Source organism: Mus caroli, chromosome 16 (genome assembly GCF_900094665.2).
Source record: "Mus caroli chromosome 16, CAROLI_EIJ_v1.1, whole genome shotgun sequence".
NCBI classification, from domain to species: domain Eukaryota; kingdom Metazoa; phylum Chordata; class Mammalia; order Rodentia; family Muridae; genus Mus; species Mus caroli.
In genome coordinates this window covers 42,800,379-42,852,865 of record NC_034585.1, presented here as the reverse complement: position 1 = coordinate 42,852,865, position 52,487 = coordinate 42,800,379, and the positions used below count along the sequence as shown (strand labels likewise).

The 52,487-nt window shown below is 41.8% G+C and overlaps 2 protein-coding genes across 3 annotated transcripts in view; both read left to right on the top strand.

Annotated features, from left to right (window-relative positions):
• Positions 1-2,972: 2,972 nt before the first annotated feature.
• Tmprss7 (transmembrane serine protease 7) lies at positions 2,973-41,533 on the top strand. 2 transcript variants are annotated; one of them, XM_021185418.2, is made up of 18 exons: positions 2,973-3,080; positions 5,706-5,913; positions 9,902-10,032; positions 11,782-11,849; positions 12,848-13,041; positions 14,839-14,877; positions 15,688-15,916; positions 17,036-17,166; positions 18,453-18,565; positions 23,392-23,498; positions 27,929-28,065; positions 29,606-29,713; positions 33,204-33,314; positions 34,497-34,613; positions 35,483-35,654; positions 36,895-37,163; positions 39,614-39,750; positions 41,274-41,533. In XM_021185418.2, the coding sequence occupies exons 1-18, from the start codon at positions 3,021-3,023 to the stop codon at positions 41,442-41,444; spliced, it is 2,502 nt and encodes an 833-aa protein (XP_021041077.2). In that variant the 5' UTR covers positions 2,973-3,020; the 3' UTR covers positions 41,445-41,533. The 2 variants fall into 2 exon arrangements, with proteins under 2 accessions (XP_021041077.2, XP_021041078.1); XM_021185419.2 differs by lacking the exons at positions 2,973-3,080; positions 5,706-5,913; positions 14,839-14,877 and having other exon boundaries at positions 9,940-10,032; positions 12,851-13,041; positions 41,274-41,471.
• Positions 41,534-43,951: 2,418 nt separating this feature from the next.
• The window catches only part of C16H3orf52 (chromosome 16 C3orf52 homolog), a 27,489-nt gene continuing 18,953 nt past the window's right edge, over positions 43,952-52,487 (top strand). The window contains exons 1-2 of the mRNA XM_021185631.1: positions 43,952-44,157; positions 49,037-49,166. Coding sequence (XP_021041290.1) covers positions 43,954-44,157; positions 49,037-49,166 — 334 coding nt within the window. The 5' untranslated portion in view covers positions 43,952-43,953. The remainder of the gene's footprint in view (positions 44,158-49,036; positions 49,167-52,487) is intronic.

Genomic DNA, 52,487 nt, shown 5'->3' with positions numbered 1-52,487 from the left:
TATGTATCAAAAGATGGCCTAATCGGCCATCACTGGAAAGAGAGGCCCATTGGACTTGCAAACTTTATATGCCCCAGTACAGGGGAACACCAGGGCCAAAAAGTGGGAGTGAGTGGGTAGGGGAGTGGGGGGGGTATGGGGGACTTTTGGGATAGCATTGGAAATGTAAATGAGGAAAATACCTAATAAAAAATATTTTTAAAAAGATATAAGCCATGCACACCTTGAATCCCAGTACTCAGGAGGCAGAGGCAGGTGGATCTCTGAGTTTGAGGGCATCCTGGCCTATAAAGTAAGTTCTAGGACAGCCAGGGCTACACAGAGAAACCCTGTCTTGGAAAACCAAACCAAATCAACCAAAAGCAGTAACAAAACAGTAAAATATTTTATCATTTAAAAATACTTGCTATGTGTCTCCAAATGCCAAGCAAGAAGTGTATAAGCAGATGGATGGAGGGGGACATTGAGAAATAAAGTCTGAAATGCATGATTTGATGGATGTGTTTCTGCGACAGAAGGACACAGTCAGGTGTTTTGGTGTCACACTAAGAAAGATCTTCAATAGCAGAATGCAGGGGCAGATGAAAAGAGCTTCTGTTCGTAAAGGAATAAAGTGATGCTAGAGTCATTTTAGGAAGCTTTGTTTTTCAGTATTGAACACACACATCAGCTTCAGCATGGGTGGGGTCTAAAGGAGGGAACCCCGTTAAAGACACAGAGTACTCCAGATCAAAGATGATTTTTCCTTTTTTAAAGATCCATGGGATATGACTGGAAGCATTACGATCACAGTCCTTCTTGTGGGTCAAGAAGGAAAGGAAAGCCATCAGTTTATTATCAAGCACTAGCAATGACCAGAACAACCTTGACATTCCCACCCCATCCAGAGGGCTTGGCAGTGAGCGACAGTCAGATGGCAGCTCTCTCTGTGTGTGCATTTATCATAGCAGGGGGAAGAGGAGCCTAAGTGATGGAAATGCACTTCTTAGCTGCTGCAAAGCTGGCCTCACCTGCAGTTAAGGCAAAGATGGACGAGTCACCTCCCACTGCAGGGTGCCTCTGTGCCAAGGTCTCAGAACCTTGCCTATGCTGGATGCATGACTCAGGGCTAAGTCAAGCCTTCAGTGTGTGGTAGCTTTGGTGCAGAGAGTTGAAACACTTGCAAGGTTTTTATGGGTTGAATTTACCCTGAGGTTAAGGTTGTTTTCTCCATGGCAACTGCTGACCCTAATGGAGAGATTATTTCTCCCTGGAGCTAGGTCACTTCGAGCTCTCTGCTTGCCTTGCTTCCCTCTGCACGGGACCTCTACTGATGATAGGGACTGCCTTTCAAGCTGTTCGTGATGGGAACATTAGCCTGCATTTGATCTTTATGTTGTCTTTTGTGATATATTCTGGAATTTAAGGAACTCTTTCCCAGAACATCAGTAACAGTTAAAACAATAAGGAGGTTGAAGAATGCTTGTTCTCCAAACTGCTTACCAGCTTATCTGCCCCGTACTCCAGCTTTCCTCACATCTATTCAGATCTATGGCTGTCTGACGTATTTCACTCCCAGAAATGATCCTTTCCTGACCAGCATCATATATATATATATATATATATATATATATATATATATATATATATCCTTTTTTTTTACAGTCCAGTCATTATACTGTTCAAGATTCACCAGATCTGAAAGTTTCTCATCCCATTCTTCCTCCCCACTCCCACCCTGCCCTACTCCAGGCCTCCCCATTCCCTGGGGCCTCAGTCTCTCCGACAGTTTGATGCTTCTTTTCTCACTGAGGTCAGACCAGGCAGTCCTCTGCTATATATGTGTTGGGAGCCTTTGACCAGCTAGGGTATGCTGCCTGGTTGGTGGCTCAGTGTCTGAGGGATCTCAGGGGTCCAGATTGGTTGAGAATGCTGGCCTTCCTATGGGGCTGCCCTCCTCCACGACTTCTTCCAGCCTTTCCCTAATTCAACCACAGGGGTCCCAGACTTCTGAACACTGGTTGGGTGTGAGTATTTGCATCTGTCTCTGACAGCTGCTTGTTGGGCCTCTCAGAGGGCAGCCATGCTAGGCTCCTGCCTGTAAGGACATCATAGCATCTTAGCAAGAAACATTTAGAACTTTGCATTGAACGGACTTAATGTCATCAGTAAATCTGCCCACATCTAGAGTCTACCCTTAACAGTCAGATTCTTGTCTTGGCATATATCTCTTCACTCAAACTGGACTGTATTTTGGTTTTTTTTTTGTTTGTTTGTTTTTGAGACTGTATTTTAATGACTTTTCTCTCTTCCCTTTCCTCCCCTCAAAGCCTCCCATACACCCCATCCTTGAGTTCCTTCAAATTAATGTTCTTCCTTTTTATTAATCAATTGTCATTACATACATATATGTATTTGTACATTGCTAAATATAACCCATTGAGTCCACATAATGTTCCTGTCCTTCAGTTTCTGTCTCCAAAGTTCTAGGATTAAGAACCATGCCCTGTTTAATGGCTTGCTTTTTCTATTGTATAACCAGTAAAGACTTCTTGGCATAAGAAGAATAATCCTGCTGGTAGTCTGAGCAAACGAACTGGGTGTTATAGACTCAGAAAGGATTGAAGAAGGCAGATGTGAAGAGCAAATGCAAGGTGACCATTCTGAAGTTACACTTAAGATGAGGACACAGAGAGGTCAGTAGGAAGATGTGTGCTTGGTTAACTCAATCTTAATAAGACTTGTCAATATGTTTGGACTGATGGATTGCCTTTCCGATAGGGAACTGAGTCCTAGGTTTATCATAGAGCTACATTCAGAAACCTATCCTTGTCAGTGAGCTGCTGCATGCTAGGTCCCTTTAACTTTACAGTGAAGCAGGAAGACAGCTTCAGTTTCTGAACTGGACCCGGGTGGTAAGCTGATTCCGTTCCCCTGTAAGCTAGCTGAACAAACGGCAACTGCCTCTCCATTCTTTTCAAGCTAGCATGGGAGAAAGCGAGTGAACACAGGCCTGCAGACTTCCCTACGTGGTCACACACATGAGACAGAAAATGGATAATGAAAAAAATGATCCTTCCTGCAAGTCCTCAGACCTCAAAGTAAGTGCAGCCATGGGAAGCCCTCACTCTCTGCTTGAACACTGTGTACTGCTAGTGAAATGAAGATACGTGGCTGTAAAAACAAAGAAGACAAAAATAAATGCTTAATTTTTACAGTATTTAATAGGTTTTGTGAATGTGAGTTTGTTTTAAAGGACTGTAGATGGTAATTGGTTAATACTGTTTTTAGAAAAGTCCAGGGAAATTGTACCGATTGCTACGTAAATTCCACTTTAAAATTTAATCACTAGTGCTAATTGAGACTGCCCATAATATGTTCTGGTACCTAAAGATCCAGCTTAGACCCTGGCATTCTATATGTGTTGGCATTTCCATACACTTCTTTTACTCCTTTGGAATTATGCTTAAAAGTAGCTTTGACACCTCACTTAACTCTTCCTACAGTGGCTCATTTTCTTTCCAAAAGAACAAACTCACCCCTTCAAGAGCCCACAGCAAATGAAGTCTGTCTAGTTCACTTTCACCATGAGAGAGAGAGACAGCTTTTCATTCCAAGGGTTGACAAGGATGTTTGGCAAAGAGAACGGGGGCATCATGAATAATGCAAAGTGTACTTGGCCCCATATTATCCCATTAGTTGGCAGGATTAAAGACTGGAAAATGTAGCAGTTGGATGGGAAGAAGGAGGAAGAGGGTGAGAGGATGAGGCAAGGGTAACAGAGACGTCCAGACAATTTACTTCTTCACCATTGTTGTTGGGATTTTTTATTTGTTAATTTGGTTTGGTTTGGTTTGGTTTCTCTTGTTTTGTTTTGTCTTTGTTTTTTTCTGTAATGCTGCTGTTAAAAGGATGTGTGTTTAAAAGTTATTTCATCACTGGAGTTTAGTTACCCTGACATGTATAAATCTCTTTGTCTAAGAAGCTAAACTCTCACATGCATTATTAAAGAATTCACAGAATCAAATGACAGAAGGTAGAGGAGAAAATAAGAGAGGAGGAGAGGAAACAGCTAAATAATGCATTTCCCCCTTTTCAAGCAATCCAATGCCCATAAACCAGCAATTTTACCAGCTAATGAGTCATCTACTTCATTTTTCGCTTTTGTTTAGAAAGATTCTTTTATTTATGATTGAGAAACTGAGTCACCAACCAGTTTAGTGGCTGTAAATGACAAAAACAACAGTGTCGGCATCCAACCCTCCAGGCCAGCAAAAATAATCACACCTCTTTAGTTTGTCTCCCTAGCCTTGTTAGGAAGTTACAATGAGGAAATCAGCATATTCATGTGAGAAACTCACATGTATGCTTATTTTTAATCTTGTCACGAGACAGAAAAACAAGAATACAAGAGAAAATCAGAATAATATAAGCCTTTAAAGGCCATCAACATCTGGGCATGGCAGTATGTTCTTGTAATCTCAACACCTAGGACACTGAGACAGGAGAATTGTGAGTTCAAGGGCAGCTTGAGCTACATAGGAAGATCTTGTCTCATGAAACAAATGTTCCCAAACCCAATTCTTTCTGACATTCAAATTAGAACAAATCAACGCACCAAAAGAAATATATACAAAGATGACGATGTCAACCCAGGCATCTGCGCATCATAATCCTTTTCTTACTTTTCAACCCTCAGATCTCTTTGTCTGCTTGGCTCCATGCTGTCGGGCCTCTGCTCCATAGTGTCCTTCAATGGGGCTGGAGTGCGAGGAGGTGTGCTCTGTGCTTGGCACACCATCTAGTTTTCTTTTCTTTTTACATTATAAGAGTTCACATAGGTGGAACAACAATATGAACTAACCAGTACCCCCAGAGCTCTTGTCTCTAGCTGCATATGTAGCAGAAGATGGCCTAGTCAACCATCATTGGGAAGAGAGACCCCTTGGTCTTGCAAACTTTATATGCCTCAGTACTGGGGAACGCCAGGGCCAAGAAGTGGAAGTGGGTGGGTAGGGAAGTGGTGGTGGGGGAGAGTATGGGGGACTTTTGGGATAGCATTTGAAATGTAAATGAAGAAAATACCTAATTTAAAAAAATTGGAAAAAAAAAGAGTGCGCATACATGTGTGCATGCATGTGCGCGCGTGTGTGTGTGTGTGTGCATGTGTGTGTGTGTGTGTGTGTGTGGTCAGAGAATAACTGTCAGGAATTGTTCATTCCTTCTCCCCTGGCAGTGGTTCTCCACCTGAGAGTCTCTACCCGATTGGCATCCAATGACCCATTCACAGGGATGGCCTAAGACCATCAGGAAACAAATATATTTATTTACATTATGATCATAACAGCAGTAAAATTACAGTTAGGAAGTAGCAATGAAAACAATTTCAAAGTTTAATACAGATCTTCCCCACAACATGAGGAAATGTATGAAAGGATTGCCGCATTAGGAAGGTTGAGAACGACTGGTTTAGAAGAATTGAACTCAGGTCGTCAGGTTTGGTAGGGAGCATCTTTTATTTTTATTTTGCTTGCCAGCCCTAATGTCCAGGTTTTCTGAGCTGCATACTGTACCTAACTAAAAGCCACTTGTTGCACTCACATGGATAGCTTGACTGTTAAGCCAGTTAGCACTGGTGTCTCCTGCATGAGTCACTTCACTTATGCTTGGGATCATCTCTAATCAATGATTTGTCTTTTTTTCTTTTTTTTTTTTTTTTGGACAAGATATCCAACATCTCCATCCAGGTGGTCAGTGTCCCAGGGAAGCTACCAGGGAGAAGACCACCTCGAAAACCCATTGGCAAACCCAGGCCCCGCAAGCAGCCCAAGAAGAGAGCTCCCTTTTGGAATGTTCAAAATAAGATTATTCTCTTCACAGCGTTTTTATTCATTCTGGCAGTCACAGCCTGGACACTTCTATGGCTCTACATCAGTAAGTTAATGTTTAAGTTCCTTTGTGTGTGTGTGTGTGTGTGTGTGTGTAAAACAAGTCCTGCCTAAATCAGCAGGCATAACTAGTCTCTGGCTTCTTCTGGTAGACTTTTCCCTCTTTCCCAGACAGACACACTGTTTGGAAAGATGGAGTTGAGATTTTAAGGGGAAAGGCATCAGAATTGTCCACCATTTCTTCTTTATCACCATTGCTTTCTTCCCATGGGTGGGAAGAGGAGGAGGGAGAAGAGATGGGAAGGGAGGAGCTGAAGAGGATGCCCAGGAGGGGTTGACTCGCCCATAAATGCCATGCATTTGGAGCTTTTAAGAAATGAATGGAACACTAAGCTGCTTCATTTCTGCCTTCCGCCCACAGCCTGTTACTAGGCAACCAGAAATTTCCACCTCCCTGAGTCCCCTTTCGTATACACATCTTTGTCTTCCAGTTATGCTTTTGCCCCTGTGACTATGTTTTTGTCAATCTGATTGATCCTTTGGGCACACGTGGCAACTAAACTCTTTTTTTTTTCTTTCAAAACACTTACTAATTCAACCTAATAACTTGGTTGACCTGTTTGACATTCTCATGTTCAAAATACATTTAATACAAGATGCACTTAATAGCACATAAGTGAATACATACATGTAGTCTCAGCAGCCCGGCTTTTAATATGGGGCTTCTGACATTCTTATAACATCCTAAATAATTGTAGGTGGAAACATCTTTTGTTACAATATTTTGTCAAGGTCTATTTCTTAGTTGCTAACACAGAGCTTCTAAGAATGTTGCTTTTTTTGTTTTGTTTTGTTTTGTTTTTTGTCTTGGTTTTCTAATATTTATAAGACAATTGATATATGGCAGTGCCTAGAAAGGCAGAGGAACCCCTCCAGGCTGTATCTTCCTGTTCTAGACCATATGGGAAAGAAGAGAGAGGCTGGAAATTAAGTTCAATCATCAGTGGTTAATGACTTAATCAATCATGCCTTCGTAATAGGACATCTGTAAAAACTCTTACAAATCAGGGTTCAGAATACTTCTGAGTTGGTGTATTTGCTGAAAGGAGCTGTGTTCTAGCCCCACAGGGACAGAGAAGTTAAGTTTAGGCACACTCAGGCTTTACCCTGATGAACCAGTTCACCTAATGGTTCATCTGTGCTCTTTATAATATCATTTATCATAATTCATCAGTAATGAGTAATAATAATGAAATGAACTAGTATATCAAATTATTACAACAGAGGGTATTATGGGAACTCCTGATTTGTAGAAGCAGCAAGGACTGCTTAGGGGTATACTACCTGTAGTTTATCTGAGGACAGAGCATCATTATGGGAGTGAGGCATTAACTCTGCATAGTTACATGAAGCCATTGGATACTCGTTGCTGTCTGCAGAGAATTGGAGAGTTGCTTGGTGAGGAGACAAAACCCACACATTCAGTGTCAGAAATGCTATGCATAGAGAAGCAGCTTGCCTCGATCTGCTCTCAAGGATATTAAAATATGATTGTAAGGCAAGAGGTTTCTAGGGAAAGAATTCATGCATGTTCTTGAGTGGTTTAAGTCACTCACCTATCCTTACAAGTTGATTCTCAATAATTTGTTTGGATAAATCTAAGCACCAAGGCACTCTTTAAAAGTTACAGATACATTTTCTACTTTTGAAAAGCCCACAAGTCGGTTACCTAAGAAGGATGGGGGTTATTTTGTAGTTATTGGAAAGGAGCACACAATGGACCCAGAGATGGAATTACAATGCCTCCAGAATGGGCTCCTGAAAGTTCACTGGATGCATTGTGGGAGTGCCAATGTTGACTTCTGTAATAGGCATGGGACAGGTAAACTAGATACCGTTTCTGAGTCCAAGGAGATTACAGGCTGGTGGGGTTAGTTAAGACGATGGGCTATGAAGACAACATACTTTATATGAGCACAGAGCACTTATATACCATAGTTTCCTGGCACCCCAACTGACATGTTTGCAATACCCTGTAATTAAAGCTTTGGGAAAATATTATACAGAAGTAGCTTATTTGTATAAAAGCCAGAGGTGGTCATTTAATGGAAACAGCAATAGAGAACCCAAGAGAACTTGTTTGATAAGCAAGAATTGTTTAATAGAAAACAGGTTAGTTTTGACATTTACAGTTCAGTCATAGAGTGTGACCATAAGTAGTGAGGCAGATGGTTAATCAGGGAGACCAACAGGGATTTGTGCACTGTGATAAGCTAAAAGTATTAAGTAAATATAACTGAATTCAATGTTAAATTCATCATCGCCCCACATTGCTGCTGTTCTGCCCCTTGAATACATACTGATCAGAAAAAGATGTGTGAGATATAATGATAATAATGATGGTAATGTGATGATGATGGTGGTGATGATGTTGATAAATAAAAAATATACTTAAGAAGTGTCTCTCTGGAAAAACAAAACCAAAAGCAATTACTTATTTTAAGTGTGAGACTTACTGGGGCACTCTAAGAGTGAGATAAGACAATCTACCACACCCAATGGTCAAAGAATAACAAAGAGAAGACAACCCCCTACTTTCCCAAACCCCAGGCTTTCTGCCTTTACCCCTTTTCCTCATCCTTCCATAGCCTCACTTCTTTGCTTTGGTCTAAGTGACCCCAGACACGACCCCATAAGAGGGTTGACTTTTGCCACTCCTGTGGATTCCATCTTTTAAAGTCAACCATCTTTTGTTTAGCTTCACCGGATGGGAGACCTTATGTTGGCCAGAAGATTTTCTTTCTCTATTTCTGCTACCCCTCTCTCTTTTTCTTCTCCACCAAATGTCTTGAGGTCAAAGGTAAATCAGGGACTAACCATTTTGGAGGTTGAGATAAAGCAGTGGTTTGCCTTGCATTCCCTCAGAGAACTTAAGATTGCTGCCCAGGGGTGACAGTCACAGGGAAGGGAGTTACAAAGCACTGTGAGAAGACTATTATGGCAGCACAGGACTACAGTTCTAGCACTTAGGAGATGAAGGTGGGAATATTGGAATTTCATGGACAGCTTGCGTTATCCTTGAGAGACTAGTCTTAAAAGACCAATGGATGGGAGGAGCATATCCCAGTGAAGAGTGCTTGACTCCTACCTGCAGGGCCATGGTTCCCTGCATGGCAGTGAATGCAGGAATCAATAAATGTATATTAATAAAATAAAACCATGTCCATAAGATGCTGTAGAGACAGGAGAGAGACCTTAGAAACAAAGAGGAGACTGTGATCCATTGCTATAGTGCTTGCCTATCACCTGTTCAACACCCAGCACTGTGAGGGAGGAGGTAGAGCAAGAGGGCTAGACTCCAATTTTCCCAGACACCCTCTTTTTTCTTCTGGACCCTGAGCCCATGTAGATGCAGCCAGCCTTGTCTCTGTCCATCTGTCAGTAAAGTTCATGCCAAGAAACCTAGTCTTACAGTTCCCAGAGCAGATCTGAGTAGGAGTGACCCCACGCTGAGCCGAAGGCCATATTGGTAAGGATCACTGCTCCATATGTTGGGTAGAGTAAGAAGCGTGGACTTATTGCTGCATATTAGGCACACAAGTCAGCCAGTAGCTCAGTGAAAGCTCCAAACAGTCAGGAGGTTTCTCCTCTTTCCTCACTATGCTGGTTGTAGTCCAGACTGAGGATGCATGTCCCTTACCACTTTACAGCTTGCAGACCTGGAACCCATGAGAACTGTGTGTGTTATTAACCCGCTAGAGACACCAGAATAAACTCCAAGACATGCAGCTTTTACCTTTGAATCTTGCCTTTAAGTATTTACCAGTAGCAGATAAGATGGGTAAATAAGAGCTATGATGATTGGCTGCTGAAGGAAAAAGATGCCACTAAGTCTGTTCTTGAGTTTTACAGATTATGATATGCACTAAAGTACGTATTTTGCCTAAGATGAAATTGTTTTAGGAGACTCCTGCCAACATGCATCAGACATCGCTTAGCTGTCCAACCTCACTGCCTTCTCTCTTGTTTTACAGGTAAGACTGAGAGCAAAGATGCTTTTTATTTTGTTGGAATGTTCCGCATCACCAACATTGAGTTCCTTCCTGAGTACCGGCAGAAGGAGTCTAGGGAATTTCTCTCCATGGCAAAAACAGTACAGCAAGTGGTAAGGACATGGGTGCAGGAGCAAGAGGGTGGAGACCACAGGAGTGGGGGTTGGGAGGGATGGGTTTCTTCAATGTCCTGACTCACTGGGTTTAGGAAATAGAAGACAGGATGCGGAAAGAAAGCTGCTGGAAGGAAACATAAATTTTAGTTTATCTGTGCTTTAAGATACACCCGCCTTTTTTCTCTCTGTTCTGTCCATCTTTACTGTAAGACACAACCATATTCAGATAGCTCTTTCAACTTCTATTTTTCTCCTGTGTGAAATAAAGAATATCATGTGATCTTTAAAACAGCTTCCAGTTCTGAAGTTCAAACATACCCATCAATTTCTACATATTTATTTCAGCATCACCATGGCCATCTCTTTATGTTTAAAAAAAAAGTGCTTTTTATTCAAATAATGAATACTGTAAAATTACTAAATTTTGGAAAAGTATTAAAAGGAAATCATCAGTTTTCAATGTTATTTCCAGAGACAAAGCTCTTATTGTGCCCTACAACGGCATGAGGGCCCTGTGATATTGGAGTATTCCCAGTTGTTGTTAAAGAGTGATGTGTTTCTCTTAGCATTGACTTTTAGACTTCCTATGCAAGCCAATGTTCTTTTAAAAGCAAGTGTTAATAGTCCCAAAGTTAACAAATCCCTTTTTATTGGACATTTAAGCTGTTCTCTAGTTATTTTTTTACATTATACATAATACAGAATCAACGCTGTCATGAATTATGCACAACTCTGCTCACTCCCACAGATGAGTCTCTAAAAGCGTCTAGGAGAAAAGTCTATTCAGGGCTCCTGGCACAGAGGGACACTGGGAAAGCTTCTGCTAACTTGGACCTCTGCAGCAATGCAGAGGGTTGCCAATGACCTCACTGCAGCAAGAAATGAGGAGGGGTTTGAAAGTGACAGCCATGGTCAGGTTGCTTCTTACTGACTGCCAATAGCTACAGCTGGAAATCCTTCACCTCACATATAGCTGCACCGATTATGCCTCAAATTATGGATATGATGCAGGCAGGAAGAATATAAACTAAACCAATGGAGGCCCAACAGGTTTAGGCAGTGTGTGTGTGTGTGTGTGTGTGTGTGTGTGCGTGTGCGTGTGCGTGTGCGTGTGCGTGTGCGTGTGCGTGTGCGTGTGTGTGTGTGTGTGTGTGTAGTGTAGTTACTTTAAACTTTATAATCCTTATATTATTTTCGACAATATTATAGAATTTTTAGGATTTGGGCATCTGGGTGGGTATTTTGAGAAGAGAATCAGTTTAGCTTTAGGAAAGCTAAGTGAAGACAAAGAAGGTAAGTTGAAGACAAAGAAGGTTAAGTTGACTGAAAAAGGTTTCCTTTGAGTTTTGGGTCAGCTGGTCTGGGGACAGTTGGCCCGACTGTGGGCACCACGCGCCGCCTTGTGGCTAATATTGGAACTTATCCTTGAGAATAAGCAGATCTGAAGCTATAGATAAAATGAGTTTGATTTTTTTTTAAAACCACGGAGAAAACTAATAAAAGGAATTGAAAGAACCCAGAAGTTAAACTCGATGACAGACTTTAAACAGAAAAAAATGGGTAAGAATAACTGACAATTCTAAGAACTGCTTCAGAAGTAAGGACTGAATTAAAATCAAGAGATACTGTCTGGGTTTGGAGTTAGAAGCCTTCTGTTTGAGGCCTGCTTTCCCCTCTACTAGCTGTTGGAGTGTGGCCCTAAGAAAAACAAGCTTGAAAGAATTAAGTTAATCTCTTTATTTTCAGGTAAACCTTGTTTATACAACATCTGCTTTCTCCAAATTTTATAAGCAGTCTGTGGTTGCAGATGTCAGGTAACGTATGCCTCTGCTTCAGGAATTCTTCCCATTCTTGCAATAAAACCCCCAACTGAGAGATAATTTGTTGGTGGTGAATACCCCCTTTAGTAAAACTAATGGCCCAACTCTCAGCTGGGCTGTCACACCAAGTCTGTTTTAAATTTATCAAGTCTGCCTTTCTCCACCTAGATGTAATCCCAATTCCAGCCATGCTAGGGAAAATGGTCACAAACATGGGCACCATGGTGGGTGGATGATAGATACAGGAATAAGGCACAGGCCACTACTTTCCAAAATACGTTCAGTGAAAAACTGGCCACTAGGTATTGTCTGAGAAGAAAAAAAGAATCTCATGGTAAAATAATATTTATTTAGGAAAAATTGTGCTCTGCCTACTACAGCCACATGTCTCCACCCCCAGTATAGCTGCAGAGACTCATAACCTCCAGGAGTACAGTAAAGGTATTGAGACGCCTTGGAGGGAATCAAACTACTGGTTTTCCTTAACTTGCATTCCCGAAGTTATTTACTGCAGAGCGCTGTCATACTGAAAAGAAAATTGGACTCTGTTTTTAGATCCACTTCACATTGGCTGTGTGATATTTGTACTATACTTGTCCACAATTTTTTCTCATCTGCAGAAGTGGAATGTTAATAGGTCAATTGCACGAAGCAGATTTAACACTGGGTGGAGACACGTCGTCGAGATGCAGAACTGAATTGGGTAGTGACTTCTGGTTGGATACCCTTAGGGGAATCTCTGTGGAGATGCAGCTGTGCAGTAATGTTTCCAGATTTGAATCCCACACAATGATTAGGTCACACATAGCATGGGGTTTTCTCTTTCAAATCCTTACAGCAGGTTGAAAGACAACCTATGGAAGGGCAGTAGGTTCATTTGAAAAGTGTGGTCAGTGACCTTGAATCTGTCAGTTTCTATGGTCCCAGGCATGTCTGCATTCTATAATGTAGCCTTGAATATTTCTTTCTCTCTTTCTCTCTTTTTACTATAGCAGTAACAACAAAGGCGGTCTCCTGGTCCACTTTTGGATTGTGTTTGTTATGCCACATGCCAAGGGCCACATCTTCTGTGAGGAGTGTGTGGCGGCCATCTTGAAGGACTCCATCCAAACCAGTATCATAAACCGCACCTCTGTGGGAAGCTTGCAGGGTCTAGCTGTGGATATGGACTCTGTGGTATTAAATGGTGATTGTTGGGTAATTCTCCTTTAAGCATTCTTCAACATCACGTCTGATACTCACATTATCACTGTTAACATTGTAGTAGAGACTCTCTCACGATCCCAGGAGTAGAAGATTAGCTGGATTTTGGAGCTATTGCTGCTGAAGAGAAATCTTTAATGCTATACCCAGTAGGATTGAAAAGTAGAATTGTGCACAAATAGATGCAAAATTATATTTAGTAAAGTGTGCCCTTTCATGTAGTTATTAAGCTGAGGCACCTTCAGAGTATGTCCCTAAGGAAGAAAATTCTAGAATAGAAGCATTTTACTGAGTGTTAGCTTATTTTCCTTGTTGTCCTCTTATTGTTGGTGACAGAACGTTGAGTTTGGTCTCTGGACAAAGTGACAAGTATTAAGAGGCTTTCCTAGGCAAAGCAAAGGAGGAGAATAAGAGAAAGGTCACATGAGTATTCAATGATGGGGAGGGACTGCATAGCATGAAAAGACAAGGTGAGCACACAAGGGTGGGGGAGGAGAAGTGGCAGCCATGAAGGTTTTATGACAATTATATTTTTATTTGTGTGTGTGTGTGTACATACTATGGCACATGTGTGTAAGTCAACTTGTGAGAACTGATTCTCTCCTATTCTGTAAGCATTAAGGTCAGGTCATCAGGATTGCCATCAAGAGCCTTCATCTGCTGAGCCACTTTGGTGGCTCCTGGGTCTTTGTATATTGAGCCTTTGGAGGTTAAGGTGGGGTCAAGGTGACACAGACTTTTGTGTGTGAAAATGAGCCCACACATGTGAGAATAAAATCCCATCTTTTAAAGTTTTTACACATTTGTGTTTAGTGTGGAATATACTGCCATAAAGGTGTGTTATACACCTCTCCAGGTGCAAGTGATGGGCCAGGTGCCTGCCTTTTGCCCTGAAAGGTCTAGTGTTGTTTCTGGAAGATCATGTTGCAGTAGCTTGTAGCAGGACACACATATGGCCTAAGAATTAAGATGTGTATTTGGACAGGGAGAAAATAGATAACCAAACATTTATCTTTTTTGCCTCATTGAACTAAGGAGAAAAATATGTGAACGCACTGCATTTGCGGTCACTCATTTATTTATTTATTTATTTATTTATTTATAACTTTGTGGTGAGTTAGAAGCTGGTCCGAGGTTTCCTACTATTGCACAAAGTCCACCATTTGAAATCTGCCTCCCCAGCCCTATTCTCTAATGCCTTGCCTACACCAGTGCTCCCAAACAGCCCCATGGAAATATGCTGTCACCATTTGTCTTGCCAGCACAACATTGTATTACTCAAATTATTCTGCAGCTATCTCTGTTGATATAAATTTTACATGTATAAGTACCAATTATGCACACAGAGATATACTAGATATCACACATATACTAGATATACAGTAGATGATGGTATTTGGTTTGAACAAATGAAAAAAATCTCAAGTAGAAAATTTCACACTATATTTGCTATTCCAGTCATAGGACTAATTACTATTATTTATATAGTTACTTTCTCACCCTTGAATTGTTTAAAATTTGTAACTATGAATTCAAGGAAGCAAATAAAATAGTATGCTGATTTCTCATAGATGCAATGGCTCTCATCTCCTGGATGCCCTATTTTAGCTCTAAACACCTAAATAACTCTGCTCATCCCTGGACCCATCACATATCTGATATGTGAAGTACAACCCATATCAGATGTGTTTGATGATCTTAAAGAAGAAATGAGAACAATTTTTGTAAAACAATGAACTTTTGGAACTTACAGTCTTTTTTCTATACTCTTTCACTGCAGCTGGGCTCCGGTCAGATTACTCTTCAGCTGTAGGATCTGGTAAATTCATGACTTTCTTCCTTACCCCACATTAGTGCATATATATGCATATATGTATGTGTATGTATATGTGTATAGATATGTGTATATGCATATATATGTATATGCAATATATACATACATATGCATGTGTATTGTGTGTGTGCTATACTTCACTTTTCTAATGATGTGATCTGTTATTTTTCTTTTAGTTGTGAGTGACAGCAATGTAATTGGCTTGAGCACAAAAGAAACTTGATTGGCTTATGTATTAAATACTAGAGACAGATATGGGCTACATTTGAAATCAAGTTCTAAAAGGAAATGCTTAAGGGACCCCATATCTCTGCCTTTTTTATTCTGAGGCTTTGCTCTCAAGCTCAGCTTCCATTGTGGTAGCAAATCAAAGGTTCAGCTTGATCAGTTCCTCAGTCATAGTGGAAAACTCCTGGAACCAGACTTTATGTAAGTTTTTGTAGACCTTCTGAACCGAATCCCGTTATGCAGACTGGGTAATGTACCCAATCCTAAGCCAACTTCTTTGAGTCTGGCCATGTGTCCGATTATCAAATCAGAGGTAAACCTCAACTAAACTATGGGCTAAGTAGAGGCAGTTTCTCAAAGTAATAGGTTCTGTCACCAAACGAGAGAAGCATAGAGTTTAGACCGGCAAGGAAAACAGGTGACCTCTGTCTGACGGCTTTTGCTCACTACTCTTCTATAGAGGTTTCTAGAAAGGTCATGCATACCTTGAGAAGAAGGGTTGGGGGAGAGGAGGGCAGGGAGGAAAGGGAGAGAAAGAGGAGAGACTAAGGAAGGTTCTGTCCACAGACAACGGCTGCTCCCGGTACTTGTATGCAGATCATCTGACCCTCCGCTACCCTCTGGAGATTTCCGCAACCTCGGGACAACTAATGTGTCACTTCAAGTTGGTGGCCATCGTGGGTTATCTGATTCGTCTCTCTATTGAGTCCATCCAATTGGAAGCTGACAACTGTATCACCGACTCCCTGACTGTTTATGACTCCCTCTTGCCAATCCGGAGTGCCATTCTATACAGGCAAGATGAAGGCTCTCTAGTTGCTGGTGAAAAGGGTTTTCATACTCTCTATATGCAATTTCTTTGCCTACAATAACTAAGTACATTTACTGTGACAATGACTGATCCTGATACCCCTGATACTTTAATACCTTTTAAGTATCTGTAAGGTTTTACGTTTGTTGTACACTTGTAGTAACAAGGCTCTCAAAGTCCACATAGTAAAGACTTTGGACAATATATACAATATATATCATATGTTTTGTGTAATTTGACTTTCATTAAATTAAGTAACACCCATTATACTAGTAAAACATGAGAATAAATATCCAATGAAGATTAAGTCACATTAAACAATTAAAAATTTCTTTAATTACAAAGATAGCATGTGCTCATTATAGAGCAAAACAAGGTCAGAAAAATTAATCGCAATTACTTTACAAGTTTATTCTCCAGCATATTTCTGTTATAATTTTTACAAAACTCTATTTATTCATATATTTATTAAATATGTAAATACTCATCTGTATCTTAATTTTAAAATTTAATAGTAAATTTCTATTTATGGGTGCTTAATGTCTCATAGACTAATGATGGCAATTAAGCTTTATTTAGGTACTGTGTTAAAAGGATATGTGAATTATCTTATTTTTAAACAATATTTATACATATCACAGTGCTTTATATATATGCATATTTATATTTTGGTGAGTAACATACATGCTAATAGTCCAAACATGACTTATAATATGCAATGAAGAGTAAGTTCACTCACGTCCCCCCTCAGTAATAGTTAGCTGCTTCTCATCCTTCCAGACACTTGGAACTGTTATCTCCTCTTGATCTTTTGAGCTCTGATCCATCCAGCTAAGCTATTATACATCATTAGTATATCTCAAGGGGAGTCCAAGGATGGACATCTGAGAAAATCTTTTGGTAGCATTACTAGACAGATGCATCTACATCTCTGTAAGTTCTATTCCATCTGTAGTGTCCTACAGTTACTCACTAACGAAGGTCTGACTAGCAGAGACTGACACAGAAGAACTGAGTGCTGGCTCTAGAAATCTGTGGGATGTTGTAGTATGGAGACCCATTCATGAAATAAGTGGTTATCCATGTATTGTTATCTGGTTTCAGAATCTGTGAACCCACAAGAACACTAATGTCCTTCGTTTCTACAAATAATCTCATGTTGGTGACACTGAAGTCTCCTTATGTGCGAAGGCTGGCAGGGATCCGAGCATATTTTGAAGTCATTCCAGAACAAAGTAAGTCTTTTCCAATTTAAACAGCTTACTTGTAATCCTCATTGAGATGCTGTGATCTTTCTGTCCTGGGACTGCACTGTAATAGTAGTTGTGGCAGTCAGAAGCAGCACATGGATCCAGTAAAGAACTGCTAGGATAAAGATGTTCATTAGGTAACTCTTTTGAGCAAAGAAGAATTGAAAGTGCATTTGGAAGAGCAAAAAGAAGATTGGAACTAATGTGATTAAGAGGTTGGAAGAAGGGGTCTGTGGCTGAAGCTCTGGCCTCTCAGCAGTTACCGCGGCTTACCTGCTCCTGGGGTCTCTGAATCCAGAACCATGCTTTAAAGAAAGTAGTCACATCCGACAGGTTCACAGCTAAAATGAGCATTAGAAAACATGTTAACTGTATAAACTGATGACCTGACTGCCCCATGGTATGGTTAAATGGAAGGTTTTTAGGGTGTGTGTGTGTGTGCGCATGCGCACGTGACAGAGAGGGGGGAGGGAGAAAGGAGAGAGGAGAGAGGAGAGAGGAGAGAGAGAGAGAGAGAGAGAGAGAGAGAGAGAGAGAGAGAGAGAGAGAGAGAGAGAGAACATGGAGCAGAAAGTGTAAGTCGTAAATGGAACATGGCCAATAGACTGGACCTTGCCATGAGAAAAACAGGAGCCCAGCAGAGAGATAGAGAAAGGGAGAGGGAGAGGTGGGAGAGGCAAAGAGAGGGAGAGGAAGAGAGAAGCAGAGAGGGAGGAAGATAGATAGATAGATAGATAGATAGATAGATAGATAGATAGATAGACAGACAGAGTTATGAGGAGAATGAGTAGCTAGGGGAAGGAAAGCCAGTGAGTTGGAAGGAGGAGGAGATGAGAGGGTTAGTTGGGTAGCATGGATTTTGAGAAGTATAACGGGTACCTGTGATACTGAGGAAGCCTGGAGGCCAGCACCCACTTTGGTATGCTAATAGGAACCACAGACAGCCATTGATCCCTTCTGCCAGGGATAAAAGCAATAACTTCTTTTGATAGAGGGGACCTGGCATCACAAGTTCCCGAGGAATGCTGGCTTTTATCTAACCTCCAGAAATCATCCTAAAGGACAGACTGCTTTCTTGATATCTGGACTGTCTTTTGGAGTTTTGAGAACTAGAGTTTCCTTTGGACCTAACATTAACTAAGTATCCTTTGGGTGCAATTTCTTTGAAGAGATAAAGATTGAAAACTATGCAGATGTACACACGTAAAGAAATACATGCAGCCATGATCTAACCATACCCATCCTTGTGTGTGGATACCTTCTTCTTTCAGAATGTGAAAGCACAATACTGGTCAAGGAAATCAACAGCTTTGAGGGGAAAATCTCAAGTCCGTATTACCCAAGTTACTATCCTCCGAAATGCAAGTGCACCTGGACATTTCAGGTAACCTAGATCTTCTCAGTATCTTAAGGGAAAATTGCTCTATTTTAGGAAAATTTAATTTTTAAGCTTAATCCACTTTTAAAAAAATTCAAAGACTATCATCATTTAATGTTGGGAGACATAAACCTTCTTGAAATATAGTATCTATAGAGTGAAATATTCCCATAGTCTACATCCTCTGGTGTCAAGTTGCCTACTACTCTCAGCTGACTTGATAGTATTTCTAATGTGTTTGTCAAAAGATAGAGAGTGGGGATATGTTCTGTGGAGCTGTAGTCAGGTATGGGGGAAAGGGGTGACTAGTGGGTCCATGTTAAGGCATCCGTTCCCCCTGAGAGACCAACTACACTATAGCATAGTATAGAATCCAGTTTATTCAGGACATGGGGAGGAGAGTTAAGAGGGTAGTACAGGCAGAGAAAGGGAAGGGAGGGAGTAGAGGCTGGTCATGAGCACATGGAGAGAGAGGGGGGAGGGGAATGGGGAGAGAGGGAAAGGGAAACAGAGAAAGAGCAAGAGAGCAAGAGAGGAGCAAGAGAATGAGGAGGAGGCAAGCATCTCCTTAGCAGTTCCTAAATAAAGCTTAATTGCTATCATCCAGTCAGGCCTACCTGGCTGTTGCCAGGTAACGGTGGGGCGGAGCTTACACAGAATGCTAACAATTTCCCCAATTTCTTTTGGTTTTTATTTATATTCCCTCCTGTGTCTGGCTCCTTGGCGTGCCATGTAATGTAAAAATTTTTTAGATGTAAAGGTAAAGGTTTTGTTGCAGGATCAAAGAATCATTTTATTACAGAGAGCACCACTTCATAATGGAAAGTAATAAAATGATAATTTTTTTTTTAAGATTTATTTATTATATGTAAGTACACTGTAGCTGTCTTCAGACACTCCAGAAGAGGGCGCCAGGTCTCGTTGCAGATGGTTGTGAGCCACCATGTGGTTGCTGGGATTTGAACTCTGGACCTTTGGAGGAGCAGTCGGGTGCTCTTACCCACTGAGCCATCTCACCAGCCCCTAAAATGATAAATTTGATTGGATTATTTCTATGCAATTTGTAAGAAACCAAAATGTAAATTTATATGAAATATATACATCTTCTTCTGTTGCTTTTTAAGGCATTGCTCACCGTCTTAAATCTTGGTCTTAAAGCTAGCTTTTTCTCATATTTTAATAAGATATGGAAATGGAAAATGCCACTATTGTTCACTTATTAGTGTGTAGCATCATTGGGTGTAAATGGCAAATACATCATTTGAATTCATCAATATGTAACTGTGGACTTGGAACTCAAGTACTAAAATAGACCCCAAATCTCAAACTAAAAAATAATTTAATACCAGCTTTCATGGAGTGTACCTTCCAGTAGGGGGAGACGGCTGACAAGCTGATGAGCTACATCTACAAGGAATCCTCCCTATTTGTGGCTTTCACATCTGCGGATTCAGTCAATGGCCCCATTGAGTGTGTACCTGTATTGAACATATACAAACTGTATTATTGATATTATTTTCTAAACAACACAGGATAACTGAATTTTACAAAATTAGTGTATGGCACTAGCTACTATGAACAATATGGGTATTTAGAGTATTGAGAGGATTCATGTAGGTTATACAAATACTATTAGTTTTATGCGAGGATATATTAATTTGGAAATGCGGAGGGTCCTTGAAGCAATTCTGCCAAGATATTGAGGGACAGCTGCATGCAGTGCATCACGTGTCACATGGTGTGCTAGAGGGAAAAATAAAGATGTCAAGCAGGCATAACTGGGTGGGAAGGAAGTCAAAGGGTGTTAAGTAGGAGGTCAGAGAAGCCAGGGGTGAATATTTGCAGAGAAGCTGAGGGACAAGAGGGATCTACTTTACAGAAGTCTGGATAAAAGCATCGCTGCCAAGGAAACGGCTGTGGTGAGGAGCCAGGCACAGGAAGGGAGTTCAACATGTGTGAGCATTTGCACAGAGTTATGTAAATTTAATACTTCAAATGGTTTTATTATTTTAACTAAGTCTGACAGTTGATACAACATCCTGGTGACGAGTATCTTTACATTACTTAAAGTTGTTGTCGATAATATAGTCACTTATAAAATAAGAAGCTATATCTTCACCCTTTTCAGACTTTCAGGAATTAAAATCTCACATGACCAGAAGGTTGGTAGATAAGAGGGAGGAGAGGATAAATGGAAGTGCTGGGGAAGGAGGAGGGAGAAATACTCTTTTCTTTTTCTTCAATCCCTCTAAAACACAGCTGTATCTTTTTTAATTTGTTCAACAATCAGAATAAAGAATGCACCTTTCCTAAAACTCTGTCAAATGTCTGAAATTCCTTTGATGCTAAGTAAATATCGATTCTATAATAACTCAGATACTTAAAATGAAAACCCATAAACGCTGGCGTGATTTTTACTCACAGTGTAAATAAGAATAATGGCTTACTTTCTATTTCGCTAGAGGTTAAGGATTGGGGGCTGAAGTCTTTATAAAGGAAAGGGCGTACCACACCAGCAAGGGAGCAGGGAGTAGAGGAAGGGTCATAGGGGAATATGAGATCTATTAGGGTTTTGTAGGCTCACTCTGAGCCATGTAAATCCCTTCTTCATCCCACTGTGGCAAGTTATGAGATGGTTTAGAAGGGACTCACTTGTTCCTGCCTCTGTTAAGGAAATCTGCAGGCATCTTTGACATAGAAAGTTCCCAATGGTTATCTGAGATAATCCCCTATTCTTCCCGAGTCCCTCATATGAGTTTACAATAAGCATGACACACTGGGCAGAACGTGGCTGAGGTAAAGGATTAGGTTACATTTCCTAACCTTCAGAAAGTTACTGGCCTTCTATTAGCTATGGGTTTGTCCTTCTATAAAATGGGAATCATATTACTGGCCTAACAGGTTTATTATTGTGTTGAAATGAGAACTGTAAAGTGTCAGATTTATTTTCCTTCAAAAGCGGGCAATGGTGGATGGCTAACTATATTTACGCTAGCGAGAAGCAACTGTGTACATGCACAGACACACAACACAAACACAACACATAACAAAGTCAAACATCTGTCAGAACAATATGTCAATGGATAAGATCAGTCTAAAGAAAACCATAACAGGATTGAATTATAAAATATTTCCTACAACTTTTAAAACTATTTTTTTGTGTGTGAACCTTGTACAGGAGTTCCTGGTGTACATCATTACAATGCCTCTCTCTCCACTTCTACACCTCCTGTGTGTTTCCTTGATCCCAGACAGATTCATGATATTTTCTTAAATTATAATTGTTACATGTATATACAACTACTGATTCCATTTTACTTGTGGCTCATATATACAGGGTTTTATATATATGTATATGTGTATATCTATGTATACACACACACATATATATATATGTATTGCCCATATATACAGATGTCCAGGGATAATAATTTTGGATTGGACAATCTATGCAGGAGCTCCTCCAAGGACAAAACTGGTCCTCCCTCTCTCAGGAGCTACTGACCACCTGTAGTTCTTCATGTAGGGGTGGAACTATATTGTCCACAATAGCTTGTCAACTGATATTAGCATTATGCTGGTCTTGTTCAGGCCAACCATACATTGATATTCTGTGAGTGCATAGTATCCTTTTAGGGGACACTATTCAACAGCAAGCCTACTGGGCCTCTGACTCACCCCACTTCAGCAGTTTTTCCTAGCCTTAGGTATAGGGGTCACATTGCAGATGTAGCAGTTGGAGTTGGGCACCCCACAGTCTGCATTTTGGTCCTCTTGTGTCTGTGTAATTGTCCCAATCTTTACAAAAAGAAACTTATTTGATGAGGAGAACCACACTTATCTGCAAGGATAAGTATTTAGAGCACAGACTTTCAGTGACTTAAGAAAATCATGGTAGTCGTTTCTCCTCTAGGGCCTATGACCTCACCAACGACGAAGAGTTTTCTAGGTTTACAGTACCTGGAATGATTTCCCTCCTAGCCATCAGACCTTTGTAAAATTAGGTAGCTGTTGGTTACCTAGGAGATACAGGTGCCATTATTGTAGCAATGGGGATACATTGCCTAGCTAGTCATTCTTGTAGCTTATACGCTTTATACCTGGGTAACACTATGAATTGCTTCTCTTCCTTGGCACCATGCACAATACTTTCCAATCCTATGAGTGACAGTCCTCAGGGAGGAACCTTCTCAATCAACTCCAGCTCAATTCCTCCAGGTCCTGTATCTGACGTGTGAGTGTCATCAGCAATAATGGGGTCTTGCCTTCAAGTTCTAGAAGGGATCTGAGGGACATGGAAATAGTTCATTGTTTTGGGAAGATGTCTATTCCTCTGACTATCAAGCTATAAAGGAAGTTTTCCATGCCTGGCACTGTGGGTTTTGTTAGATAGTACACAGCTTTTAGGAGGAGCGCTGTCACCCCATGTGATGTAAGTCCATTAACATACATTCATAAACACACACAAATATTATATGAAGAGATATGTGTGTGAATGTGTGTGTGTGCGCGCCCATACCTATACTTTTGAATAATCTTATAAAATAAAGTTTTCTGGATGTCCTTATGTCCCCTTTTGTTCCCCCTTTGCACTCCCATTCCCCAACCCCCATTTTCCCATTATCCACATCATAGCACCTACTTCCTATTTTCTCTGGAGTTCCTTCTCTCCCTCCCACTACTGTCTATCCCACCAAGGGCTGGATAACACCAACAGTAGAGCATCAACAACGAGCCAAAAGGATGAATACTGAGCAGGCCAGGACCTTTTAAGTTGAACAGTGTTCTTCTACTGAGGCATTTTTTCTGACTTGATGTTTGCTTTTTCACAGACTTCCCTATCAACTCTCGGTATAGCCCTGAAATTCTACAACTATTCCATAACTAAGAAGAGCGCGAAAGGCTGTGAGCACGGCTGGTGGGAGATTAATGAACACATGTAAGTAGTTTTTGGATGTGAGGGATCATCCGGACGGTGTCCTGTTCTCCAGGAGTCTGCAGTTTGCTGAGAGGGGGAAGCTACAGGTAGAGGAGTTCAGAAACAGTGGGTACCTGTGGTTGTAGCAGACTTCATATCCTCAGCCTCTCTGTGCTGCTGGAGTGTTCGACAGTGTAGTCTACATCTTCCAAAGGGACTTGCTAAATGAACTGTTCAATCCTGAGCCTGGGTAAAAATAACAATAAAACTCAGAGACTACTAGCTAGTTTTGTATTGTAGAAGAGGCCTAGCTGACCCGGTTATATCCTAAGAAAGGAAAATGGTTGATCAGAAAAAACAATCTCAGACATATAAGTGTGTGAAATTCCTGAATCTACGAAGTAGTTCATATAATCACATCTCTTAAAGTGTTCCTTAGATATTATTGGTATTGATTTGTTCCTAAAACTATAATCAGTATTTAAAAATATAGCTGTGATAAGTCTTGGTAGGATAATAGCTTCCCAAAGAAGTATCCTGTGAGTTAAAGGATTTGCTAGCTAATTCTTTTCTCTTTGTTATTTTCTAAATGAAGCCTTCTTTCTAAGCGCCTCTTCTTTCTCCTTCCTTCTTTCTTTCTTGGTTTTTTGCTTTAATTTTTCTATTGAGTGTATGTGCGTGTGAGTGTGCATGAGCGGTACATGCTCATGCGCGCACACGTGTGAGTAGGCATATGTATAGACATGTTGACATCATGGAGGTTGATCAGGTATCTTTCTCTTTCTTTTCGAGACTGTCTCACTGAACTGGAGTTCACTGTTCTGTTTTTCTTTGTTAGTTGTTATTTGGTCATTTGTTTATAGCTTGGCCATCTGATCAGCAAGCCTCAGAGATTCTCCTGCCTCCACATTACCAGTGCTGAAGTTACACATGTGTGTCACATATGGCTTTTTATGTAGGGGATTGGGATCCAAACTCTAGTGCGGATGCTCAGACAGCAAGCACTCACCTACTGAGCCATCTGCCCAGCCCTCCAAGAGGCTTTTCTGAACCAGGTTTCTTTTTACTTGTTTAGAGACTGTCTACAAAGTAGTCATAGCCCTGTATTCACTGGAAGAGACTTCTCTGAATCTCATTATTAAAACGTGGTCTATAATCATTTGGAAATACAGCTTGAACCAAGTATCTATTATTATTATTATTATTATTGTTTTTATTTTGTTCTGTTTTGTTTTTTGAGACAGGGTTTCTCTTTCTAGTCCTGGCTGTCCCAGAACTCACTATGTAGATTAGGCTGGCCTTGAACTCACAGAATCTGTCTCAGAAGTGCTGGGATTAAAGGTATGTACTACCATAGCCCAGCTTCAAGTGTCTGCTCTATAGTTTCAGATTCAAACCATTGCCTGTCATCTAGTAGCTTAATAACTAGGAAAAAATTAGTCATTTTGATTAGAGTTATTTTTAAACTTGTTTTTGTTAGCATTCAATAAAACTATGCAAACTGTGTGTGGAAACTATGTCATGCATGCCTATACATGCCAGAGGCAAAGGCAGGAGGGACTCTGAGATCTAGGATTTCCTGTTCTACCTAGCAAATTCTAGGCCAACTAAGGCTACATAGTGAGACTTCCTCATCAATACATACATACATACATACATACCAATGTGTCCCTAAAGCTTTAAGAATACTTCCTTTGATGTACAAGCAAAGTAGAGATTCCCAACCACATACCCTTACACATTATTTGTGGAGCTGTGAGCCTAAGAATGAGCAAACTGAGAGAAGACTTCCCCCCTGCCTCATAGCTAACAGATATGATATGTGCTATTTTGCTTCAAGTAGAAGAGTCTCCTCCCAGAGGCGCTTGGTCCTGTGAAGGTTCTATGCCCCAGTATAGGGGAATGCCAGGGCCAGGAAGCAGGAGTGGATGGGTTGGGGAGCAGGGGGAGGGGAGTGGGGGAAGGAGATTTTCAGAGGGGAAACTAGGAAAGGGAATAACATTCGAAAAGTAAATAAAGAGAAACCAGAACAGCAACAACAACAACAAAAATAAGAGTCCCCTCCCAACCAAAACCAGAATGCTTCCTGGCTGAAATATTTTTCCCTGAAGCAGAGGTTCTTCCTGTAGTCCTCCATGCCAGCTAAACTCCTATCTGATTCATCTGATTCTGCTTGTCCCTCAGAACTCAAGTCCCCAGTTCCTTCCATATTAGTCATCTCCATCTAGAGAAGGAAGGCTCTGCTTCACAATATCAAACTGAGCCGAGACATGGGTCAAGGGAAAGCGGGCTGCAATGGGGATGCAGCAAAAAACAAAACCAAACACCAAAAACCAAGCCAAACCAAAACCCAATACCCAACCCACCAAGCAAACAGACAAACCCCCTAATGGAGATGGGAAGAAATACAAGGCTCTCCCTGACACAACAGACAACATGAACTGGGATATTTGTATTGGGGCAGCTGCAGGCAGCACTGGAATCTTAGAGGAGTAAATAATGAATTGCCTTTGCACGATTCCAGCACTTCAGGCCTTTGGTGTCTTAGAAAGTGCTAGAGTCTAACACACAAGGCCAACTTGTGTGACGCTGGTTAATGAATGTGTTTGCTTCTTTATGATTCCCATTCCTTATCTTGTGTCCCTGTGCAGACTGTCAACGGACTCTGGCTGGATTCCTGCAACCTCTTTCGGTTTACACTGTCACTGCATAAAGCCCCATCATGCTCCACACACAGCACACCACTCAACCATCTTCAAACTGGAGCCGAAGCAGGGGTGTAAAGGTTCCTTTCTCCTCAGTCCTCTCCTTAGCATGTGTGTTAGTTAATTTTCTTGTTATTATGGCAACATTTGAGACAGAAAGAAGGAAGGATTTAGTGTGGCTGGAGGTTTCAGGGGATTTCAGTTTGTTGTGATAGAGGAGTCACCCTGGTAGGAGCAGCTCAGTCTGTTCTTCAGAAGGATGGGGCAGCTGGTTACATTGCTGTCCTGACTAGGAAGCAAAAGCTGAGGGACTGGGGGTGGGGGTAAGGCACTACAAGGACAATGTACCCCTTAGGACCCCACCCCTAACTATCTTCCTGTTGCTGAGACCTGACTTTTAAGCATTCACAACATTCCCTAACAGTGCCAGTAGGCAAGGACCTACTGTTTCAGATACATGAACTGGTGAGAGATCCCCCTTCACATACAAATCATAGCAACACACCGAGAGGAGCTCATCTCAGCAAAAACAATTCCAGATGCTGATGGAGGGCATGCGATAGAAAGGAATAATCACTTGGAGATACAGATAACACAGTGGGTATGTTTCAGGAGTACACAGTGCTCAACGTGACCAGTTAAAAGTATGGATCTAGAAGCTTGACATGGTCTCAGACTGTCTTCTGTGTGTTCTAGTAACTGGCTATAGACACTCTCACATTTCAGTCCTCTGCCAAAGACTTCTGAGTAACCCAGGAATGTCCTTTTTTTTTTTTCCAAGCTGTAAACATCCTAGAGAGTGAGTGCTTCTGAATGCTAGCCTTGAGTCCACGGAACACAAGCAGTTCCCAAATGCCTTGGGAGCCTACGGTGTTTGACATTCATAGGTACCAAGTTAGGATGTGGTCACCTCCTCAATTCTTAGATCAGCTGTTTCCCACACAGACTTGACAGCTTTCCCAAGACTTGACAGCTTTCCCACTGGAACAGCCTCGCCTACATAGGGCAGTAAACTAACTTATCTCGCTGTAAAATAATATCCTATGCTCCATTAACTACAATGTTCACATAGTGAGAATTATTAACCATAGTGACATTTACTCAAAGGGACACTGGGAACCAAGCTGGCACCATGCAATGGGAAGTAACCAAAAGGTCAAGGTAGGGAATGCTGTGGACACTGGGAACCAAGCTGGCACCATGCAATGGGAAGTAACCAAAAGGTCAAGGCAGGGAATGCTGTGGATACGTGTTGCTTCTTGGCAATGTTGCCAAAGGCAAGCCCTGCCGTGCATATCAGATTCCAATTTAGATTGAATTAATGTTGTTGTCTTTTTGTCTCAACTGTGGGTGGAATTATTTGCATATTGTCAGCCTGAGCTTGCACATTCTGCTTTACTGTACAGAGTGGCTCATGGTTAAAAGCAGGCCATTCTTCTTACACATTCTTTTGACAGGAAAAATATGCAAACAAGGAGAATTCAATCCACTGCTCTACTGACTTGTCCTGTTAGTGAAGAAAGCAACGGGTCGACAGGACAGCGCTTGTTTTGTTTAGCAAAGGAGAAAACTCAGGCAGAATTGCGACAAAAGTCCCACAACACGAAGTAGCTGTTATTCATAGCTCTACCAGAAGCATCTCTGCTTACAGGACCTGAAGGACCCAAGCATCAGTCATGTCCACTGGCAGGGGGACAGTCTATGGGACCTCGAGCCACATGTCTTCCTCGGCTCTTGTCTCCTCAGGTACTGCGGCTCCTACATGGATCATGAGACCATTTTCCGGGTGCCCAGCCCCCTGGTCCACATCCAGCTCCAATGCAGTTCCAGGCTTTCAGACAAGCCACTCTTGGTAGAATATGGTGGTTACAACATCAGTCAACGTAAGTTTGGGATCAGTTCCGTAGAAAACTAATGAGCCCTTACTGATCAAGCAAGGCCAGTTTTTCTCTACTTCAGGTCTTGAGAATTTAGTGAATTAATACTGCTTCATTTTTGTTATTTACCATTATATATTTATCTTTATAAATAGGTAAATAATATATACTATGGAATAATAAGATATATCAAATTATATATTAATGATATATTTTAAATTATAGAAAATAACTTTGATATTACTGACTTATAATTGAAATACAGTTTTTCATGTAACTTCTAACAGATAGGAAAAGCCCTTATTTTGGTCTTCCTTTCATGTTTTATATCCTTCCCTCCCTCCCCCCACTCCTCCTGTTGCTGCTGCTGCTTCTTCTTCTTCTTCTTCTTCTTCTTCTTCTTCTTCTTCTTCTTCTTCTTCTTCTTCTTCTTCTTCTTCCTCCCCCTCCTCCTTCTTCATTTTTCTTCTTCTCCCCCCTCTCTCTCTCTTCCATTTTTTTTCCTCTGGGACAAATTCTAACTGCGTAGCCTTGGCTAGTCTATGTAGATGAGGCTGGGATTGAACTTGTGGCAATCTTCTTGCCTCCACTTCCACAGTATCAGGATACTAGATGCACGGAGCCACACTCATTCTGGTTTTTAGGCTAATCATAATTCCTTGTGATTATGGTGCTTATACAAAAATACAGTGGGTCTATGAGTGTCATTTTGAAGTTCTCTTTCTATGCCAGTGACTAGGGAGAGCAGGTTGGTCAAGAGGATTCAGATGTCAGCTTTCAGAAAGTTGAAATTCATACAGGAAACCACAAAACATAGCCAGGAAATGGACCTAGGAAAGACAATGTTTGAGGGAAGTTGTAGATAATGACTCGGAGATACATTTGTCCCCTTTGAACAGAGACAAGCAAAGTGATACACTAGAGTATGACTTGAGAAATCCTTCTCTCAACTTTGTCCTACTCTGCCAACCCCCAGCACACGTGCTTCTGCCTGGACAGTGCTACTTTCTGATATTTAGAGTATTTCCAGTGAGGACACAGGAGAAACAACACATCTTAATTGTTAATTGTTTCCCACATCATGAGGATGTTCTAGTGGGCCATCTACTCTGTTCACTGCCACAGATTCAGTAGCTGGTCTGATATGTGCTCTCCTTTGATCTTCTTTTTTTCACAGAAGGGAAAGTATTGTTTCTGTAATATTCATTGGTAAGCTCAGGCTCAATGGTTTGATGTTTGATCAATAATCTGGTTAAGTTAGAAGGAATGATGGACAGTGAAAATGGAGGCAAGAGCCCTGGGCTCCAAGACTAGAAATTGGTCTTACTATGTTTAACATTTGTAGCACTAAGGTGCTTTTATTCCTTGCTTATTGAAATTATTCATTAAAAATTACTCATGGTCTTGACTGCATGGAGAACTTGTTTCATGGCCTCCAATTTTCTATCAAATCTCTAACCAGTTAACACTTTTGATTCTTTGCTAAGGTAGTCTTTGGTTTTTAGGTAACCAGTGAAGATTTTCTGTGTTTTTCTTTTGCCTGTAGCTTGTCCTGCTGGATCTTTTAGATGCTCCTCCGGTTTGTGTGTCCCTCAGGCCCAGCGCTGTGATGGAGTGAATGACTGTTTCGACGAAAGTGATGAACTTTTCTGTGGTAGGTGTAATACGATTTCATTATGAATACATAACTTCTTGGAATCATTGCTGCTGCTGGCTGACCTCAGTCTTTGTAGATGCTGCATGTCTGTCCCTAGCTATCCTGAAACTCAATGGCTTAATTAACCCCATCATTTATTCTTGACCATGTATTCATGGTTGCATAGGCTCCCCTTAGCTGAGTGGCTCAGGCTCAAGCAATGGGTCATCCTGTGCTAAGCTCCTTCCAGGTTGGCGTCATGGCTACTCTTTATGGCCCAGTCTTTCATGGAGCCAAGGAGCTAATAGAAACAAAAGCAAGGAAAAGTAAACATTAACACCTGGCTTCCAATAATGGCTGGCCTTGCAAAACTTATATCATATTATGTTGCTCCGAAGAAGTCGAATGGCTAAGCCCATGGTCAAGAGAGAGGTAAAATTATTTTGTATACCTTGAGGCATGGCATACTCTCACCATAGGGAGTAATGTCTTGTGGCTAACCTACCATGGCTCATGACCTAACCTACCACAACTGGGTGTAAACACACAGATCCTATACCTTAAGGAGCTCAGAATCTGAAGGAAGTTCATTTCAGTGTGGTTGCTGATACAACACAGGTGTCGTGAACAAACTGGGCAACTGTTTAGTTGATTTATTTTTTCTGTTATAGTTACTTCCTTTTTATTGAAAAAGTTTTCTTTTTCATACAATATATTCTGGTTCAGGTTTCTCCTTCCCACACTCCTCTGAGAGCTTCATTATTTTTCTCAACCCATCCAACTCCACCATTTTTCTTTTTCTCTCTTGAGAAAATAAGTAACCAATCAAGCAAAACATAATAAACAAATGAAAAGAAACACAAGAAACACACACACACACACACACACACAGAGAGAGAGAGAGAGAGAGAGAGAGAGAGAGAGAGCCCCAAATCTGTAAAAACACAAAACTGGAGACCTTAATACACAATCAAAAGACAAGTAAGATTACAAAGAGAGAGAGAGAGAGAGACAGAGAGAGAGAGACAGAGAGAGAGAGACAGAGAGAGAGAGACAGAGAGAGAGAGACAGAGAGACAGAGAGAGAGAGACAGAGTAAAAAAAGGAAAGAAAAATGCCAATCAAAGCAATAGGGGACTAAAGTTTATAAAAATACCATTGAGCTTGTTCTGTGTTGTCTATCTACTACTGCTTGGCATGGGGCCTGCCCTTAAGTGTGGTCTAATGTTTCCTTTGCAAGCAGATGTCAGTTGTAGATAGCTTCCTGTTTAGTTCATGTCCACTTCCCTTTCTATGTGCTGGGTTCTGGTCTGCTTTGACACTATGGAGAGCCTGTACGTGCTGCCACAGTCTCTGTGGGTTTATATGTGCATCAGTCCTGTCCTGTCTAGAAGACACCGTTTCTTTAGAGTCCTCTGGATCTTAGAGGCTTTCTGACTCATCTTCTTCATACACATTGACTGCTGGTAACAACTAAGGGATGGAAACAGGATACTCCTAATCTAGACAGATAATATAGATCATAATTTTTCATTGTTATTTGCAACCTACTCCTGTATCGATTTCTAGTTTATAGGACAACAGGAAGATAGTTTAAGGGCAATATAAAGTTATTGGCAATAGTTTTTTTGTTTTTTTTTTTTGTGGTTTTTTGAGACAGGGTTTCTCTGTATAGCTCTGGCTGTCCTGGAACTCACTTTGTAGACCAGGCTGGCCTCGAACTCAGAAATCCGCCTGCCTCTGCCTCCCGAGTGCTGGGATTAAAGGCGTGCGCCACCACGCCCGGCTGGCAATAGTTTTTAAATACTCTTGTAACAGAAATGGTATTTAATCTTTCCATATCTTTGGAGAAACATTTCATTTAATATAATACAGCTATATAAAATTATATTCATAAAATGACCTCTGCATCTACAACTGTGTATATGTGGGTGTGATTCTGGGATCAAGCCTAGTGTCTTGCATGTGCTAGGCAAATGCCCTAGCCCTGAACTACATCCCTAATCCCTTTGTACACTTTCAATTTGACAAAAAAAAATCAAATCATCTTAATTTATGACTCATTAGCAATCTAAATCTATAAAATCTTTGATTTCTTAAGAAAATAGATGCTGACAATTTTAGTGATTGAAGGTTTTTTTTTTTTTTCCATTACTGTTCTTTGCTCTGATGCCCCAGAAGAAAGCTATTGGCATTCTTTAATAATAAGGACTAGTGACTGGTATCATTGTATTCCATTGCATCTTTTCCTGAGCCATTCTGTGGATGTCAAATAGGTACCTTTTGGCAACAACCAAGTGCTTTAAGGCAGTAGTGTACTCCACTCACCCTTTGAGGGGTGGGGACGGGGACTGAGTAACACAAGAAATACACTGGTAAACCAAGCAGAGACAGTAAAACTGAAAAATTTCACAATCTAGAGATCACAGAGAAACCTTCCTTTCAGACGATGCTTTGCTGGTACACCATGTAAGCCATAGATGTAAAGGTGATTCAAGAAGTGTGTCAAAGAAACAGTCGCGTTTAGGGTATATATTCGTCAGAGTAAAACAAGTTTAAAGTGGTTTCACATGTGGGCTACGAGTCTGATATCCTTTAAGGTCTCACCTTCATTAATTAATCCACCAAGGTTTTTGTGAGCACCTAATATTTTTTGGTCAGCGACCTGAGGTAGAGAGATGAGTGAGACAAAATCCCCCATTTCAGTCCACTACACCTTTCTTGGGAAGGAAGCCAAGTTCACCTCAGATAACAGGTGATGAGAATTATTTTTCTTTAAAAAAAAATTAGTGATGCCAGGTGTCTTAGTTAGAGTTTTACTGCTGTGAACAGACACCGTGACCAAGGCAACTCTTATAAGGACAACATTTAATTAGGGCTGGCTTACAGGTACAGAGGTTTAGTTCATTAACACCAAGGTGGGAACAGGCATGCATGTTGCAGGCAGAGCTGAGAGGTCTACATCTTCATCTGAAGACTTCTAGTGGAAGACTGGCTTCAAGGCAACTAGTGTGAGGGTCTTAAACCCATGCCCACAGTGATACACCTACTCTAACAAGGCCCAACCTCCTAATAGTGCCACTCCCTGGGCCAAGCATATACAAACCATCACACCAGGCATGGTGGAACAGATCTTTAATCCAAGCACACAGAAGGCAGAAGCAGGTGGATCTCTTTGAGGTCAGCTAGGATTACACAGTAAGAGCTTGTCTCAAAAAATAAAAGAAAACATGATTATTTATGATGCAATGAGTTGAAGTTACATAAGCCACCATATTTAAACACATTGACACCATAGCAAAACCAAGATCTGATAGGAATTTCATCAGAGTAAGGAATTATACTAGCCATCCCCTTTCTTCCAGGGATTTGTTACTTTAAGGTAGACACATTCTATCACTCTTCTGTATTTTCCATGATAATGTTCATACCTTTAGAGGGGCATTGTTGGCCATCAGAGAACCCAGCTGATGCCCTGTTGTTCATGACCTTCCTGCCTTTCACCACAGTGACTGTAAAACCTGCCTGCAACAGCAGCATCTTCCGGCAGCATGGCCCTCTGGTCTGTGATGGCTTCCGGGACTGCGAGGATGGCCAGGACGAGCAAAACTGCACTAGAAGTGAGGAGGGGTGGGGGGTGCACAGAGCTCTGTTGTTTTGTTAGAACCCCAACGATCCAAACATCTCTGCTGCATTCAGAGTGATAGCTTGCCCCAGTTACCACACATCTCTCCCAGTTTTAGCCCTGATATCTCTTGATCTGAGAATCCTACCCATTCTAGAGAACAATGAGATACTTGTTTACAATGAGATACAGTAGGCGGGGTGGAATTGAATGTGCTCCTGTGCAAATACTGGCACATGTTTGTGGCTTTACTAGGTTTTCATGCTAGCTGTAGGTTGGACAATGAAGGTCTGTCACAGAGGAACCTAGGAGGCACTGTGGGGATACCTGCTGACACCACAACAGAAAGTGAACCCTGTAGGTGGTGAGCAAATGCATTGCAAATCAGAGCATCTATTCATTATTTTCCTCCTAACTGCCTAAAAGGATCGCATGTATTATGGGTTTTGTTAACCTCTTTTCTCCTTAGAGAGTAAGACAAGTGTCTTAGTCAGGGTTTCTATTCCTGCACAAACATCATGACCAAGAAGCAAGTTGGGGAGGGAAGGGTTTATTCAGCTTACACTTCCATGCTGCTATTCATCACCAAAGGAAGTCAGGACTGGAACTCAAGCAGGTCAGAAAGCAGGAGCTGATGCAGAGGCCATGGAGGGATGTTCTTTACTGGCTTGCCTCCCCTGGCTTGCTCAGCCTACTCTCTTATAGAACCCAAGACTACCAGTCCAGGGATGGTCCCACCCACAAGGGGCCTTTCCCCCTTGATCACTAATTGAGAAAATGCCTTACAGTTGGATCTCATGGAGGCATTTCCTCAACTGAAGCTCCTTTCTCTGTGATAACTCCAGCTGTGTCAAGTTGACACAAAAATAGCCAGTACAACAAGGCAATAGCCAAGAGACCATGCGTTCTTTTGTGTTGTGTTCACCATGGATGTGAAGAAGCAGTTGGAGTGATGCCTGCTACTTTGCCTGACTTCCAATGCATCTGCTTAAGTAAAGGAAAATGTCCCTGCAGGGTGTTTCCTCTTCCCCCTCCCAGCTTTTCCCAGAGCAGAAAAGAGTGACCCTGTGACTAGGACACCTTTTGCACAGTTCCAAGTCATTCCTTCAAATCTGTTTCTGTTTAGAAACAACAACGGCAACAAAACAAAACTGTTCCTTCATTTGCTCATGTTTAGGCATCCCATGCACCAGCAGGACCTTTAAATGTGGCAATGACATTTGCTTCAGGAAGCAAAATGCGCAATGTGATGGTATAGTGGACTGTCCGGATGGAAGTGACGAGGAAGGCTGCGGTGCGTAGAAATGGCTGCTTTTGACTCCTGTATTCCCTCTTTTTTTATCCACTGTCAACTTTCATTGCATCTGAGTATCATTCCTCAGACAAAGGCTGCTCAGGATCTAGGAAAATATAATATGTACTAGTGAACTAGCTCTGACGTTGCTCCAAAGAGACAAAAGCCCCAAAGGTTTGTTCCGACTTCCTTCTTGATAATAGGAGGTAACAGGGTGTTTTCTAGTAATCCCAGTCAAGGAAGAAGTCACCTGTGAATAAAGCAATGGAGCCCAGTGGCTTTTCTTTTAGTTATGACTCTCGATAAAAGCAACATCGAGATGACTTATGCCATATGCTCTCCTTAGTCAGGTGGCCTCTCACTAAGAGCAATAATCAACCTTATTGATGTTATTTACACTGAAAAGGAACAGCTATGATGATTAGGTTTCTAGTACATGTCCACATGTCTTGGACTTACAAAGTCTCTCCAAAATGCCTTCCATTAAACCAGCACAAAAACATTCTCAGCTCTTTTATAGGTGAAACCTACTGCTTCCTTTCCACATAGCAAACTAACTTCATGGCTGCTGATTATGTGAGTCCAGTTGTTAGTATGGGGCCTTCCTTCCCAGTATGCATAGGTGTGTAGACTCCAAGTTAGGGCATGCTCTCAGCAACAAAGGAGTGGTTCTGTGTTGGCACTGGTTCCATACCTATAGATTTCCTCTCTGCCAGATAACCAGGAGGTTTTCAACTGTTGGCTTGATGAGTCAGATCCCAACCCAGCCATAAATGTGATTATGTTTCTGCTTCTTCCCCCCCCTCCCCCCCGAGCGTGTGTTTCTATTCTGTCTGCCTTTAAGTCATATGACACTTCCTCTCCTAAAGGCTGTAGCAGGAGTTCTTCCTTCCTTCACCGAATCGTTGGGGGTTCTGACTCCCAGGAGGGGACCTGGCCATGGCAGGTCAGCCTCCACTTTGTTGGATCAGCCTACTGTGGTGCCTCAGTCATCTCCAGGGAGTGGCTTCTCTCTGCAGCCCATTGTTTCCATGGAAACAGGTAGACCATCCCAATCCTTACCGTTGAGACCATCTGACTTCCAGTTGTGGAAAGAAATGATCAATTTAGTTGGGCTCATCTTGGATGGGGGTAACCAGTTGTATGCCATTTTTTTTTTGAGGTAGCATTGGCATAAAGAAAAAGAGCACAAAGGAAGCACAGAGGCTGGGTATGTGTTTATTAGGCTGAGGAAATGGAGACTGACTTTCAAATTACCAGAGCAAATGTAAATCAGTATATGGAGACGGCTGGAGAGCAGGGAATCCCAGAAAAAAAATGGGGTTATTGTGGGACAGATTCTCTTTTAATTGAGGGTAAAGGAAAAACTTAAAAGAAAAAAAATAACCTCACTTAAACTTTAAATCTGAGATCTACTAGATCTCAGATGAAACAAAACATCAATTATTCTAAAATTTTAAATGGAGTGTTGCAGTGACGTTACACAATTTGAGATGGTTTTCTTGGAACTTACAGGATTTGTGTTAATTACTAAAGTAGGTCATCGATAAGTAAAATAATTGCTCCAAACATTATGTTAGCCTTAGATTCTTTGAGTTTCTGGTACATTCACGTGATGTCTGCTCAGCAGGTTAATGAATGTGTTCTGGGGACCATGTGTTTAGTTTTCTTCTAAAGCTTCCATGTTCTCTGTACCCCTATTCTCCCTGGTTGCTATATTGATTCTGTGGGAGATTAAACCTTCTAAAGGTGCCAAGCCCCTCTCTGATGAATTGGGTGAGGCACGAGAGACACTACACTGATCTGTAAAAGTTCTGATAGTTTGCAAGAAAGTATTTCATTAATGCCCAACTTAAAGCACTTTAATGTCTAACCTGCTGATAGTCATATCATTTGCATTTAATCTAACACCTCCATATAATAACTTGGTGTATCTACATTATAGTGCTAGCATAAATAAAAAGAGGATAATAAATTAATTGTAGTCTCCTATGTTTTTGACCTGTGTATAGTTCATGAGATGTCAGAAGGCAAGGAACATTTGAGTTATCTCTACAAAATAGTATAGAGATAATTTTTCTGGAGTGTAGCTATAACGCGTTACTACTACAATAGCTTACTTCATTGCTGTGTCTAGCAAAGAGACAAGGGAAGTGTGTGATCCTTGCCATGTCCCTGGACAAGCCATGGGCTAAGGTCTTCCTTTCCCCATCCCCATGGCTTTGTAGAGTACTTGCTTCCAAACAATATATAACTCCATGCTTGATTCCTTTTCTACCAGGCTGTCTGACCCCACGCCATGGACTGCTCACCTTGGGATGTATGTGCAAGGGAATGCCAAGTTTGTCTCTCCAGTGAGAAGGATTGTGGTCCATGAATACTACAACAGCCAGACTTTTGACTATGACATTGCCTTGCTGCAGCTCAGCATAGCCTGGCCTGAAACCCTGAAACAGCTCATTCAACCAATATGCATTCCTCCAGCAGGCCAGAAAGTGCGCAGTGGGGAGAAGTGCTGGGTGACTGGCTGGGGGAGGAGGCATGAAACAGGTGTGTATGGTGTATATGGTGTGTATGTTATATATGGTGTGTATGGTGTATATGGTGTGTGCATTAGTTAGGGTTTTACTGGGAACAGACACCATGACCAAGGCAAGTCTTATAATAAACAACATTTAATTGGGGCTGGCTTACAGATTCAGAGGTTTAGTCCGTTACCATCAAGGTGGGAGCATGGCAGCATCCAGGCAGGTATGGTGCAGGAGGAGATGAGTGTTCTACATCTTCATCCAAAAGCTGCTAGTGGAAGACTGACTTCCAGGCAACTAGGGTGAGGGTCTTAAGCCCACACCCACAGTGACACACCTATTCCAACCAGGTCACACCTCCAAATGGTGCCACTCCCTGGTTCAAGAATATACAAACCATCACAGTGTGTATAGTGTATATGGTGTGTATGGTGTGTATGGTGTATATGGTGTATATGGTATGTATGGTGTATATGGTATATATGGTATGTATGGTGTGTATGGTGTATATGCTCATGTCTCTGCCCTACAAAAGAAAGACATCTGAGCTGAGAGAGTGCTTTGGCATTCCCAGAGAAGATTTACATATAACATCTCAGTGAAGGGGAAGCCCCAGGGATACAGGGAGAGGGGAATCGTATGAGCAAGGCAGGACTGATCAATATGGGCTTTTTTAAACTCTGGAGGGTGCTGAGCATTCCATTCTAGGATGGCAACTCATTTTTATTTTTAGAATCCCTTGTCCTCTACAGAGGCGATCCGTTTTTGTAAAAGAGAGAGCACACATATGCACAGCCTACTGTGCCAACTCAGACAACTGTCTGGGAGGTTATGTAAGTGTGTCTCACACCAGGACTATTGGCCAAGGGATGGGAATGACAGAGAAATCCAGCCAGGACCCTTCTCCTCAGACTGCAAATTCTGATCCAGGCATCACTGCATCCTAAAATCAGTTCACCCGGGGGAAGATCGGGATTACTTTTTGCAATTATCTACATACCCAGAAAAGGGACCTTTTTTTTAGTACAGAAAGATAGCACTGTATGCTTGGGAAGCCTCTCTATCAAGCTTGCCAATTTTTTCCCTGTCCCATGATTTATAGCTGACAGTGAGGCGAAGAATCCCAAGCTGCTTAAATATTCCCACAAGATTTAGTGCCCATCTATCACCCCTGGGATCTGAGATTCCTTTGATATCCTTTCCAAGGTGGAAAGAGCAGCTATAGTACGTGTAATTTTCCAGTTTACCCCGCAGCTTTGGTTTGATTCTCTGAGGATCACTGTGGTGTTTTCTCGGATTCTTACTGCCATTATGGACACATGGAAGTAATGGCATTCACCACCAAATGGAGTTTGCTGAGTTCTAAGAGTCTCGAGGAGGGATGGCAGCTGTTTGCACATCTGTAACTCCCTCCACTTGTGTATTATTGCAACTGGTGACTTCACTACCTTGTCTTAGTTTGCTTTCCTATTGCTGTGAGAGATGCTATGACCAAAAGCCACTGAGGAGTGAAGGGTTTACTTCACCTGACAGCTTACACTCCATCACGAAGAGAAATCAGACCAAGAGCTCAAGACAGAAACCTGGAGGCAGAAACTGAAAGCAGAGACAATGGAGGGCTGGCTGCTGCATATTGGCTGGCTGCTTAGGCTTATGTTCAGCTACCTTTATTATACCTCCCAGGACCACCTGCCCAGGGATGATACTGCCCACAGTGTCTGAGCTCCACCCCCACAAGCATCAATCATCAATTAAGAAATTGCCCCACAGGCTTGCCTCCAACTCAATCTGATGGGGACATTTTCTCAACTCATGGTTCCTCTTCTCAGATGACTCTAGCTTTGGTCAAGTTGATAACAGCTAACCAGCACAATCACCATCTATCACTAGAGAAAAAGACTACCCAACTCATTGAAGAGATGCTTTCTTGATAAGCATGATTGTATATATATATATATATATATATATATATATATATATATATATATATATATGGGTTTTGGCTCACTATAGCCAGGCAAGAGAGAAAGGAAGTGAAGAAGCTGTAGAAAAACAGGTTAGCTTTTATGGCTCCTTGTAGATTTCCATAAATTACTGTGTGTCTCCTTTTAAGGAGCCCTCCCAATCTGTAAACAGTGACACTAACAGTTTCTGACTCACAGGCTCATAGGACCCAGGGACACAGGCATGAAAGTACAGTGGCAGGGTGACCCAGAAAATAAGATAATAAAGTCTGACCTTTGACTGTATTCTGCTGTTACTTGCTGTGTGTGTGCCATTGGGTAAGGCTTTGATCTAGCTTGTAAGTAAGGCTTCATTTCTTTGGAAGCAAAATGGGGTTAATAGAATTTATCTCAGAGAATCGCTCTGAGGCTGAAAGGTGATTCAATCCAAGGTGATTGCTCAAGTGAAACTTGGAAGAAATGTGGTCCTTACCATCACCATGATATTCATCCCTAATGTGTCTTGCAGATAGTAAGGGTTCCCCGGTTTTGCAGCAAGCGGAGGTAGAGCTCATAGATCAAACCGTCTGTGTTTCCACCTATGGGATCATCACCTCGCGGATGCTCTGTGCAGGGGTTATGTCTGGCAAGAGCGACGCCTGCAAAGTAAGTCTTCCTCTTCCCCTCACCTAACATGTTGTGCTCCATGATTGCGATGCTCTCACGTTTCATCTACACAATACTGGAGCTATCTAGGGCAGGCCTTGCCCTTCCTTTATCTGAGTTGCCCAGATACTAATTATCATTCAGTTGCCTAAGACTAGGGAAGTGTTGAGAATGGACAGGTTTAAAATAACAACCATCTATAGGTAGACACATACAGAGTCCTTCTGTGTTGTTCCTTGTTCCCTTAGCACCAAAACCACCGGGTTCATTTACTTGTTACTTGGATGCACAGTTGGAAAAGGGGAAGAGGAAGGAGGCAGACACAGAGCACACTCATGTAGGCCTCACAGTTGCCCTGGGAGCAGTAGGCATTCTTAGTTCTTTGGGACATTATTCTGGTCCCTCCATACCAATCCATGCAGATCCCTCCACAATATAATACAAAGAACAAATAGGTGATTCAGAAAATAAGGAGCAGTTGGGACTCTTCCAACATCTTGCCAATCTTAGCTGCAATGCAGGCACCTTATCTTATTATAATGATTTCTTCTATCTTTTGAGACCTTATTGGTAACAAGTACCTGGCAAAACGGAATGAATAAATTCATTCACATCATCATTTATTCTCATTCTATAGGAGAGGATAGTAGAGCCTCCTCCCAAGTTACATAGTCACTAGGTATGATGGGAGAAATGGGAGCCCTTTCCTTTCTTATACTAATGCTAGCATAGTTTAGGTACTTACTACAGGTGGCCAACTACCTACAGGTGGCCAACTACCTACCTACCTAGCTGTGTTCTACATAAGCACCAAGGTTTGGGCATTAAATTAGACTTGTAGAGCCAGTCTGGAAATGATAAAGAAGGCCTAGTTTGTCAGAATATATCTAACAAGCTGTGTGGGATTACTGAACTGAGACACAGGGGCTTGTCTGTAGCACTTTCTTACCTTCACCTCTGACCTATAACTTTACCCACCTTCCAAGATATGATCACAAACCCCAGCTATTGTATTTTAAGATGCATGCTGTAGGGATTGTTTACAACTAAATTATTTCAGTTTTTGTTCTCTGGAGCTGAGATGTCTGAGGAAATTCTCACATGATAACTGTTGGTAGCCAGTGGCTCATAGGAGTGCTTCCATGGACCTGGCTGACTCTTTTCTTCTTTGTCCTTGGGCCAATGAGCCAACTGCTAAAGAGGCATGGTCCACAGATGGAAATTAATCTCCCAAGATAACTGTGATGTTGTTTTGATGATAAAATGACCCTGGGGCAGTGCAGGGCACATAGTTAACACTCATTAGACATCAGTCCTACTACGACTACTCCTTTCACAGATGCAATGAAAACCAGTAGTAAATTCTTGGGGGATTTGTGAAAATCGCTTTCTCCTACATAGTGATTATACGAGCAAAACCATGTCAGAAGGAGACATTTGAACACAATCCACTAGAAACATAAATGATGGCCTGGGTGCTCATGAGACAGATGTCTTCATGCTTACATCCTCTTCTTGCATAGGGAGACTCAGGAGGACCTTTGTCTTGTCGAAGAAAGAGTGATGGAAAATGGATTCTGACCGGCATTGTTAGCTGGGGACATGGATGTGGAAGACCCAATTTTCCTGGAGTTTACACAAGGGTGTCAAACTTTGTCCCCTGGATTCATAAGTATGTCCCTTCTCTTTTGTAACTCTAACAGATGGATTGTTAACTGTGACTTATATGAGGATAGATCCTTGGAAAAGAATGTAAGTATTATCAATAAAATTAATCATTTTTCAACTGAAAGTGTCAGATTGAGCACATAACTAATATTCATTGCAAGGCAGACAAATTAATATATATTCCATAAAAAGTCCCCAAGAATATAATGATATTAATTCAAAAATATCAAAATGTTACTGACTCATGGATGGAAGAAAACTAAAGTAATTGCACAAACCAAGTCTCTAAAATAAAGTGAGAACTGAGAGAGATAGGTGTTCTTCCCGTGTTCCAATGCAAGAAGAGACATTTACAAGGATTGAGACAAACATGGCACATAGTAAGATATCTCTGGGAAGCCATACCTGACTGTCAGCATTATCACAAAACTCAATGCACAAAACAAAGGTACCTCATAAATGGAAATATAGCAAAACTCAGTAATTGGCAGAGGAGGTAGCAACTGTGTTGGTTTCCAATGCAATTTGATCTGTCTGCATCAAGATGGACCATGGATGCACAGCATCACGCTGCCTACAGAGAAACTGACCCACTCCATACAAAACTCAGGGTTTCCAATCTTCACTAAGCGATAGAAAGCAGAATGGTAAGAGGTGGACTGAGGCGTACCTCTGAGCTCTTGGTCAAACAGGTGGCCAACAGTGAAAGGCCACATGCATTTTGGGTGAGTGTTCTGAAAGTCAAACATTTCAGGTATGCTATCTCCTGGCTTCTGGTTGTTTTTGTAAACTTTAAAGGGTCAAGATTTCAATTTGTTCTCAAAGCCTCGTAATGCATGCTTTGAATAGCTGTAAGTCTATAGTACTTGCTCAGCACATCCCAGTTCTTGATTTATCTTAATTTAGAGAGTGTCTCACTCCATATTAGAATCGTATTTTTCTTGTCAGAAGGCAGAGTTAACCATAGCACCAAACAAGTAAAATGGAATAAAAAATAATTTCAAAGGAGAAATAGTAACACTATTATTAAACAGGACTCAGAGAACTGCACAGAACTGTAGAGAGAGTAGAATTGAAAAGAGAGAGAACAGGAAATGTTATTTTCCAAATTAGTAAAAATGATTGGCAAATAATGACTACCCTGTGATAATGAATATTTCCAGTTCATAGTACTTAGTTCAATTTTCTTTTCTTTTTTTTTTTTAAAGATTTATTTATTATATGTAAGTACACTGTAGCTATCTTCAGACACTCCAGAAGAGGGAGTCAGATCTCATTATGGATGGTTGTGAACTACCATGTGGTTGCTGGGATTTGAACTCTGGACCTTTGGAAGAGCAGTCGGGTGCTCTTACCCACTGAGCCATCTCACCAGCCCCCTCAATTTTCTAAAAACACTTTCTTTGGGAATAAGGATAAACATCACAATAACAGCATCTCTCTGGTGACTGGTGATAAAACCCAGGGGTAGGGCCATATACCTGGGCTGAGCCCCTAGCACTGCAAAGAAAAGAGATATTTCTAAATATATCCCCAATATTTCTGGAATCCTCAAACTGGTCTTAATAACTAGCTATGTGAGAGGAAGGAAATGGGGGAAGGATAGTGGTTCTGAAAAGAAGGTTTAGCTAGAGGCAGGATCTTTGGACCAATACCCAATACACACTTTGCTTTGTAAACGTAATTCCGAGCTCACTAAGCCAGTTCTGAGCTGTGCATGGGGTGTGGAGGGCATTGTATGCTTCCTGACATATGGGCCTTTTCCTCAGGTGGGGTGTTCATGACCCCTCCTCTCAAAGATAAACAATAATCAGTAAATCAGTAATGTTTCTGAATTTTTGCTTCTGCCAGTCACTGTCTTCTGTGCTGAGAAACACAAGTGTGTGAAGAACTCACACAATGCCAATTGCCCTTACTAGTCTCAGGGATACTGATACTGCCCCTGTGCCTGGATCCGGAGGGGCGTGGCTGCTCCTTTCGATGGAGAGCAAAGCCTTAGAGGTAGAGGTGGTGTATGAAAATTACTTCGGGGCTGTGTATTATTCATCTTCGTGTGTTGGTAATCAAGCATGCTGCGTGGCACACGGAAGATGATTCATAGCTGTTTGTTGATTTGGTAGATGAGCCCTCGCTAGACAGTGAGAACTGGAATAAGTTTCAGCATCACACTGGTCCAGGTAGAAGGCTGGAAAGTTCCCGGAACCGCACCCTCCCCTATCCCCCAACACCCTCCCCACCCAACCCTGCCTATCCCTTCCTTGCCACAGTCCAGCTTGCAATCAGGCCCTGTGAGCTTCTGCGGTCTGCATCCACACGGAAAGGCATTGCAGCTAGAACCCTGAACAAACCAGAAAAACAGCCGGTCCCACTTGCATCTACCTTTCCTGAGCAAGGTCAGCTAACCAAAGCCGGAGTGCTTCCACTCTCTCTGGCTTCGCCCCTCCCCTCCAGGTCCGCCACCCCAGGCCTATCTGGCGCCGCCCGAGGTCTACCTGCCGCGCCTGGTGGGTGGAGTGTGAGCGGAGTAGTCTTCCTATGCTGGACTCTGCACCCTTAGGTGCTAGAGTCTTGCCTCTCAGCGGAGCCTCCGTCTTCCGCGCTGCCATGGAAGGATCCAAACCCCAATCGCCCCGGGAAGAGCTGGAGCTCTCGATGTTGGACGGGCCTCAGGAAGAGCTGACACCTCTCAACGACCTTCGGATCCAGCCTACCTCCGCCGAGGACCCTAGCCCAGCCCAGGTAAGGACTTAGGGTTCTGGCGTGACAGCAGGAAAGGGACTTGGCACCACTTAAAGACGCCAAAGCGTCCTTCCAGCGTCCGGGACACGCAAAGAAGGGGAGGTTAAAGAAAACAAGAACTTTTGGAATTTCTTAGATCAGACCCCTCCAATTATCAGACTCGGACCTCGCCTAGAGACTTCAGGAATCCTGTAGAGGGGCGTGGCTGCTCCTTTCAATGGCGAGCAAAGCCTTAGAGGTAGAGGTGCTGTTTGAAAATTATGTAACTTTTAACTTGTTTTTTTTTTTTTTCCCAAATAAAAATAGAGTGATGGATTGAATCATATTGTCTTTCTCCCCGTTCGCTTCCCCGCTTTCTCTCTCTCCCTTTTCTCCCTTCCAGCACCCCACCACCGTCACCTCTAGGGGCATACAATCCACTGTCTCCTACCTCTAACCAGCCCTATGTCCTCCGCGCCCTGCCCCCACCTTCAAACACATTTTGTTATCTCCCACTTTGGCCATTGCTTCCTCCAGAAGAAAAGCAGGCAAAGAACACGAGGAGGAAAGAGCTGCTGCGTCCAGACTGAGGGTTGTGAACTGTTGTGAACTTGCCAGCTTAGTACAAGGGAAATAATATCTAAGTTCTACCTAAGAACTAGCCTCACTGTCTTTTCATCTCTGAGGAAGTCCTTAAGGGTGTGTAGGTTGAACCCTTTTCTGATATCATAGCATTACTCACAGATCAAATACTTGTAAAACATCAGAGAGTTTGAATGCTGAGCCACCTGTCTTCTGATCAACTCCAAAGGTTTACTTGAGTTTTACTGGGCACACTCAATTTTCTGGACGCATTGTTTTAGCCTGGTTTTCCTCACTCCACTTCACCCCCATTCCTCTTGGGCTCAAGTTCTGACTTTAGTAGAATTCAAAGCTCGAAAACATTACTCTTGGTCCACAGTGATTCCTGAAAACACTGTGTGGCAATGTCTTATTTTATGAGTACCCTGGAGTCTAAGTTGGCACCTTCTCTTTGTATGAAATAAGACCACAGATGAGTGAAATTCAGAAGGTAATGCCTGCAGGCCAGTGCAAGAAGCCATAATCAGGAATTTTCTGTATGATTCTCCAGGGCAGAGCCTGGGCAGGGGAATTAGAAATACTTACCTCAAGTTAGTCAGGCCCAGTACATCCCCAAAGATTGAGACATTCTCCAGGGGAAAATAAGTGTTTGAGCCCAGAGAAGGCTGTGAAATAATCTTAATATCATATGCTCTATTTATGTAATGTTAATATCATATGCTCCATTTAGGCCCTGAGAGCCCTAGACAACAGCTGAGAACACGCCAAATCCATACCAGGTATCAGAATCTTACATTTGCTTAGCACCTGCTTTGTTAAGAATAGGCTTCAGTGTCCTAGTGACTTCCTTGTTAGTCAGATGTATGTAGATGTGCCACACTTCCTTGTAATTTGGCGTTGTAGGTGTCTAAATAGGAAAATTTCAATAACTGATAGAATGGGGTGAGGGTAGAGAACCTGAAGAGCTTTCTAGAAATACTGGAATGGTAGCACTTTACTGAGGAGAGGACAAAACCTCAAACCCTTCCCCAGCATGTTCATCAGTCTCTGACTCTAGAGAATAGGTTGAAATGTGTTTCAACATGAATGGTCAGTTAGTGACGTTCATTCAGTAAGGACTGGCTAGCACAAGCACATGGTCTATATACTTAAAAATTTTGTGTCCCCATCTTAAGTCATGTGATAATAGTTCTGACTTTTGTTCTTATTTAAAGCCATACACTTTCCAAAGCATATGTTTTGTACCTATTGCTGCTATGTGCAACAGTGTAACACATCAATGCAGTTAATTATTAAGGGTAGAAGGAGCTGCCCTAGTTAGCATGAACTGTCAACTTGAGACAGCAAAAAAATCACCTGACAAGAGTCTCAGTTGAGTAACTGTATCAGGTTGATCTGTGGGTATGTTTGTAAGGGATTGTCTTGATTATCTATTGATAAGGGAGGATCCAGGCTACTATTGGGGATATCATTCCTGGACGGGTAGTCCTGGGCTATAAGAAAACTGGTTCAGCATGAGCTAGTGTGAAAGCTAGCTAACAGCATTCTGTCATAAATTCTGCTTCAGATTCCTCCTTGAGGTCCTGCCCTGACTTCCCTCAAGGAAGGCCTGTGGCCTAGAAGTGTAAGCAGAATAAGCAAGCCCTTCCTTCCTTCCCCACCCCTCCAAGTTAGTTTTGTTCAGAGTGTTAGGTCATAGGGACACAGATGAAAGTGGAAGAGGAGGGTGCTAGTTTTCTGGTTTGACAGATGAAATAGCTGAGTGAAGAAGCTGAAGCTCCAGAGATACAACCCAGCAGCTCCGGGTCACTCAGTGGGGCCTCCTAAAGTTCAGACTCAATGACTTTCAATGTCTCAGGTCTACATTGTTACATTGTTCATCAGTTTTAAGAAAACATTACTTTGATTTCCTCTCTCTCTCTCTCTCTCTCTCTCTCTCTCTCTCTCACTCACTCAGTGTGTGTGTGTGTGTGTGTGTGTGTGTGTGTGTGTGTGTGGTGTGTGCATGGGCCATGATGTACATCCTGAGGTATCAGGAGATGACCTGCTGGAGTTAGGTTTATTTTTCTACTGTGTGTATCCCAGGGATCAAACTCAGGGTGTCAGGTTTGGCTGTGAGGCCTTTATCTGCTAAGCTATCTTGCTGGCCCCACCTGATGAATTTTCTCCTGTATAGGTGAATATATTTGATGCGATTTATATAATTTCATTTATAGTCGCCTCAATTACAAATTATGTATTACAAGTAAATATATCCCATTAGGTAATTTAAATGATGTATGGGGGTAAGTTGCAGATGGATGAGTGAACAGACAATGGGAGGGAACGGTACTGAGATCATAAGCATCCCATCAACTTAGGCAGCTTCCTGCTTGGAAAAGTTGGGCAAGGAGAGTATATGAAGAATTTGTCTCTCTTTCCTAATCTGGATTGGAATGTAGAGGGAAAGGAATGTAAGCCATTGAACACCACCTTGTCTATTGTTACTACAGCTTAATACCCTTGGGCAAAACATTGCAAAAGAAATTGTAGGTAATAGGGTGAGACTGAATTTCTTTAAAGGCTCATTACAGGGCCCCTACTCAGCATCCCAGAGATATCTTATGTGATGGCATCATCATTGTATTGGTTAATAATAAATCAGTAAATTGACTGCTCATTGGGAACCAAGGTTTATCTGAGCTACCGAATTGACCCTCTTTTTATGCATTATTCGATGTAGTACAAGAATCAACTGGCTTTTCTGGGCTTAGATGAAATGTGTAGATCAAATGTGAGGATATGAAGGTGCAGGTTTTCTTGTGCACAGACTTCCTGCTTACTCCTAGATGATTTATTATTATTATTATTATTATTATTATTACTACTACTATAAGCTCTCCTAATTGAGCCAAGAAGAAGACAGGCTTTTTGGGCCAGAAATAGGTATTCCTGCCATTGTATACACATCCTGTATTAATGTCACATATTTAGTCACTTACCTGGGGAGCTGGTGGATTGCGTGTAGTGTTCAGAGAAAAATCCTGAAAATTCCAGGGCCACCCAATGCCGTCACAGAATGTAACGTGGCCTGTGCAAGCACCTATGGCAGGTGCCTTATGGAAGAACCTGCCTGAGGCCTCTCAACAGATCACTGGTACCCACTAAATTCCATCCGACCAGCCTTCACAGTGATCATAGCCACAGCAGTGGGAGCCAAGCAATCATCTGGGGCTCATGTGGTGAAGGCTTCCTTTCCAAATGCTTCAAAGCACGGCGATGGGGCTTTTGGAAGGCAATCAGATCCTGGGGGCTTTGACCTCTCTGTTGCTAGAATCATAATTTGGTGGCGTAGTTGGAAAATGCTGGATGATTTCAGAGGTAGGGTCCACTTGGTTTTTGTCCTGGAAGGGAGTGTTTTCTTCCCAACTTTCTCTCTTGGCTTTCTGATTGCTATGAGGGGAATGGCCTCCTATTCCCAGTGTTGTGCTGTGCTGTGTCTACCACAGAATTGGCTGACCATGTTCTAAAACCAAAAATAAAACCATAGCCCAGTTAAATCGTTTGAGTTGATTATTTTCAGGTATTTTGTTATAGTGAGGGAAAACCAACACAAAGTGCTTCAGCCCTTCACTCTCCAATCTCAACTTCACAATTCTTTATCCCATCCCAGCCCAGCCCTTAGGTTGGTCTCTTGGCCAATTCTCTCATGATCACCAGATGTTGGTTCTTATGCTTTTAATACCTTCAAAAACCCTTCCTTCCACACACAGTGACAAATATTATATGTTCTCACTTGTATGCTGAAGTTTAAAATGTTGATCTTATAAAAGCAGAGAGCAGAAGTATTGCTACCAGAGCCAGGGAAGGGAATAAGGAAAGAGAGGTGGGGAACTGGTGGTTAATAGCTACAGAGGTACAGACTGACAGAAAAAAAAAAGTGCCTCGCAATGTTCACAGTAGAGAAACTGTGGTTGACAGTGGATTGTATATTTCAAAATAGCAAGTAGAGAGGAATATGTATGTTCCTAATACAAAAGAAATTATAAGCATTAGAAGTACAATTGACAAATATGTACAATTTTCATGTGAGTAAGAAACAAGTACATAAAAAATAAAACCCTCTAGGAATAAAGTCCAGCCTCCTATCTCCACTTCAGAGTCCCCAGGGGACCTTTAAGGTTCCATTCTTCCCTGTTTTAGATTTGATTCAGTGTCATATAGCCTCATGAGGTTAAGAACCTGATGACCTTAATTCTACATCACCACTCTCTAGAAGGAATCTGAGACTATTTGCTGAAACCCAGTGACTACCTCACAGTCTCTCTTTGCTTTTTAGGTGAGCAAGGAAAGCCCCTGGAGTCCCTGCAACAAGATCGTGGTTGGAAAATGTAAACTGTGGATGGTCATTGTCACCATATTCTTGTGTTTCACTATAGTGATCGTTATAAGCCTATGCCTTGTAGGAGGTAAGAGGATTGCATCAGCACATCGAGAGACCTTGTTGAATACTTACGACTTAGACTGAGACCAAGAATGTATTTGCTGCTATTTTAATAACAGGAATTGAACAAAGGCTTGGGCAGCTAGGCATGATGATTTACACCTGTAATCCCAGTTCTTGGGAGGCTATGGTGGCAAGGTGTCTCTAGTTAAAGACCTGCCTAGGCTATATTGTGAGCTAGAGGCCAACCTGGGTCTACATACTGAGACCTTGTCTCTAAAAAAAAAAAAAAAATAGAAACTAAAGTAAAATAAAACTGGCTTGGGATAGTGTGTATATGTGTGTGTGTGTGAGAGAGAGAGAGAGAGAGAGAGAGAGAGAGAGAGAGAGAGAGAGAGACAGAGAGACAGAGACAGAGATAGAGAGAGAGAGACAGAGAGAGAGAGACAGACAGAGAGAGAGAGACAGAGACAGAGAGAGAGACAAAGACAGAGACAGAGAGAGACAAAGACAGAGATAGAGATACACAAGTCTTTTTGTCTGTGAAGGAGTGTGTGTGTGGTGTGTGTATAAGAGACAGGGAGACAGAAAGACAGAGAGGTACACAAGTCCTTTTGTCTGTGAAGGAGTGTGTGTGTGTGTGTGTGTTGTCAGTATGTGCACATGAGTGCAGGTTCTGCAGAAATTCTGAAGAGGACATTGTGTGGGTGCTAGGAACTGAACATGAGTCCTCGGGAATAGCCCTAAGAGCCCCAAGCACTCTTAACCCTGAGCCATCTTTCTGCTGCTTAATATTTGAACTTGAACACCAATCCACATTTAATTGCATTTTAATACTTGTTTTTCTATTTTAAGTTATTTTAGAAATAACTATTATATTTGTGTTGAATACATCTTGTGAAACAGGTATATGACACTAGCAATATACTGTGTGTGTGTGTTTCATCTCATTCTATGACTGTGTGTTTTGAATGCAACACAATACAGTTTTAGTCATCCTCTTCCTTGTTATTAATAGTTCATCACATGTTCTTCTCTTTTCCTTATTTTTATTTTTAACTTGATATTAGTTTTTTAATAGTCTCACCTATCTTCATGATTTTGATATTGTATTATAATAATTTTACCAGGTCACTAACAATTGTCTTCTACAGAATTTTAAAGTCTTGGAGGTTATTACCATTTTAAGAATTATTTCATGTATTATTCAAAGATATCAAGATACACAAAGCTAGTATACCCCAGTAGGCAAGTAATTTTTCCATCCAAGTAAGTAGAGGGAAAGAATTGTCTTACTGGCTCATGCAGACAGAGGTGGTTCATCTGGAGCTGGGGTTCCCTAAGGTGGTGTGACCTCCATGAGGTCTGACTCATGTTCACAGGTCACAGAATGTTATCATGACAAGGAGCTCTGAGGAGCTCTGAGTCTCTCCAGGGGATTCTTTTTTTTTTTTTTTTTTTTTTCCCAGAAAGCAAATGTTCCTATTCCTTTCTCCAAGCTTGATGGTGTCTGGAAGATTTTCACAGCATCAGCCCAGGCGGCTTTCAGCCTTTGAGTTTCTCAGACAAGCACCTAGTCTACTTAAACATTGTTTAGGCGGGGCAGGTGATGGCTTGAAACTGTGGATTTGTTTTAAGTAGGGAGCATCTCTGAGGTGTGCTGTTCCTCCTCTACCCTGCTGAGGACAATGGCATTGTTATAGTCATCCACACTGGGTGTAGGGCAGCTGCCACAGGTAGATGCTGAAACCAAAGCTGAGTCACAGCCTTCTCCTGTCTCAGGTGCCTGATGCAATCCTGAAAGTTGACTAACATGCCCGGTAGCACCCAAAGGAGCCAACCCTAAAGCAAATGGTTTAACATTCTGGACTTGTAAACATAAGACTGGATGTTTATCTATTCTCTGGAACTCACCTGACTTCAACCACAGAAAGCAATTTGCAAAGAGAGATTCACTTTCCTTTAAAACTTTTTATTTTTCTTTAATATTTTTGAGATGTGAGACTGAACTCCAAAATTTCAGAATAGCTTTTTAATATTATAATACAAACTTAATTTTAATTTGATTGCAGATTTGCATCTTAACATATGTTAATCTTATACAAGAAATTACAAAAATATTCTTTATCCCCCCCCCCCCCAGGGAAGCACTTATTTTATGTGGCATCTTGCCTGTCAGGCACCAAGGCTTTCAGGGAGAATTACAGTAGATTAAAGAAATGTCAACTATTTAAAGGACTTTAAATTTGAAAATAATACCTGTTCAGTTAATGCTCTGGCTAGTTTTATGTCACTAGGGAGGAGGGAGCCACAACTAAGAAAGTGCCTTCCAAAGATCAGGCTGTAGGCAAGCTTGTAAGGCATTTTCTTAGTTAGAAATTGATGGGAGAGGGCCCAGTCCATTGTGGGCTCCCCCTGGGCAGGTAGTCCTGAGTTGTAGAAGAAAGCAGACTGAGCAAATCATGGGGAACAAGGCAGTAAGCAGCACCCCTGTAGGTAGGAGGTCTACCTCCAGGTTGCTGCCCTGCCTGAATTCCTGTCTTGGCTCCCTTTGACAACGAGCAGTCATATGAACACATAAGCCAAAAAATCCTCTTTCTTCCTTTTTGTTGACGGTGTTTCATCATAGCAATAGAAACCCCAACTAAGACATTTAACATATATCATTCATAGTTTGCTGTAATTTCTTCTTATCTCTGCTTGGCATTTTGAAATAATTTGAGAACAAATTTTAAGATCGTCACCTTTCTTTAAGGTTTACAAATAACTTCGACATCATTTAGCTAGATCTTTAAAAATTCAGGGAGGAATCTGAGTGGGACAGTATAGACCACAGTAGATTAAGAAGGAGTGAGACAGCAGGCTGACTTGAGTGTGAGCATGCTAGCCACACCCAGAGCTACTCTGCTAGTAGATCTGGGATGACAGCTGGCAATCTCCAGCCACTGCCCAGTCACCAAGTTTATTAATATGAATCACATATTTGCAGAACTGAATGAAGTGTGTGGGAAATAGGAGAAAGGGTGGCGTTGGGAGAGCCAAGGGTTAAGACTTAGTGAGATGGGGATTCCTCAGGATCCACATGGCCCAGTCTTCTCCTGTCCTCTCTCAAATCCCTGAAACTCCAATCTCAAGATTCTTTAGTTCCCAGAGAGGCTGGACCCAGAGGTGGAACTGACTTTGCAGTTGAAATAGATGCAGAACAGGACAGTGGACAAAAGGTCTAACTATCTGGGCAATATGGGACTCACGGCAGGGCATCCAGTGAAGATGTCTCACAGCCAGTGTTAAGACACTCCTGGAGAACAGCACCGGGGTAGCTAGGGCACAGGGTCGGCTGACACTC

Bases quoted from the DNA above. Each gene is read 5' to 3' on its own strand.
- Tmprss7 (XM_021185418.2), top strand. From the start codon at position 3,021: ATGAGACAGAAAATGGATAATGAAAAAAATGATCCTTCCTGCAAGTCC. The intron at 10,033-11,781 runs GTAAGGACATGG...CTTTATTTTCAG, and splicing joins CAAAAACAGTACAGCAAGTG to GTAAACCTTGTTTATACAAC. The intron at 17,167-18,452 runs GTAAGTCTTTTC...TTCTTCTTTCAG, and splicing joins TGAAGTCATTCCAGAACAAA to AATGTGAAAGCACAATACTG.